The sequence below is a fragment of the Adiantum capillus-veneris genome, chromosome 14, assembly GCF_014529385.1.
Source record: "Adiantum capillus-veneris isolate H3 chromosome 14, ASM1452938v2, whole genome shotgun sequence".
Lineage (NCBI taxonomy): Eukaryota > Viridiplantae > Streptophyta > Polypodiopsida > Polypodiales > Pteridaceae > Adiantum > Adiantum capillus-veneris.
In genome coordinates, this window is record NC_140944.1 from 79,903,278 (window position 1) to 79,975,366 (window position 72,089).

Below are 72,089 nucleotides of genomic sequence, written 5' to 3' on the forward strand. Positions count from 1 at the left end.
TTGAGAGGGTTGCTTAACAAGTTACAATATGAAGTTGGTACTTCCATGATGGGACATAATGCGTCTTTCAAATCCATTATTAACTAACTTTGTTGTTGCTGGTGATCCTATTCCACAAAGACAACTGATTACACTTCTCCTTGACATACTGAAGAACTCTTCTTATGATACTATTGTTACCATTATTGTAATAAAGATGGTCTCAATTTCGATCAAGCCTGTATTACTTTAATTGAACTCTCAATGTAAAGAATGAGTAATGTTGGTCATGATACATCTACGATCTCACAGAAGGAAACTGAGTCACAATAGACGGAACATGTATTTTATGCTTGAAGGTGTCCATTTCAACAAGGAAACTGCAGAGGTGACCATCGTGGTAATATTTTCTCTCGTCTCAAATTTTTTAATAAGCAATGTTCTTACTGTAACAAAAATGTCCATACTGACGATGAGTATTGGGCGTGTCAATATGATGAAGAGAACAATATTACCTCTAAAGAACCATGTTTTTTTAGAGATTCCTCTTCTTCTTGTGAGTATTGTGGACGATATGATCATTCCACTCATATGTGCTATAAGCGTCGATCCGACACAAAGTGTAATAGAGAATATATACTCAACATCAAAACAATATACTACAAACAGCTAGCATCAAGCTGCATGCTCGGTTACTCCAGATAGAATACTTCATGTACTGATGGATCGCTTTTTATTATCGATTCTGGTGCTATAGGAAATATGACATATCAGTCTAAGTGGTTGCATAACTATCATCCACTACTAGTTCAACGTGTTGTTTATCTCTCTGATAATACAACTTGTCAAGTAAAGGGTTGGAGATTTATCTCTTGGAACCTTATCTTCTTCCACTAGAATTTTGCGAGGAGTATTACATGTACCAGATCCTCAACATAATCTTCTTTCAGTTAGCTTATTGTTGATCTTGTCCTCTTTGTTGGATTTGATCATACGAATGCCAAATTGAAAAGATGGACAAACTATAGCCACTGCTCCTCAAAATGGTAATTTATTTGAACTCTCTCTCAATGATGTTGTACCAGATGTTGTCACTGCTCTAGGTGATCATGATTGCAAAGTATGGCATCACCCTTTTGTTAATGTTGATTTCTCAAATCTCCTTGATCTTCAACATCGTGATCTTATTCATGGCATGGATCTTAAAGCTCATCCCAAATGGGAATTTCTGAGTTTTATGCTCTTGGGAAACATAATCGTAAACTCTTTCCTCTGTCAAATACAAATCATCCTCATGACATATTGGATCTGTTAATAATGATATATGTGGACTAAGTCAAGTTAATCAGATACAACCACACCATTAATAGCGGGGCCAGGCCCAAGTAGGAAATGCAGCAAATCCCAAAATAATCCATCAAATGATATAGTAATGGACAAAAGCCAATGCATGTTTGACACATCACAAAAATAGATAGCGTACAGATCAAGGGTGGGTAGGTGAGTGGAGCATTCATGACAAGGATACGCATAACTACGCAACGGGTTCGCCCATTGACATTTCAATTGCAACCTCTAGCATCACTTGCTTCTCAACCTGAGGAGCACGCTTCAAGGTCACAACTACCTGCTTCATCTTTGTGTACCCAAATTCCTTCAATAGTCGCCATCCTAACACCCCTCACTACTCTTTCAATGACTCATTCACAATAGCTACCACAAGTAAGTCATCTGAATCAACGAAAAATTCTTTGTGTGAGTCTTGTATGGGAAGAAAATCAAAGTCATAGTGCATGCAAGAAACCCTTGACAAGATGATAGCAGAAACAATGAGCCTTAAGGAATCTTTGGGAATGGTTCAACACAACATAACGGCTAAGTATGTGTTTAAAGAGAATGAGCAAGATTTTCTCACGTTATGGAGTTTAGACGTCATTGTGGAGGTTGCGGCATTTCCCTTTTACAAACAGATCACACAGCAAATACTAGCCTCATACTGGATAGATAAGAGTACTATTGTCATCAATGGAAGAGAGATAGGCATGACACCTGGAGAGTTGGAGCATATTTTTAGACTCCCAACTACTGAAAAGGTACACCCACAATGGGTGATGAAGTCATTTAGTTTTTGAGAGAAGACGACCAAGCCAAGAAGAAGCTCAAAGATGGTGCTCAAGGCATTCTAGTAGCAGCACTGAAAATGGCATTGTAGTATATAGATTCATTACTGAGACCATCAATTTGAAAAATAACCCAAATTATTTTTCAAAAAAACTATTTGCGATGTTGTTGGTCAAGGTTCTAAAGCCAAAATCCAATATCAACATCACACAATTTTTGTATAATAGTGTCACTCAGTAAATTGTCAAGGTCAAATCCAGGAACCTATTCAAGGCTTGGCACGTCTCGTAGTTTGTGTATTGGAAAAATTTGCCGACTATGCCTAGGGTTGTTCAGACAATCTAGAAAAAAGTCTCTTCTTCAAGAGAAAACAATATTAATCTGGAATCATCTGATGAGGACAGGGATGATAGGATTGGTTCACAGGTAAAGAAGAGCCCAACAAAACCATTTGATGACAAAGGCAAATGAAAGGAGCTAGTTGGGGAGAAATGGTTTATTGCTAACACAACCATTGGATCTGCAACCAAAGAAGCCAAGAACATTGGAAGTAATCAAAGTATTCAAGTTGAAAAGTCAAAAACCAACTATCATTGATACCATTATTGAGTAGAGTACACCTGATAAGGAGAGACCTTTTACTCAACAGACAATCATCACAACGAAGAAACAAGAAACCACCAGCACTATAGAGGGCAACCAAGCATCTAGAAGTAGCTCAATGCCAAAAATCAATAATTAACTAGTTTGGTAAATTTGGACTATCTATAGAGGCTACAAACAACACCCCTTAAGGGAAGGTTGGTCATAAATAAACCCGATCGGGCTGCTTTACCATATCCCTTCCCAACGACAGTCTATGAGACCGATCAAACTAACCCAAAAGTCATCACTCAAGGGTGTGCAACAATCATCCAATCTGGGTGGAATATAGTTGTGAATTCCATTGGTCAAATGATGGAAGCTTAGGCCTCTACCTCTAGTGTTGATACAACACGAATTTAGGATGAGCTTCAACAGACCGAGGCTAAGCTGAAGAAGCTACAAGAAGATAAGGCTATCTGGTCATCTAAAAATATAGCCAAGAGGTACAAGAACAACATCAGGAAGCTCCATATGCTCACATATGAAAATCGAATAATGATGAAGTCAAAAGAGATTGCCAAGCGATATGATGATCGCTTCCAGGCACTATTGGAGACTAAAAGAGCAGACTACAAGGAATTGTTCAAGATACATCAATTGATGAAAGAGGCTATTTTCCAAAAAATACATTTATCACAGTTTGGTACAGATTATGAACACGAACGGGATTTGACTCTCAATGTAACTGACCTTGAGACTTTTATTGAGACAGTTTAGTTTGAGCTCTGAGAGAAAGCAGGTCAGTATACTACAACACTAGTCAATGATGCCATCATGGAATATATAGACAATCAGCAAAATATGGATGAGGATTATGAGGAAGATGATGATGATAAGACTCAGGATCAAGATCATCACAACCAGAAGACACGTGATGACAATGATGATGATGAGGATAGACCACGTGGTCACAATACTGGTTTAGCCATTGGACGAGGGTTTTAAAAATGGAAGCATGCCTCTAAATCAAGATTCAAAAAATCCAGCTAAAGACCATGCCCCACCGGCAAGAGAAACTCAAAATCCACCCCAACAAGCTGATTGCGGGGAGATAAAAATTTCAAATCCAATAATTTCTAGATGATGACTCACTCTATTTGGATCTAGATAGATTCTAGATGCTTTATGTTGGAGCAAGATGGATCATTTTAGACTAGAAGTCAACCAGTTATCACAATCAAGAAGTTGTCAGCTACTTGCACATCCAGCATGTGTCTAAGTACTGGAAAGAATTCTAGAATGGGACCTCACCAATGATGACATAGTGGTTAACCCAGCTGCTAAAGACTTGACCACAACAGAATTTACACTACAAGTTCAAGTTCCCCATAATTACACCCACAAATCATCCCCATAATAACCATGACAGATATGCATGATCAATACTCATCCCAACATGCAAAGAAATGCTTGTACAGATGCAACATTGGGGATTTGATTTACTTTGAAGCCTTATTGAAAACAATCAAGCCATCAGTAGAAGACTCAAATTAGATTGACTCTACAAAAACCGAAACAACTGAACCTCTTTTCCACCTCCACGGGTCACAACACCAAAATCCACAACCACTCCAATAATTTTTCAATGGTTTCTAAAATTCTACCCTTCCTCCCTCACTCCTTATTCCAACCCAACTAAAAAGCTCATTACCTTTGCAACCAACCCATATCTCCCCCCCACCTCACGCTGAGCCCACAAATCAAGAGAGATACCCTCAGAAGACATGGGCTCAAAAATGGTTTGAAGAGGAATCCACTGGATTATGACTACTATAGGACTTACTACTAAGTCGTAATATCACCAATCCAGAAGATTGATCCATCCCTAACTCAAGTTTCAGTTTTAATTGGCAAATGAAAAAAATGAAAGTAAAACAAATTAAGGACCAAACCAACAATCCTTATGACAATTCCAATACCAAACCACCTAAGTATCCAATTAAGTAATTGTCTCAACATCAATCCAAACCCAATGGTTGAATTCCTATTCACTATGCAATTGAATTGCATGAATGCAACCTCCATTATTGGATGCACACTGCTTTCGATTGTCACAAACTGGCCAGGACACGCCTGACAAGAGTCAAACTCACTCTGTATGATGGTGAGATGAAAACTTGGGATTCTATGATGCCCTATAAGGAAGGACCAGCTAGAGCAAGGGGCACTTTTTAGATTGATTCAAAACGAAAATTTTGGAACCACTACCTCGGAGGCATCATAAGCACCATCTAAGAGGAAGAAGGCACCTAGCAAGAAGGGGGTTTTCTTGGGTGAGTTAATTGGTGTTCTACTATTGGCCTTTTGCAAGATGAAGTAGATCTAATGGTTTCAGCAATAGGCACCTTCAGAGTCCTATGCTGACATAGGAAGGAGTGATGCACAAATACAATAGATACAACAAGAAATTGGAAACCGTTATTGGGAAACTGGGAAACACTCTAGGAATCGTTATCTGGAAATTTTGGTATATACCAAAAATTTAATAAAGGTGAGGAGGAATGTAGAAGGCAAGAACCACCTCTAGCAGGACTGGTGGATGTCAAAAGCTTCAAGAAGCAATGACCAGCAAGTTACCATAGTAACTAACAGTGCACAGTTAGTCAGAAACCAGCGTGGAAACGTATAAATAGGACCCACTATTCATTTTTGGGGAACTTTTACTCTTGGGCTTCTAGGACTCTTAGGACTTTTGTGTCACTTTGTAACCATATTGTAGTGACTTCTTGTAATGCTACACTCTCTCTCTTTCTAAAATTCCAATGAACTCAATATTAATGAATTTGGGAATTTACCAATTCCACTTTTAACTAGAGATTAAGATTTGACCACATGGTCAAATCTAAGGTGAAGTTTTGAGAGTGTGGCTTGGTAGATCTTTTCAAGTACTCCCTTGTGGAAGGATTTGGTCTTAAAAAGCAAATTGAGATTTCTTCATATCATTAGGGAAAATTTGGACTCTCAAAGGGGCCCTATAAGGACTTTGAATTTCTCTCTCTTGTTCACAACGGGCGCACGATAAATTTTTACAAATGAAATTAAAACTTGTTAGAACTTTTGGATTTAGAATGTACTCACTTCAAGATCTATCTAGCATCTCATCAGATTCCTTATATTCTAGAACATTCCATTTTTTTATCTGACAACTCCGTCTTATAAATGGAATCTCTCCCCAAATTTCAGCTTCAGTGGGGAGACCATAACTTCTACAAATCAACTTCAAATTTGTCGGAGTTTGGGGATTTAGAACCTACTTTCTAAGATCTTTTCAGTGATATGTTTGTTGATAGCGTTTTGACAAAGCGTTTATGTACTTCACCGGGTTGCCCACTTTGGACAAGAGAGGCAAAGTCAAACCTCCTTACAGGTCCCCTTTGAGAGTCCAATTTTTTTCTAATGGGCCAAATCTTCAAGACATTGGTGATTCCCAAATTTGCTCCAAAGTCTCAAACTCTCTAAAAAGGCGTTAAATCCATTTACTAGCATACTTAATGTTCACCAATTGTACACTAACTTTTCTAAATACAATTCCAATTTTAGAGTCAGTCAGAGTGTCGTGTAATTTTATTTTGTAGTTATGTGATCTAGTAGTCTGAAGTGCTATCTAAATTCTCTAAATTTGACATCTCTAACTCTAAGTACCAACCTGGAATAGCTGTCTGAACACATCCAACTCATTCCAACCTGTGAAGCATGTTTGTGAAGGCTGTATTTGGGTAAGATTTAGTGTTCAAATTCTCAAAAGGATGGTTCAATTAGGGATACATGTATTTTGCACCTTGTGCATAGTGATGTTGTGGACCTATGCAAAATCCTTCCTTGGGCAATTACCTGTACTGCGTGACTTTCACTGATGATTACTCCAGGCATGCATAGGTATATCCACTTAGAGATAAGTACAAAATATTTATGTGATTCAAGAAACATTTGGATATGGTTTAAAATGTCTCTAAATGTACTATGGGTACCCTCCATTCCGATCAAGGGGAGGAGTATGTGTCTCATGAATTTAATGCATTTCTAACTAGTCGTGGGCTAAAACATTAATGTACAATGCCATATACACCTCAAAAAAATGGTGTTACTAAAAGGAAAAACAGGTCACTTACAAAGATGGCACAATGAATGGTCAAGACTCAATATTTACCACATTTCTTTTGGCTTGAGGACATCATGTGTTCTACTTATGTACTTAACAGCTATTCTAAAAAATATGTGCAGTCTATGAGTCTATATAATGCATGGCATCACAGAAAGCCATCTAATGATCACATGCGTATTTTTTTCTATGACTCCATATGAACCCTAGAGTCATATACTCCATATGAAGCATGTCATGACTCCATATGAAGCATGGCATGATAGAAATCCATCTAATGATCACATGCATATTTTTGGTTGTTTGGCTTATGCCTTGGTGCCACAAACACATCATAGAAAATTGGATGATAAGGTTTTTAAATGCATTTTTGTTGGTTATAGTATTGAGAACAAAGGTTACAAGTTGTACCATGTGCAAACAAAGCATCTATTGGTTTCACGAGATGTTGTGTTTGTGGAAGATTTTGTTCATCCCTTGTTGTCATATACTAGAGACACTAATGTAAGCTCACAAGACATTTATGAAAATTTATTTCCTCTTTTCAATGGTGGAAATTTGAGTGAAAAAATGAATGAGACAAATTTACAGCCTATGGGGGTTTTTGAAAATATGACAAATCATCCTATTAATGATGGAGATCTACATGATGTACTTGAATGTGGAAAGGGATGAGAATGAGAAGGCTAGAGGTATGTCAAAATTCTTGGTGCTATTTTGCATGACAATAAATTGGATGCACCTTTGTCTAGTTGTAATTATTCATGTTCTTTCCATGCATCAAATGCTATGATTTTGTTTTTTCTATTTTATGTGATGTTGAGGAACCTATGTTTTGTTATGAAGCACAAAATTTAGAAAACTTGATGGCTACCATGCAATGAGAATATGATGCACTTATAGAAAATAATACATGGACTTTATGTGATTTGCCCCCTAGAAACAATGCCATTAGTATAAAGTGGGTTTACAAGTTGAAACATAAGTCAGATAGTGAGATTGATCGCTTTAAGGCTTGACTTGTTAAAAACCGGCTATGCAGAGTATAAAGGCATAGGATGAAGAGAATTTTGGTCCCAATTGTTGTATGACTACTGTGCATTGGCAGTTTATTTTGGATGGGATGTACATCAATAGAACATTGTTACTCTGCTTTCTTGAATGGTGACATATTTGAGGAATTTTATGTAACACAGCCTCAAGGTTTTGTCATTAAAGGGCTGGAAGATGAATTGTGAAAATGTAAGAAAGATTTGTATGGATTGAAACAATCTCGTCATTCTTGGTTTGAGAAAGCGAGCACTCATTTGTTCAAACAAGGCTTCCATAACAATCCACCAGAAATAACTTAGTATTTAAAGCATGAGGGTGATGTACTTCTCATCGTTGTTCTATATGTGGATTATTTTGATGATCACTAGTCTGAATGAGGCACATATTGCTGAATGTAAGGCTGATTTGAATGCTACTTCATTACACTCAAACTTGTCATCTTCCATCTCATCATCATCATGATTGCAATCATCCTCGCTCCGATTGGTGGCATTGGGAATCGAATCATGGATCTCTTTGTCCCCTTGTCTCACCCTCATCCAAAGTAGTAGGTGGAAGAGGGTCTCCTCTTCATTAGTGGCAAATGTGGTTCTTCCTCGATGTGCTACAAGAAATATAAAACAAAGTTTTGGTTGATGGATTGATGGGATATAGATGACCTACAGAAAAGAAAAGAAAAATGTATGCCATTGATATTATGTTACAAAAAAATAAGGGTAAAGAAGGTTTACAATCACCTGCTCACAATTGTGTGGCAAAACTAAGTTCTCATACCTCCCCATGTGATACACACTAGAGTCCACCATGTAGAGCCCATTCTCTGGTGTTTAGAAATATTTGCAAACCACTTGCACTCAAAGAAGAAGGTATGAAAGGTTCTAAAATTGACCGTTAGTATCGTTCCAATAGTCCCATAATATGTATGGATTCATCACAACTTGTGTCAAAGTTTCCCATGAAACCATAATCCATGATGATTCAACGCTTGTCGATGTGGCATGTATGAAAGTGCCACCCCCTTTGACCACATAGAGTTCAAGAAAGGCACTTTACAAGATAGAAAATTATACAATCAAATGCAGAAATAAAATCAAGGAAAATGAGTACTATATATTAGTTCTAAAGTATATATATGAGTACTCTATATACTTTTGTTACACAACCTCTTGCATACTCCCCTTCTTTGTCCGTGATATCCTCTCCCTTATGTCTTTGCTTCAGTCATTCTCTCATGGATCCACACAGCACTAATGAGATCTGGAAAACATGCAATGTGTCAAGGAACTGGGGGTTCCCTCCTACCTCCATGTTACCAAGCACCGAGAAAACTTTATCAAGAGAATGAAAAAACAAAGCAAGATCCACATGTAGAAAGTGAGAGAGAGAGAGAGAGAGAGAGAGAGAGAGAGAGAGAGAGGGAGTCTACGCTGCATAGATATATATATATATATATATATATAAAGCATGTTAACATGTCACTAAAAATGTTGTCCCAAACAATGCTAGTTACTTGGTCTTATTAGCATATATTGAACACCAAAAGGCAATTGTAGTTTGAATTTAGAATGTCCATAAATAAATTAATATATATATATATATATATATATATGCAGCGTAGACTCCCTCCCTCTCTCTCTCTCTCTCTCTCTCTCTCTCTCTCTCTCTCTCTCTCTCTCTCTCGTGCGTACACGCGTTCATGCGCATTTGTTCCTTACATCATTATTGAGTTGTCCAAGCTGATCTCTCTACCCCACTTCAACAAAGACCTACAAATATGGAGAACCAGCATACAACATTATTGCCACTAGCTCCAATGCTAGAAATGGAGGTGTGTTGTAATATGATGGTAAGCAAAAATTCTCTTGGGTCGTAAAAGTTGGCCATCGCACCTTGTTCAAGAAAAAATCACGGTGGGCACAACCTAGTGTGGATGGTCAATTGTTTTCATTGGCTGCATGTCACAAGAGACACCGTCATAGCCTTATCGTATATGAAATTAAGGAATTGGTCAACACATTTTGGAGAGAGGAGACTTGCGTTTCACCCAACAAGAAGGATGCTCGTCGAAAGAGAGTAGGGAGGAAAAGCTACATTAAAAACCCTATGCATCTTCTAGATAAGCCTCAAGTGATTGATCAAATACTTATGCGATAACTTATGCATTCTATGTATTGCATCTCTAGTGAATAATAACTTGTATATGTTGATTAATAGCATACTCATGTACATGTGTAGATTGATACTAGTAACCACACCGTACATAATACTCACAATTCTTGTTAACACGCTATAAGTAACATAGGTATCATGCCATGAGTATGGTAGTTAGCATGGCTAGTAATCTACCTAGCATACATAGTATGCTGGCTAACACAATATGTTATGCTAGTTAGCATACCTGGTATGCTGTTTAACACAACGTTTATACTAGTTAGCATTCCTAGTATGTTGGTTATGGTGTTCAACATAATATGTATGCTAGTTAGCATGCCTAATAATCCACCTAGCATACCAAGTATGCTGATTAACACTTTATGCTAGTTAATATACCTAGTTTTCCCACTAGCATTTGTAGTATGCTATTTAACACAAGGTCTATGCTAGTTAGCATTCCTAGTATCATGGGTGTGTTGTTTATCATTATGAGTATGCTAGTAAACATGCCTAGTAATCTTACCAAGTATGATGGTTAACACAATATGTATGCTAATCAACACCCTTATGCTGGTTAACATACCGATTATGCTCACTAGCATTCTGAGGATGTTGTTTAACACTAGGTATGCTGAGTGAACCGATTATGCTCGTTAGCATTCCCACTTATCTGAGTATGCTATTTAGCAGAATGAGTATGCTAGTTAGCATGTCTAGTAGCCTCCTAGCATACAGAGTATGCTAGTTAACTCAATACGTATGCTAATTCACACCATAGTAAGCTTATAGAGTATGTTGGCTAACACAATATGTAAGCTAATCAACACCCTTTATGCTAGTTAGCATACTTAGCAATCTATCTCTCACATGCTTAGCAATCTACGCTAGAGAGAGAGAGAGAGAGAGAGAGAGAGAGAGAGAGAGAGAGATTCCTTTAAAGACGCTCTGCAACTGAGTGCATAGCCCATTGATGCTGGCAAGCTGTTGATCAAACTAGAGCTCGCGGGACCCGTACGAGCTCCTATTGAGTCAAGTTGCCTATTGACATACAGTTTTGCCAAATTGCCACGTATTTAACCCCCCCCCCTTCCCCCCCCCCCCCCCCCCCCCCCCCCCCCTTTCCCTTTTCTCTCTCTTTGAAACTGGGCTCCTAGAGACGCATGTTTATTGCATATAGTGAGGGTCTATGCTAGTTATATGCTACGAGATAGAATGACGTCTTCTCCTTTATGATGCTTATTATTGTTCATATTGCTGTTGTGTTTTCCACTTCTACTTTGGAAGAAACACTACTCACAAAGCTTCAAGAGCTTTGGATATGTCTGAGTCATTGTTGCCATAGCAGATGAGCCATGTTTAACAGATAACAGCATATGAAGCATCCTTTTTGAATTGGAAAAACAGATTTCTAGCCTTTGACTGTTTCAATGAAAAAACCTCTTGATGTCGCATGTTGCCCTTTGCGTTCTCTGCATGCACTACCATTCCATTTACACTGGTCCCATTTATACCCATTGTTTACTGAGTCCCACTCTTCTTCTTGTGTGCGTCCATTGTTTTGTGCAGCAATGGCATCCTCATCGTGTTCCTCAGAGGAGCTCTCAGCTTGCAGCAGGATTGCCTTTACATTGTTAGACATATCACTTATCAAAATACCACCCGCCATTGTTGTGCTTACTTGCTCAAAGAAAAGCACTTGCACACCACTCTTAAAGGTAACCTTTCAAGATCGTCAACTGGATAGAGATGCGGCCAGTTGTGTAAAAAGAAGAGGCCGTGAACAACCTGGCTAGCTACAGGGGAGAAGGGGGCCATGACGGGAGGCCTTGACAAGGAGGGAGAAGGAGCGCTGCAGATAAAAGGAGTGCCGGGGTGGAGAAGAGAGTGTGGCCTTCGAGTGGTATAGCTAGGCTAGTCCACAAGCAATAGAGAGCAGCAAGAGAAAATTTAAAAAAGGGGCTCTGGCATCCTGCAGGGAGCAGCGACGAGAGGTGCCAGGTGCATAAGATAGAGGCGCAAAGCCTCGGGGGTTGGGAGGCGAGCTTCCTTGCTACAGAAGGCCGGTGCACCAGAGGGTCAGAGCTCGTGTTCGAGAAAAAACACTTTTTCAAACATACAAATTTCGTTCCTTGATTTTGTCAGGAGGAAATTTTAGAAAAATAGGTTATGTTTTTCTAGATTTTACACTATATTTCTCTGTTTTGGAGCGGAATTTCTCCTTTTCCCATTGCCCTCAATCGGCAGTTTTGGAATTAAAAATGGCACGATATTACACTGAGACACACATTTCTAGAACACTCAAAGGGCTAAGAAGGGAGAGAGCGTTGTAGTTAAGGGGCCGTGAACTGCATGGAGGGGCGGGCTGCTCAAGAGCGCAAGGGGAGGAGCTTCTTGGGAGTAAACACCTACAAAGAGTTTGTGAGATCACAATAGCGTCTATAACAATGAACCTGTTTAACGATGAGTTGAGAAATCGGATTGGGGTTTTATACCCACAAGCTCGAATCGTCAAAATCACAAGCAGTGCTAGAAAAATACATTTTCCGTAATCGGTGAAAATAAGGGAAAACTTGAAATTCTCTTGGTTTTTTTAAAGGCAAGCTCAAGATCTAACCGGGATGTTACAATTTCAGTCCGTTAAAATGCACTTGACCCCCATTTTTTCCTAAGTAGTACATTGGTCACAAGTTACAACAAGGCCTATTTAACGACTCAATTATGGACTTTTCAACTAATCCAGCAGTTTTGTTACAATTTTTGTGCTAAAAAATACTTAAAAGTTTTGATCATATACCTAGGTTTAGTGCAATTTCCCTTCCCACATAGGCATTTTTAAATTTGAAAACGATAAAGTCTACAATTTAGTGCAATCTTTTCTAAATACGGCTTAACGAGAGAGACATTCCTTATTTGCCCATCCTACTAACACCACAATATTTGCCACGTCCTCCACCCTCCCTCACGCTGAGACACCTACCATCCATCAGTTTTGTTGCAATTTGTATTTTATACCCACAATCTGGGTTCGTCAAAGTCACAAGCAGTGCTAGAAAAATACATTTTCCCTAACCGTTGAAAATAAGGGGAAACTTGAAATTCTCTCGATTTTCTTAAAGGCAAGCTCAAGATCTAATCGAGATTTTACAATTTCAGCTGGCTAAAATACACTTGACCCCAATTTTTTCCTAAGCACATTGGTCACAAGTTACAACTATACGCCTGCATAATGACTCAATTATGGACTTTCAACTAATCCACTAGTTTTGCTGCAGTTTTTGTGCTCAAAAATACTAAAAGTTTTGAGCATATACCTACGTTTAGTGCAATTCCCTTTCCCACATAAACGATTTTAAATTTGAAGATGATAAAGTCTACAATTTAGTGAAATCTTTTCTAAATAGTGCTTGACGAGAGAGATGGTCCTTATCTGCCATCCTACTACCGCCACAATATTTGCCACATGCTCCACCCCCCCTCACGCTGAGACACCTGCCATCCATCAGTTTTGTTGCAATTTCCGTGCTAAAAAATACTAAAAGTTTTAATCACATACCTAGCTTTAATGCAATTTCTTTTTTGCATACACATTTTAAATTTACCATTGAAATTTTCTTTTAGTTTGAAGACGATAAAATTTACAATTTAGTGCAATCTTTTTTGAATGCGGTGGGTCAAGAGAGACGGCCCTTATTTGCCCATCCCTCCGCCACAATATGTTCCATGTGCTCCACCCCCCTCATGATGAGACACTTGCCTCTATCTCAGTGTGTCTTCACTTCTGCCGCATAAGCATCGTTTGATGACATGGCACACTATTACCACGCATGTGCTAACCTCCACTTTCATGTCTACATTAGTCGAAAGAAAAAGTGAACCATGTTTTACGTCTTTGATTTGTTGCATAGAAGCATCATCTCACTGTTCTCTCTCTCTCTCTCTCTCTCTCTCTCTCTCTCTCTCTCTCTCTCTCTCTCTCTATCTCTCTGTCTCTCTCCCCCCCTTCAAAATATATACATGCACCATCATGATTACATACACATACCACCATGATAAAGCCCTTTGCATAAATCCAACAAGCGCCAATTGGGCAACATGTGTAGTTTCCTCATTGGCATTCATTTCCATGCCGATCATCGCCTTCTTGGTAGGCAAAGAGAGGCGGAAGGAGATTGTGAAGGTGTCACATGCATAGGGAATCTCGGCTTTCATCAACTACATCCTTGATCTCTCAGGTGTATTTGGGTTTGTTGATTCCAAAGGGGATCTGGTACAAGATATTTATATGGTGACAATTGTCCTTCAAGTTGTTTCAGTTGAAGGATAGAGATGTATGTGTTGGTCACCCTACTCGATGCCTTGGGTGAAGTGTGAATCACATTCAACTTTCGATAGTGCAGACACCAAGTGATGCTTCTACGACCTTATTTTATTGATGGTGATGGTCATTTATGTACCTTGACATACATTGAGTGTTGAAATTTATGTAGCTTGACACACATTTTAGAATGTACTCTTCTCTCACTCGCTCTCTAGAGACAAACTCCTTGCTTGATTTTAATTATGGTTTGAGAAAAAAACTATTAATTATGGTTCAAGTAGGCGCTGCCAATCTTTCTAAGGGTTGCATTAAGTGGAATCTCCTTGGATTCTTGTATGGCTTTGAGGCAAAAAAAGGGGCAGATGACGCATGGAAAGAGAGAGAGAGAGAGAGAGAGATCTTCTTATAAAAATCCACATTTTCTTTGGAAATTTTTTAATCTCACTACCATTAAGGGTGTTTTGTGAATTTTGGAAAATTTGAAGGGCATTTTGACCCTGCACGACAGAGTCGGCCTGAGCTTGGCGGAGTGCAGACATGTGGTTGCAAGGAGAGGCAGGTGCAAGGCAGCGAGGATCTGGGTAGAGGGTAGGGTCTGGGTGCTCTCTTGTTCTATCGGTCTCTCTCTCTCTCTCTCTCTCTCTCTCTCTCTCTCTCTCTCTCTCTCTCTCTCTCTCTCTCGTGCTGCACCGGGAGACGCAGGAACGAATCACCGATTGTCAGAGATGAAGGCCCTTCTCCAGAGTGCGTGAATCTCTCTCTCTCTCTCTCTCTCTCTCTCTCTCTCTCTCTCGTCTCCTGTCTTGGTGCATTTATTGCGCACGCACTGTCTTCTGCCCCTTGCTTGTGCTTGTCCCTCAACCTTGGTAATGGAGCCGGTACTAGTGGCAAAAGATTTTTTGGTTTACTATGTGTTCGGGGGTGAGAAGGTGGAAGGAAGAGAGACAGAGAGACAGGCGAGGATCCTCTATCTCCTCTTTGGTATAGCCATGGGCTTGATGTCACCATCGTCTCGGCATGCAAGGCCGATCCTGCCTGATGAAAGAGATATCCAGGAACAGAGGAGGAGTGGAGCTCATTCCAGGAAGGGTTGGAGTGGCCATCTTTGTCTACGCTCTTGAAAGGCCGAGCTTATTGTGGTGCTCACTGTGCAACAAGGCCTTGGAGATAGGGCATGTGTGTGGCATCTCACAGAGTACAACGCCTTTCTGGCCAACAACTGTGCCTTTCCTGTGTGTCTGTTGTTCGTTGCATGGTGAGGGAAGGGAAAGCGCCAACCGACTGTGTCAGAAACGGCCATGCGCCCTTGCCCGGGGGGTGGGGGGGGGGGGAGGGGAGGTAGACCACTTTTGCTTTAAAATCGCTAGATTCCCTTGGAATCCTCATGGAAAATTAATTAATGGATGCAATTTCGACCCAGTAGGTAGTTTGATGTGGTTGATGATGATTTTATAGTGCAATCTGTTGTAGAGTACATGAATTACTTGAAATTGACTTCATTGAGTTCTATTTTTTGAAAGTGAAACTTGGTATACTCTTGAGTTACCATGTCCATGCTAGAGAGAGAGAGAGAGAGAGAGAGAGAGAGAGGGTGTCGGATGGCTCAAACGTAACTCTCACTCATACACACCACCACTCTAAACCATATCAACGAGCTTTCATTACTTTGATCTTCCATGGTCTCTCTCTCTCTCTCTCTCTCTCTCTCTCTCTCACACACACACACACATACACACACACACACACACACAATGGCACAGAGAGAGAGAGAGAGAGAGAGAGAGAGAGAGAAGAGAGAGAGAGAGGTGGTGGTGGTGTGGTGAGGTATGCCAACAAGGGAAAGATAGAAACAATGTGATGTGTATTGGGGAGATATATAAAGATAGACACACACGTTCATACACACGCGTACACACACACATATATTTATAGACACACTTAGGTACGTACACACATACTCACATGTTTGAGCTTGAAAATATGTATAGGATTGGCCCATTAGTAAAAGCAAGTGAAATCCACCAGACACACATACACACACATTGGTGTTGGAATTTGTAGTTTGAAGGAGAGGAACTCTTCTCACAATCGATCACACGCATTATATATTGAATACACTATTGATTGGTCAAAGATGGTTTTTATAGAACATATCATATGGGGGATGAGAGAGAGAGAGAGGACTTGGTGTAGGGAAATATAATTTCAAGAGACCTTCGCCAAATCATCATCGAGAGTGAGAGGAGGGGGGAGGGGGTGGTAGTAGGGTAAATGTCCCAAAAAGGACTGCCCTTTCGCCGAAACTCACTAACACTCTTTGGTCTAGAGCGATTGTTATATTCAAACACTCAACCAAGAGAGGGGGGGGGAGTTTATAACATTGAAACTCTTATAAATGTGTTGAATGCAATCTCGGCAAAAAACGATGTAATTTCTAATGTTAATATTCTTCAATTGTGTGTACAAGCACTCGTCCACATGCGCGCGCGCACACACAGAGATTTTTCAAGGCTAGAAAAACACTAGGACCATCAATAAATTAAAAAAATCATTATCTACCCCAAATAGATATAAAAAATCATTGCACACACACACACATACAGAGAGATTTTCATTAAATGAGATTGGTTGGTAAATACTATATTGATTTTGAAATATTCATGAGTTTTACCAGGTAATAGCATGTCACTTTATCATTTTGAAGAATATAACTTCGTTTTTAAGAGAGCTTGAATATCTGATTTTATTTATCTTGTCTTGGTTAGAGATACGTGACCTAGATGCACACAGAGCCACCAACATTTTTCTATAATAATTAACTATTTTATCTATGATAATTAACTTTTTCATAAAAAGTTCACATGAGTTACACAATTGTGCTATAGATCCATGGTTTTGGAGGGGGCCTTTACATGCTAATGATGTTGTTCCCATCGGTGAAGACTTTGAAGTTGTTCATACAGCAAAATGAGATTTATTGGAAATGGTTTTTTTTTTCATGTAGTTTATGATTTAACATGGAGTATGTTTTTGTAAACATGAGCCATTATTATAGGCAATACATTTTGTACATTTTGATGGATATTAATTACCATCATATTAATGTCTTCCAAAGATATTATCACATTAAAGTTTATATTGACCATGATAATGGCCATGGCAATGTGAGTGTTGAGAGGTGGGGGACCAACTCCAACTTAATACACTATATTCATATGGTGACAAATGTCCTCCAATTGTTCCGACTGGAGATAGAGATGTATGTGCTGCATCACTCTACTCGATGCCTTGGGTAAAGTGTGTATCACATGCGATTTTGGATAATGCGGACATCAAGTTATGCTTCTATGACCTTATTTTATTGACGCTGATGGTCATTTATGTACCTTGACATACATTGAGTGCTAGAATTTATGTAGCTTGACACACATCTTAGAATGTACTCTTCTCTCACTCTCGCTCTCTGGATACAAACTTCTTGCCTGATTTTGATTATGGTTTGAGGAAAAACTATTAATTATGGTTCAATTACGTAGATGATGATGCTATAGTGCAAGATGTTGTAGAGTACATGAGGTACTTGAAGTTGACTTTATTGAGTTCTATTTTTTACAAGCTAAACTTGGTATACTCTTGATTTACTATGTCCACATTAAAATGAGAGAGAGAGAGAGGGGGGGGGGGGTTTCCGGGTGGCTCAAATGTAACTCTCCCTCATACATGCCACCACTCTAAAAGATAGCAAAGAGCTTTCATTACTTTGATCTTCCATAGTTTCTCTCTCTCTCTCTCTCTCTCTCTCTCTCTCTCTCTCTCTCTCTCTCTGCCATTGAGAGAGAGAGAGAGAGAGAGAGGTGATGGCGCACACACACACACAGAGGTGTGGTGAGGGATGCCACCATGGGAGAGATAGAAAGAATATGATGTGTGTCATGGAGAGATATATAAGGATAGACACATACATGTGCACAAACACACGTATATTTATATATACACTTAGGTACGTACACACATACTCACATGTTTGAGCTTTAAAATACGTATAACATTGGTCCATTAGTAAAAGCAAGTGAAATCCACTCGACACAAACACATATATTGCGCGCGCATACACACACACACACACACTTAGGTACGTACACACATATATTGCACACACACACACACACACACACACACACACTTAGGTACGTTCACATATACTCATGTGAGTGAGCTTGAAAACTGTATAAGAATGACCCCTTGGTAAGAGCGAACATGACCCACCGAAGGCGGATTACGTGAGCTCATATGTTAAGAGATGGAAGGGTGGGCGTTAAAGTCTTACTGTTAATTTGCGAGAGAGAATAGCTGGAGAGATAGAGCAAGGAGTTTGAGGATGCAAGTGATACAGTAGTTGTGTGTACTGCACAGGGGTCTCCTACCCCCCCCCCCCGCCTAAGGATAAATCACAAGCTGCTTGCACACATGGCATGAGTAAAATGCCTACTCCCCCACGGTGCTCTCGTGCTATGTGTCTCACCCTCACTTTTCCATGTGGTCGTAGACGCTTGGGATTTATCTTAAGCTTACCCCCCCCCCCCCCCCCCCCCCCCCCCCCCCCCCCCCCCCCCCCCCCTTCCTCTATTGGAAATGTTGAGATGATAATGAAACCTGTACACTACACGTTGATGCTTGTAAATCTCTCTGAATATATGAAAAAGATCTTAGCTTAGCCCTTGTTGTTCGGTTGTGCCAGCCAATGGCTTTGGCTAAGAATCCTGCAAGTCCAGAGAGCTAGAGTCGAGTTACAAGGATAGAGGTACAGTAGTGGGGTAACACATGAGCTGCTAGCTGTGGGCGAACCCTGATGGTGGGAAAGGAGGGATCTAGAGCACAATTCTTTGCAAGCATGCAAGTTGCTGTGGACACCGTCTCCACTGGAAATGCCAACGTGTTATCATCCAGATTGTGGCAGGCCTTTCTACCTTCCTTCGTATATCATGATGATGGGAGCAAAGCGAGACACGAACCCCGACGGCCTCTAAAACGCCAGGGGTTGATGGCACGCCTCGAGCCGGTTACCGTAAAGCGAACAGTGGGCACCACCTAGGACGAAGAACACGGTGATATGAACACCACAAAATTACACACACACACACACACACACACACAGAGCATTGACAATTGATGAAAACCCTCGAGGGTGTGAGGGAGAATTATTTTCTTGCAGTATTTACAATGACCTTCCTTCCGGCGAGGTGACACACCGTGGTGATAGAGAGATAGGGAGAAGAGATGGTGAATCTACTTGGTGCGTTCTCTAAAGACGACTCAATGATATTGAAACTCGCTGCCAAGAATGTGTATGTGTGTGTGCATCGGCCATTGGAGTTGAGAGGTGGACGTAGCTCCCTTCACATGGTGTAATTCCCAAAACAAACCATCACACAAGTCCTCTCCCCGTGATGCCAATAGTGTCAATTCCTCCCACTAAAACTCTACCAAGTGCTGACCTCTCATGAACTGCCCCCCCCGATAGTGACCTCTTAGTGCCCTTTTATAGGTGTTGGCTGCTTGGATTAGGGTAATCCCGGTTTGATTAGGGTAAGCTAATCGGGGAGACAAAGCAAGGCCGTGGGCCCGGTGTGGTTGACCCTTACTTGTCTTGGGAGTTATTAAAAATGAAAACCTCTAGGTGAGCCTTTGTGACCATCACCTAGAGAGTGGAAATTTACTAATTGGGAATTTTACAAGGCTTGGGTGAAAGTGAAAAATGATGATGATAACCTGCGGTTTACTGAAATGGTGTCATGGTTGCATGATACCGGCGAATGATGGCTGGCCACTGCGTGGGTGTAGCGTGTACGTCTTTTCGGGGTCGGCCGGGGCATGCCTTCGACGCCTTTTTTCTTTTTGTTGTCGGTGTCGCGTGATTCAGCCGCCTTCTTTCTTTGTCGATGTCGTTAGGCTTTACTTCTTCTTTTATGCTATGAGTGTGCGTATATACGTGTGTGTGTGCATGTGTATGCGAATATGTATGTGTATAGCCATGTATAAGTATGCGTGTGTGTTTGTGAGTATGTGTATATGTATAGGTGTGTGCGCGAGCGTGCGTGGGAACGGGGGTGTATGTATATAAATATATACTTATATATTTAGTTTTTTTTTCCAGTTGGCGACGCAGAGGCGGGGGGGTGAAGATGGAGTGAGAGAGGGGGTGGGTGCATAGCGTGCGTGCATGTGTGTGTGTATTTTGCTTCAAGGCGGCGCCTACGGGCTAGTGTACAGAGCGCGAGAGAGGGGGTGAAAACGGGCCGCCTGCGAGCTGTGTACAGAGCGCGAGAGAGGGGGTGAGGGTGGGGTGAGGTGGTGAGGGAGGGGGAGAGGGGGGTGATGTGTGGCTGTGTATGGCCGAGAGCGCGCGAGGCGGGTGTGGGGCGAGCGCGAGGCTCGGAGGCCCGTAGTAGCCGATAGAGGGCGAGAGGAGGGGGGGGGAATGTAGTCAACGAGAGAGAGAGAGAGAGAGAGAGAGAGAATGTTATAGAGAGAGAGAGAGGTGCTTAGTGGCCTAGTGGTGGTTCCCACCAAGGAAAAAGAGGGAGAGAGAGGGGGAGTGTGAGATTGTGAGGGGAGGGATGAGAGGATAGGCGTGGGAGTTTAGAGGAGAGAGAGAGAGAGAGAGAGAGAGGGTGGGGGTGAGGTGGAGAGAGAGAATTTTTTAAAGGTGTACGGGACCGCTTCTAAGAGAGGGTGAGAGAGAGCTAGATTCAGGGCTAGGTGAAGATAGGGGGGGGGGAAGAGATGGTCCGCCAGGGTTGGGAAAGAAACAGAGGGGGGGGGGGGGGTGTAGGGGTATAGGCCGAAGAGGGTGTGGAGGGGGGGGGGGGGGGGGGGGGGGGGGATGGGGGGATGTTTTTGGGAAAATATGATGTAGCAGTCCGCCTCAAAAATCACTTACTAAAGCTAATAATCGTTAGGGCAGCAAAGCAAGAACGATTATTAACACAAAAGGGGGCTTAGACAATAATCGCATAGTCAATAATCGCGATTTCAGCCTGCGAGAAGGGCAGCCGATGAAGCTCTGCGAACACCGCCAACGTGCTGGATGGGACAAGTGGCCTAGGAGATGACGCGGACGGCCAGGGGGTAGTGGGTTACATGCGCAACATAACGTCCTTACCAAACTCTGAAGGCAACACAGCACAGTCAGCAGTGCAAGCACTATGCATGTGAACGCTCAGCTTTGATGGCGGGTGCTCTTGTGCATTAACTGGTAATGCAGGGCAGGAGGTCAAGGACTAGACGATCGCGATACCATGGCCAAGAAGAAATTCATTTTCACAGAGTTCTTTCATCGCCAGGCGTTCACATTCTCTAATTCAAAACAAACTTCTAGTGCTTCTAATGTGATGGTGTGCTATCGCATGTCAAAGATAAGCACAAGCTTTTACCTACAATCACGACAGAAGAGAGAGAAATACTGACCCATTCAAAGAGACAATGCAGGAGAGCAAGAGACAACACTTTTGGGAGAAGAGGAGAATCCTTTAAAAAAAAAAAAGTAACACTTTGACTTAATAAGCTTTTTTTTTCATTAGGGCATAAGTCATTTTGTTTGCCTGACATTTTGAAACTGAAGGCCCTAACACGGGGACATAAAATTCTGATCTAAAAGAAGGACATATATTTATGTTGGTGCATCTCCCCCAAACTTAGGGCATACCATCTTTGAAGAATTCATCTCCCCCAAACTTATCTGGCAAAAACTTTTTTCTCTCACAATTTTTATTTGCACGCTTGAAGCGGCATCATTACCTCTGATCTAACTCCTTGGGGCATTGTCCAAAACTATCCCACGGCTATGCAAGACCTTTCATTCTCTATCCAAGATGTTTGAAGCGGGTTGGAGAGTTGTGGTCAGTTTAATCAGGAAAATTAAACATTGCTTTGTCTCAAGGAAGATCCTCTTCTTAATTTAGTGCAATATTTTAGATGCTTCCCCTCAACCTTCATCTCCCTCCCAGTGCGAGACAATCCCCCCATATCGATGCGGGAGTGTTTCAAGCAATGTCTTGCACCGAGATGGGATGAAGGTTAAGGGACTAAGGGGGATGTAGTTTTAAGTTTGATGCCATGATGTGATAGTTTTGGAAGTCATCTACTAGTTTCTTTGTTATTTTTTACACCCACAATTCAGTATCCAGCGTGTTGGAGTTGTAGGCTCATTCATACACTCTCCCCCTCTACTTACATCTACCCCTTAAAGCAACAGTCCCGCGTCAACGCGAAATTGTTTCAAGTAGTGGCCTGCTCCACGAGGGAGATGCAGTTAGACGGGGATAATTAGGTCTAATACATGCATAACAGTGTCCTGTTGTCAACGTATAAAGATTCTCCCAGGATCTTGCTCAACTACTAAGATCAATATGTTGGGTCACACTCTCACCACTACTCACGACCGTGTCATGGGAGCTCATGGTGGTGAGACCTGCTCCAACCCCTTGAAATGTAATGTAGGGCTTTCCCGAGGGTACACAAAATATCTCTCTGCAACTAGTTAATTAATACATTATTTGCATAAGTTATGATGAAGGTCTTGAGCTAGAGTGTGTTCCAATTATAGGCTCATACACCTCTACCTACATTTATCCCTTAGAGTCGGACACTACTTGAAACAGTCCCTCGCCAACATAGAATTGTTTTAAGTAGTTGGACACTCCAAGAGGGAGATGTAGGTAGAGAAGAAGAATTAGGTATAGTAGGGCTTTCCTGATGGTACATGCATGTTCTCTCTGCAGCCAATTAATTAATACATTAATTGCATAAGGCATGATGATGATCTTGAGCGGGAGAAAATTAGTTGACAAGTACTCATTGATGGTCGGTTTTCGAAACCGTGACCGTGAAAACCACACCCTAAGGAAAGGAAGGCTTATTACCAAAAGAGAAAGAAAAAAAAAAACTCTTTACCATTCACCAATACCTTCCCCCCCCCAAGGTAACCACTAGCGGGACCCACACCCCTCCATTATCACCAAAAGACAAGCTCTCTCTCCTACTGCTCGGCTCCGCCAAATATTCCCTCTCTCTCCTGCTCCACCGCTGCATCATGCGGCGTGGTGGGCGCATGAGACGCCTAAGCCTCTGTCCACACCCCCGCCGGCGGCGGGCCGCCACAGATATGATATACTCTCTCTCTCTCTCTCTCCCTCTTTCAAAGATTCTCATTCTCTCTCTACTTGTCCACACCCCAGCCCCGGCAGGCCGCTACATTATATCCCCCCCCTCGTCCACACCGTCTTCGGCCTTATACCCCCCCCCCCCCTCTCTGTTTCTTCCCCAACCCTTGCGGACCATCTCTTTCCCCCCCCCTATCTTCACCTAGCCCTAAATCTAGCTCTCTTTCACCCTCTCTTAGAAGCGGTCCCGTACACGTTTAAAAAAATCTCTCTCTCTACCTTTCCCCCACTCTCTCTCTCTCTCTCTCTCTCTCTCTCTCTCTCTCTCTCTCTCTATCCTCTAAACTCCCACCCTATCCTCTCACCCCTCCCCTCACAATCTCACACTCCCCTCTCTCTCCCTCTTTTTCCTTGGTGGGAACCACTGCTAGGCCACTAAGCACCTCTCTCTCTCTCTCTCTCTCTCTCTCTCTCTCTCTCTCTCTCTCTCTCTCTCTCTCTCTCTCTCTATAACATTCGGTTTCTCTCTCTCTCTCTCTCTCGTGGACTACATTCCCCCCCCCCTTGTCTCGCCCTCTATTAGCTACGGGCCTCGCGCTCGCCCACACCCACCTCGCGGGCTCTCGGCCATACATAGCCACACATCACCCCCCCCTATCCCCTCTCCCCTCCTTTACCACCTCACCCCACTCTCTCGCGCTTTGTACACAGCCTGCCGCAGGCGGCCCGTTTTCACCCCCTCTCTCGCGCTCTGTACACTAGCCCGTAGGCGCCGCCGTCAAGCAACACACACACAGAGACGCTGCGCACCCACCCCCTCTCTCACTCCATCTTCACCCCCCGTCTCTGCATCGCCAACCGAAAAAAAAAACTAAATATATAAGTATATATTTATATACATACACCCCCCGTTCCCACGCACGCTCGCGCACACACCTATACATATACACATACTCACACTTATACACGCCTATACACATACATATTCGTATACACATACACACACACGCATATACTTACACTCACAGCATAAAAGAAGAAGGAAAGGTGAACGACATCGACAAAGAACGAAGGCGGCCGAATCACGCGACACCGACAACAAAAAGAACAAAGGCGCCGAAGGCATGCCCTGGCCGACCCCGAAAAGTCGTACGCGCTACACCGATGCACCGGCAAGCCACCATTCGCCGGTATCATGCAACCACGACACCATTTTCAGTAAACCGTAGGTTATCATCATCATTTTTCAGTTTTCACCCAAGCCTTGTAAAATTCCCAATTTGTAAATTCCCTCTCTCTAGGTGATGGTCACAAAGGCCCACGTAGAGGTTTTCATTTTTAATAACTCCCAAGACAAAGCAAGGGTCAACCACACCGGGCTCACCGCCTTGCTTTGTCTCTCCGATTAGCTTACCCTAATCAAACCGGGATTACCCTAATCCAAGCAGTCAACACCTATAAAAGGGCACTAAGAGGTCACTATCGGGGGGGGGTTCATGAGAGGTCAGCATTTGGTAGAGTTTTAGTGGGAGGAATTGACACTATTGGCATCACGGAGAGGGGACTTGTGTGATGGTTTGTTTTGGGAATTACACCATGTGAAGGGAGCTACGTCCACCTCTCGACCTCAATGGTCGATGCACACACACATACACATTCTTGGCAGTGAGTTTCAATATCATCGAGTCGTCTTTAGAGAACGCACCAAGTAGATCACCATCTCTTCTCCCTATCTCTCTATCACCACGGTGTGTCACCTCACTGGAAGGAAGGTCATTGTAAATACTGCAAGAAAATAATTCTCCCTCACACCCCCAAGGGTTTTTATCAATTGTCAATGCTCTCTCTCTCTCTCTCTCTCTCTCTCTCTCTCTCTCTCTCACACACACACACACACACACACACACACACACACACACACACAACACACACTGTATGTGTGTAAGTTTGTGGTGTTCACATCACCATGGTCTGCATGCTAAGCCACTCAAAGCTAGGCGGTGCCCCCTGTTTGCTTTACCGTGACCAGCTCGAGGTGTACCATCAGTCCCCGGCGTTTTAGAGGCCGTCGGGGTTCGTGTCTCGCTTTGCTCCCATCATTTGGTGCCCCCGGCGAGGAGGGATTCTAAGGAACCTTCAGTTTACAATGCTGGAAGCAACGCACCTCATGAATCATGGACGAATGGCTGAAGGAATTTTCTAACTGGAGGACGAAAGGGGAGGAGACTAAGGAGGCACTAGCCGCCTTCATTGAAGTACTACTGCCAGGGTCTAGTGTTGTGAGTATTCAAGAGGTAAGCTCCCCATCTCGTGTTGCTCGTTCTAACCACAAATTGAGAGCATCAGGCAGGAGGTCTATAAAGTGCTATCACTGTTGTCAATCAAAACACACTGTCAATGAGTGCCAGCAACGAAGGCAGCGAAGGAGCTAAAATCGTCTACATCTACATTCACCGCAAAGAAGTCATCCACATCAAAGGAGGAAGGAAAACGGTAAGACCTCTCTTCCCTAAGGAAACTGCAATCAAAGTTATAACCTTTACTCCAAAATGGCATAAAGGGGCTGCTCGAGCCAAAGGTAAGGAAAGGTTAAGCCAGTTTGGAAACACATGACCCCAAAGGGAGAAGCATCTGGCAAAGAAAGTGCTTCAAGCTCAGAGAGCCGGGTCGTACCCAGCTTGCCAAAGAGGAAGTCATCCGAAGCTAAGCGGTGGAAGGTCGCCTACCGACTCGCACGACGCATGTGAGTACTACCAGTCCACTTCGACAATCCTGAAGAAGAAGTGGTAAGAAGGTTCCCATGCCCTACGTCAGAGTGGTTCTGCTACTGCTCTCGCTGTTTTGGAAGACGGGTAGAGGGTCTTCCTCCTCTCACTGTACAACTTATCCTGAGAGCTCTCCACCACGGGTGAAACCCAGTGGGTTGGAGACGAGTTGCAGCTGAATGGAGTGGAATTCATGCAACACGCCGACTACGGTAATTATTTGCAGTTGCTGCTAGCCAAAAGGTTGGGAGTGCTTAGACATGTCGCCATCACCCCGTACGTGCTGAGCGACGAAGGAAAGGTAGAGCCCATGAAAGGCGACGACCTCCTGTGGATGGGTCGACTCATCAACACTGGCATGGTAAGAGTATAAGTAAGTACTCCACCCTCTGCGCATGATGAAAAACGGACCGATAGCATTCCCGTTCAGATTCCTGCAGTATATGCATGTGAATATCTATGTAGATAGGAAAATCTTCTACCAACAGAAGATCGTGTACCTATTCGGTGCGGCGGTGCTAGGAGAAATCCTTAATTCACCAAACCCTATCATTCTCCCCATATTGGATTACCACCATTCCTTTAATGTTTCTATGTTTATCCTGTTTTAATCTATCCATCCAACTCTATTAAAAGCCGCTATGAGCCGCTACTGTTGTTAGTATAATAATAATATAAAAAAAGAAGTTTGTAATTTCCTGAGTCACTACCATCGCAAGTGTTTCTTTCCCCACGTTCAGTGGAAAGAAGGGAGAAGATCTCACCACCGACTTTTTGGATGATTTCGACATTGCTTGTGTGGTCTCCAACAAAGATGACGATGCTTCACGACTTCGAATTTTTCCTCTACTGATGAAAGTAGAGGCCAAGTCCCGGTACAATTCATTGCCCCATGCTACCAAGAATGCATGGGATGTGTTACAGGCTACCTTTGTAAAGAGGTTTGGTGGAGGCACAACCTCGGAGAAGCTATGGCAGCTACTGACGGAATTGAAGCAGGGAAGTCTGCTAGAATATGCCACCTACGAGTCCAAATTTGTGGAATTATGGGAGAGATGGGTTACCTTACTAGAGGAAGGCGAAGGAGCACCAAATTTCCTAAAGAAGGACCGTTTCATTGCTGGCATGTGGTCGCTGCTTAGAGAGAAGGTGAAGGGAAGGTTTCCTGCAGCATATGAGTTGGCAGTAGAAGTAGCACGCCTTAAAGACAAGAAGTTGCGCATGCAAGCAAGAGTAAACGATTTAGAGGAAACAAGCTCGGCCTGACCAACCCCAGTGACTGCAACAGCCAGTCATAGAGCCCAACCGCAAGAGGCATCAGAGGAGCAACAAGACCTGCTGAGTCGCATCACTACCCAACTAGAGAGTTTATCCGTGCATCTGGTGCAGCAAGGGCATGCACCTATCAGAAATCCAGAACAAGGAAGAGGACAACGAAGGCAGAACCAAGAGTACCACTGCTAGAATTGCGGGGAAGACGACAATGGTATGTACTACTGCAAACATCCAAGGAGGCAAAATTTCAATAGAGAGGGAAGACAGAATCAGATCTCTCCGCCAAGGGCAAGACCACCACCACCGAGGCAACCAGGGCCGATCCCTTCGGTTGAGATCCTTCGACCACCTACACAACAACCGCCACCACCACAACCTCTCATTCCACCACTACCCCCACCACCTGCTGTAAACCAAGCGGTGAGTGTTATTAGCTTAGAGTCTAAAGGGAAGGCAAAGGTAGAAGAATCAGTTCGAGAGAAGCACAAAGGGAAAGCAAAGGTAGAAGAAGTGGATGCTATGGGAGTGAAGCATGCCAGGCACGAGGAAGCCTCTCAAAGAGAAGAGAAAATGAAAGGGAAGACCGAGTCTAGCAAGCAAGCAGCTAAGCCGCAACGGAAGATAGACATCGTGGATTTCTCACTAGGTGAGTATGCAAAACCCTATGACTTAGTTCAGGATGTTTTGATGCAAGGACCGAAGATAACTTGGCCCCAATTACTCCACCTTGCACCAAGAATGAGGAGGCAATGGACAAAAATGGTGAGTACTAGGAAATCAAGACCAAGGATAGCTGGGTCTATCTGTGGAAGGGATCTCGACGACATCCTACCAACTATGCATGCCCACATCAAGGGGCAACGCATCTCAAAAGTATACATAGATGGTGGCACACAAATATGCGTCATGAGTGAACAAATGATGCACCATCTAGGTCTAGGGGTAAGTAGGCTGGCACCCTGCCGAGCCAAAATGGAAAACAATGTAAGAGTGAAATGCACGGGCATTGTGAATGCGGTCAAAGTAAAATCATTCATTACAGAAGTGGAGGTAGACATCTTTGTCATGCCACACAAAGAGGAGGGCTACTCTATCATTCTTGGGTGACCCTGGCTCATGGAAATGGAAGCTAAGCAAGACTGGAGCACCAGAATGATTCAGATGAAGGACGCTAAAGGGAAGTCCATATTCTACGATACGAGGACTGGGAAGCAATGCAACATGATCTTGGAGGCTTCAGAAGATGAATCCACCAGCGACAATTCGTCTACCTCAGGAGAAGAGACAACCACCACTGACGGGAGTGACAATAGCATTGAACTGATGGGGATCATTCTTAAAGACCCAAAAAGATTAACACAATCTGAAACACCCCTGACAAGCCAAGAGGAACCAACAGGTACGTAGTCCTTAGAGGATGCAGGTAAATTACAAAAGATGCTCTCAAATGAGTTAACCGATGAAGAAAGGAAGGAATATGTCTCCATGCTAGGTAATTTCGCTACACTACTCATTGATGGCTATGACAAGATCACAGGAATCACAGTGGTACAACACCACATAAAACTCAAGGAAGGCAGTAAACCTGTGGTGCAAAGGCTCAGAAGACTTGGAGTAATCCAACAAGAGGCACTACTTAAAGAAGTGAGAAGTTTGCTACAGGCAGGTTTCATCTACCCTGTCAAAGACTCAGAATAGGTCTCCCCAGTAGTAGTCACACCAAAGAAGAATGGGAAGTGGAGATTCTATGTGTACTATAAACCTCTCAATGCAGCCCCGAAGAGGGATTACTTTCCCCTCCCATTCCAGGATGAAATTCTCAATGAAGTGGCGGGACACGAGCGATACACAGTGTGCGATGGCTACTCATGATATTTCCAGATTAGCATTTCGGAAGAAGATCTGAAGAAGACAACCTTCATCACACCTTGGGGATGTTTTTCTTACAGAGTGATGCCTTTTGGCCTCACTAACGCTCCGGCCACATTTCAGCTCTATGTAACCTTTGTTTTCCAACCCTACTTTGGAACATCAATACGGGTTTTCATAGATGATTTTTGCATCTATAGTTCACGAGCCCTCCATTTAAGCAAAGTCTATGATGGCTTAACGAGGCTGCAAACCTTGGGTGGCCATATCAACGTGGATAAGTGTCACATTGGTGAAAGCAAAGTCACTCTCCTTGGCCATGTAATTTCAGCAAAAGGGAATGAGGCTCACCCTAGCAAGATTCAAGCTTTGGTATCTCTGTCATCACCCACCACAGCTAAGCAGTTGGTTTCTTTCCTTCAGAAGGTAAGATACTTAAGCAGGTTCATTCACTTGCTATCTCAAGTGGTTCTTCCCCTACAACAAGTCACCCAGAGGGATGTCTTATCATGGAGTGAGGAAAATGAGCAGAAATTTATAGAGGTGAAGCAAATCCTAGCCACGCTTCCCACCATTTCACCCCCTAAGTGGGACGAGCCATTTTATGTGAACCCTAGTGTAGGAAGTGATACACTCGGAGCCTTGCTAATGCAAAAGGACCCCCAAACTGCTTTCATGCGTCCTATTTACTTCTCTAGTCGTGTCATGACCCCGTGAGAAGAGGGATTTACCAAAGTAGAACACACGGTTCTTGCACTAATGTTTGCTACCACAAAGTTCCGCTCCTATCTTCTGCTTAGACCCTTTGTAATCTTGACAATGGAGGAGGTTTTCCCATCTGTAATGCGACACATGGATGTCTCATCTAGGATCTATAAATGGCTAGTGAGATTACAAGAGTTTGACTACACCATGCAAGTAGAAAACTCCACTAGGGCTAGTTTAGAGGGAATACTCACTCATCGCCACTATGAGAAGAAGCTGAAGGTCAACACGGAAGAAAAAGAAGAAACACCAATGGTAGAAAGTCCTAAGCTAGAAAGAGCTCACTCTCTATTCTTTGATGGAGAATACAAAAGAACAGTGGACCAGTCTGCAGCAGCTGGCATAGTCATTTTCAATGAGCAACAAGAAAGAGTGTTCTCCATTCGGTAGTTATTACACTCCCACTCCAGCAATGAAGCAGAATATGCAGCCCTCATTCTTGGGTTGGAACAATGTATTTCACAAGGAATTCAGCACCTAAACGTGTTTGGCGATGCTTTGCTTTTGATAAGGCAGATAAACGGCACTTGGGTTTATAAAAATCAGGTTTTACTTGGTTAACTACGCCAAGTTAAGGATCTTCTCACTACAAGAGGTTGTGTGCTCTTGTGACGCTGTTAGCGACGGAAATACATTGGGTTTTTATAACCCCCGGCGTCGCTAAAACCGTCGCTAACAGCGTCGCTACGAGAGCGTCGCTATAGGCGTCGCTATAGGTGTCGCTATAGGCGTCGCTATATAGCGACGCTCATAACGACGCCTATAGCGACGCCTATAGCGACGCTCTCACAGAAGAGTATAGCGACGCATATAGCGACGCTACAGAGCCATAAATAGCGACGCTTATAGCGACGCCTGAGAGAATATTTTTTTGGTGGCAGGGCATTGAATGCCCTGCCACCCATCAACCATATTGTACTTGATTCAGTTTTTAAAAAAAGTGCAAAGGTAGATAATAGACCCAAAATAGTCACCCACAAGACGCATTGTTTGCAAAATTGACAATTGTACACATCATAGGCAAACTGAATTGATTGGCAAATGTAATAATGACAATTGTACAACATCATAGGCATAAAGAATTGATTGGCAAAAGAAATTGCGGTGACAAATGTAATAATATACATGGTTCAAAAAGACGTATAAAATCCGTCTCATGATACATAAGCTACGAGAAACCCTAAACTAATGCTATCTAGCTACGACTAAACTGACGTCGTCTAATCAGATGTCTCATCGCGTCCAAGCGGCGTATCTGTCGGATTCTGTAAAAAAAGACAATAAGACAGTTTTCAGTAAATATAAACATATAACGACATTTATAAAACAATACAAAAAATAAAAAAGAGTAAACCCTAATACTAACCATACCGCCGCGAGAACTGAGAATGTCCATCAGGGCGTTTAAGCCCTTCCTGCCTGCGTACTCGCGCTCGTACGGTGTGGGATCACGTCCTGTCATCGACCACTGTCAAAACATACAAAGATTTCATTATGTTAGAACTAAAAAACTCATAAACCCCATATAACGACATTTATAAAACAATACAAAAAATAAAAAAGAGTAAACCCTAATACTAACCATGCCGCCGCGAGAACTGAGAATGTCCATCAGGGCGTTTAAGCCCTTCCTGCCTGCGTACTCGCGCTCGTACGGTGTGGGATCACGTCCTGTCATCGACCACTGTCAAAACATACAAAGATTTCATTATGTTAGAACTAAAAAACTCATAAACCCTAAACTATCGAACATGCATAAAGAGCAATGTGAAAAGACTTACAAAATCGGCCTCAAATGATGCCCATCCACCGCTCCCCAAGTGGTGCGAGCTCCCTGCCTCTACTCGCGCTCTGGCTGCATCCTTTTGTTGCTTCCACTTGTCGGGATTCTCGCGCGCTGCTTTCTTCGCATTCTTCCAATCTTCTTTGGCCAGCCAATCTGGCCTATTCCACCCATTCTTGATTGCTTTTTGCACTTCGAAACGCTTGTGTTTGCAGTATTCGCGCATTCGAATCTTCATCAGGTCTTCATTGAAGCGCTGATCCCGTGTTGGAACGGGAAACTCATCATGAAGTATGCTGATGACTCTAATTTTTAAATCACTTGGTACTTCACTCCATTTGTTTAGTATATAGTGTCTAAACAGCTGAGAGCAAAGACCACGCATGCGCGAGATCACCTTCTTGCCGTCATCATCCATGATGATGCCACCGCTGATGTCGACGGAGTAAGGCAAGCCCTCTGGCCGGTGACGCGTGAACCTGGGTGTCCCGGCAGGGGTCTCTAGCGGCGTGTCGATGGGGGTACGGACGTCAGGTGTCTCCACCGGCGTCTGGGCGCCGAAGCGAGGAGTGTCGAGTGGGGTGGCTCCTGGCGGAGTAGGTAGAGGTGTGTAGCTTCTAGGAACAGTCAGCCGTGCAAAACCTGGCGTAGATGGTGTGGGGGCGGGCAAAGAAGGGGAGGGTAAAGAGCCTCGTCGAACACGAGGCGGTGTGGAGGCATCGGTGGCGGAATCCCCACAACAACCGCCACCGCCACCACTAGAGCGCCGGTGTCTAGACGAGTGTGACGCTCGTCTCGTCGACGCCGAAGCTTCAGAGCGCGCCGAATGCTCCGAAAGAGAGGGAGATGCGGATGGTGTAGGAACGCGCGATGATGCGCCAGAGCGATGACGCTCCACGTACCACTGTCTCTGCTGCGGTGACAAAGAAGAAAGAAACTCCTCATCATCCATACCTGCATTAAACACACGAATATTTAAACTTAATATTGAATGAATAGTGTAGACAATGACGCAAAGACCATTAAATACAATGACGTAATGACGCATATAAATACAATGACGCAATGAATCGAGTGATAGAAGAGGCAAGTCGAAAACTCAGAATTTTCAATCAAAAGATGTGAGCGCGAGTAGAAAAGAGCGTTATACACCATGGAAGCTACTTAGAGAGCCAGAGCTTTTACAGCACGGAGCAAAATTGTTCAAATACAATATTTGTGGCTTTAAGAGATCTCTCTCTCATCCTCGCATAACTCAGCATAACTTCCTATATCTATATAGAGCTCTCCGTTTAAACACATATCCTCTGTTTCATTTTGTAGCTCCTCTGCATGCACCCCATATAGAGTAGTAGCATCTTGATGCTCGTCTGGCACCACCGCAGCGGCTTCTGATTGAGCATCTTCTCTGATCTCCTCCATTGATGTCGTTGTGATTGGTACATGGTAGCCTTCATACGTCCTTGCACTACGAGGGGCTACCTCTATGACGTACCACCAGTTTGATGTAGACTTTGTAGGATGAAATACTACCTGCCAGAGCCACATAACTTACATGAGAGCTTTCAAGCACATAACTTGTAAAAGGGGGATGTTAACTATTTATATACTTACTTGTTCACAATGCTCGGGTAGTACGAAAGTGTCTCTTAGGTCAGTCCATTTCTTAGTAGAATCCACCTCAAGAAAACCAGACTCTCCTCTACGCACAGTAGCGTTTCGACCCTCCATGATTATCTTGAACCATTGCACGTCGAACAAGTCGACAAAAAATCCTCTGTAATCGATCCTCAAAATCTCTTGCAGCGTGCCGAAGTAAGTGAGTTCCGCCACCACGGGATCTGCATCAGAGGAACGTCGTCGACTAGACTGTTCAAATTTTGCCATGATTCCACAATCTTGAGTAAAACGCTTTTTGTCGATTCGTTCCACCCTAAAATGTCGACCTTTACACCATGCTGCTGTGTATGACTTATACTACAACGAACAAAGATTATGAGTGGCCGTTCAAACGTTTATAAATAAAGTCACTTGCTAGTCGTACATTGCAAACTTACCTTGGTCGCGCAACCCCGAGAGTACTCCCACTCTTCTTCAGTCACTTCGTCACCGCATTGTTGTGCGCTTTTCAATTGGTTGTGCAACCATCTTAAGCTCATGAAGGTTGGTAGGCTCTCCAGAACCGCTGGATAGTGCATCGGTGGTCGTCTTCCCCGTCTCCACTCGATTCGTGCCCTTTGTCGCTCTTGCTTTGCATCCTCATATTGTGAAATCCACTTTTGCATCACTGGATTGTGAAGCATGCAAAATCGGTTGATTTTAGCCTCTAGATCTTCCGTCATCTTCTTCTCAACACCGAGATTGCACATGACAATCCCAGATATGCGCTCATCATCTATGGTTCGCCATAGCGTGTCCCGGGATTTATCAAATCCGTCTAGCCACTCTCCAATGTACACTAGGGACTCTGATACCAACCAACCTTCTGCCATGCTACCCTCCGGACGTGCCTTTTGACGCACATATCCCTTAAGCGTTTTCATGAAACGCTCTAAGAAGAACATCCATCTGGAATGAACTGTGCCAGCTATTTCCACCTCATCAACTATGTGAACAAGAAGATGCACCTGAATGGTTAGTATTGTAGTAGGAAAATGTTTCTCAAACATGCACACAAGCTCCGCAGCATTTAGTTTGGCGAATGGTATGGAGTCTACGTCGATCTCCTTTTGTGAGATCCATTGCACCAGCTTTGCAAGTTTGTAGATTGTGTTACGGATGTCGAGAGACAAACATCCCTCAATGGCAACCGGTAAAATAAACTGTAAAGTATGTGCAGCAATGATATTAAAGTCCACATTTTATGCAATGATATTAAAGTCCACTATGAACGTACCTGACACATTTTATGCCAATCGTGTGACTTCAAACCGGTAAGCTTTCCTTCTTTAGTAAAACACGTTCGGAGCGAGTGCATTACGCCAGTGGGGGTCCGCAAAGATCGAATGGCCTCTTTTACTTTGCGTTCTTGGGCTCCTGTGAAAATCCATGGTGCTTTAGGAAGTTTTATCGATCCATCAGACGCTGTTTGCGGCCAATATTGCTCCATACGATCCACATTTCTAAGGTCAACTCTGGCTCCCAAAGTATCTTTCTTGCCGGTCAAATGGTCCCATAGTAGATTACCCACATTCTTGAATATGTGCATTGGATCGAGCAAGTGATTGATCACGAGTCGGGGCCAGTATGGTAACTCGTACCATAGAGATAGTCTCTTCATCCCTGGAGGCAATCCGTCATCGCACATCTCCTTCTGCTCTAACCATGCTTGTGCAGACATCCTTGGTGGCTCTCTTCCCAAAAAGCCGTCGCGTAACACATGATTCTCCGGAAGATACGCTTGATGACCTTCGTAGATTTGCTTCTTCAGTGAGGGTGCCCTACGTGCATTCAGTCTAGGTCCACATGTGACACATGCTCTGTATCCGCTTGTTTGAAGCCCTGCATGTATACACATGATAATAGATCAACTATGGGGAAAAAACAAGATTTACAGTGTCTGAGTGAGGAGTGTCAATAGATCACCTGAGCATTCTGTTAGCCCGGGATAGTCATGCATGGTCCACATTAGAATACCTCTGATCAAAGCATTCCGTCGTCCTGTGTGTCGGCTCATATCCACCACCTCTATGCCAATCCACAATTGTTGTAGCTCTTCCAATAGTGGACGAAGATACACATCCATATTCCCCACTTTATATCGCCCTGGCACAATCAAGCTTAGCCATAGGTGCCCCTTCTTCGTAGTCAACCACGGGGGAATGTTGTAGTTGACGATGACAACGGGCCATACACTGTAAGATGTTGATCTTTGACCAAATGGATTTACGCCATCCATAGCCAGGCCTAAGCGCAAATTTCGAGCTTCCCTGGCAAAATCCGACCATGTTCCATCTATATGTTTCCAGGCTGCGCAATCTGCAGGAATTCGTAGCACACCATCCGAAGATTTATTCTCCTCATGCCATGATGCTAGGGCGGCCATGGACTTACATTCGAAGAAATGCTTGATGCGAGGAAGCAAAGGAAAATGTCGCAAAACCTTTTGTGGAATTTTTGTCCCGTGGAGATCTACTCGATATCTTTTGGAATCACATTTCGGACACTTCTCCATGTCTGTGTATTCCCCTCTGAAAAGAATGCAGTCATTAGGACAAGCGTGGATAGAATTGTAATCCATCCCCAAGTTTCGCAAAATCTTTCTTGCTTCATCTCGGGAATCTGGCATCACATTGTCAGCTGGTAGAATGTGCTCTTTCAGCAATCTACACAACATAAAAATATGATACAGTCGTGTAAAAATCTATCAGATCATTATACATTTAGAGTTCTATTAAAGTAAACTAATTGTAATAGATCACCTGAAAAGCGCTGTGACGCTAGTGTCACTCCATCCAAACTTTGCCTGCATGTTGAGAAGAACCAGGAGTGCTTTCAATCTAGACATACGTGCTCCATTATACAATGACGTATCGGCTTCACTTTTCATATCATCATAGATAAGCCTTTCTGAATCCATGATCGTCTCGATCATTTCATCAATCTCGGGCTCAAACATTGCCTCGTTGGGAATGTGCTCTGCATGATCATCCCCCGAGATGTCAGAGGGTACATCTTGTGGCCTCACATATGCTGCTTGACCAAAGCGCCTGCGAATACGTCTATTGGGTTGCAAGATTGCTGCTTGTTGGCCAGCGTCAGAGTCCGACGAGTTATAATTGGAAACAACTCGATCTATAATAGATGGATCGAACTCTCCAAATTTGCGAATGTGCTGAAAAGAAACACGTCTTGTCCGTCGCACAGCATGCTTGCATTGATTACAAGGACATAAGACCCTCGTTGAGAGATAGGTGTTTCGGTTGGACGGTCCCACATCCTCGTCGCTACTCATAATGAGGATAAAAAACTTATAACCTGGACAACAAATTTAATATTCTATTGGCATTCTTCGTCTTATCTCTCTCTCTCTCTCTCTCTCTCTCTCTCTCTCTCTCTCTCTCTCTCTCTCTCTTTACCTCACATTCTCTAGTCATGTCCAATCCCCGCACACCTCGGTCTAGAGGTGCACGGAGATCAGAACCACCGGGTTATAATCTCGTCTTTATTGGTCAATACCTATATTTGTGGGTACAAGAAATCTACACACCCACGTCTACATGATACTGCATGTAGTGGACAAAATCCCTTTGCCTCTTCTCTAGCTGTAGCACTTCACTTCATCTTAACATCTTTTCACAGTAGATCTTTTCACTGTTCATCTAACTCTAAACCCTAAACCGTAAGTAATTCTTGCGTGGACTCGATCTAACGTAAATAAGCGTAAATCTAAATAAACGTAAATCTAACTAAAAATAAAGCTAAATCTAATTTAACGTAAGTCTAATGACTAGAGGTTGTTTAGATGGTCATTGTGTCGGGGATGTAGTGACTCTTGCCGCCCTGAAGATCCACCTTCTTCCCTATCTTCTGAAGACATTTCACCAGTACTTTTGGATCGACGGAGAGCACCATGAGTGAAGGCAGCAATACCCTATATTCCATTGAGGGCTTTCTTCACCCGCTTCATGCAGGCATCGCAGTCTATGGAGACCCGCATCTAATCTAATATAACGTAAATCTAAATCTAGCTTAAATAAACGTAAATCTAGTTAAAAATAAACCTAAATCTAATTTAATGTAAGTCTACATATAACCTAATCTTTAACGTCTTTTAAGATAGTTTCCTACGACGTTATAACTCTCTTCTTCCTGTGTGTGTGCGCGTGTGTGGATGTGTGTGCCAATAAAAAGAGATAAATGGTATAACCTTTCTATCACCCATGCCAAGTATGATAGATTGATTATGCCATTTCCCTCTTGAATAATAGGTCTTCAGTTCAACTCCTCGTCGGCTAGATCTTTAGGTCTTTTAATTTTAATTAGTTTCCTACGACGCTCCCTTAGTTTCTCTTTCTTTCTCTCTCAATGTGTGTGCGTTTTTTTGGATCGTATGCATGTTTTCTTTCTCTTTTCCTCTCTCAATGTGTGCGTTTTTTGTTTATGCATGTTCTCTCTCTCTTTTCCTCTCTCAATGCGTGCGTTTTTTGTTTATGCATGCTCTCTCTCTCTTTTTCTCTCTCAATGTGTGTGTGCATTCTTTGTTTATGTATGTGTGTGCGTTTTTGTTTTTGTTTGTACTCTCTCTCTCTCTCTCTCTCTCTCAAAAACACTATATGTGTGTGTGTGAGAGAGAGAGAGAGGGAGAGAGAAAGAGGGGAAGGGAACATGAGAATGAGGAGAGGGAAGGAGCATACCTGGCTCTCCTTCCTCTCCTCGTGTGTGTGTGTGTGTGTGTGTGTGTGTGTGTGAGAGAGAGAAAGAGAGAGAGAGAGAGAGAGAGAGAGAGAGAGAGAGAGAGAGAGAGAGAGTGAGGGAGAGCGTTACCTGCTCTTTGCTTGAGGGCGCCGAAAAACTCAGATCTGAGATCTGAGTTTTTGGGCGCGCTCGGTTTTTTTTTTTACCCCAGCTGGCATCGCTATGAGCGTCGCTATAAGCGTCGCAAATTTATTTGTAAATTTGCGACGCTCATAGCGACGCTTATAGCGACGCTCATAGCGACGCCGGGAAATTTTTTTTTGAGCGTCGCTGTGTGAGCGTCGCTAATATGAAGAGCCTCTTGTAGTGTCTAAGGAAGTTTGAAGCAGTGAAACTATTTCATGTCCCCAGAGCAGAAAATCAGGAGGCAGATAGGAGCAATCAAATTGAAACTACCCCTCTTTCAAGGTAGTGATGCTATGCGTGATATCATTAACTTTCTAGATACAGGAGAATGTTCGGAAGGATACACCAAAGGCCAGGAACAGTGGCTAGTAAAGAAGGCTACCAGATATCGCCTTGTAAATGACCACTTGTATTGTAAGGGCAAGGATCAGATTCTCAGGCGAGTGCCAACCTCTAGTGAGATCATAGAGGTAATTTCAAGTTGCCATGATGGCGTCTGCGGTGGTCATTTTGCTCTAGATATCACCAGTAGGAAGATTCTACAAGTAGGATACTCTTGGCCTAGATTGAACAGGGATGTACACCATTGGTGTAAAACATGCAAGGCTTGTCAAGTGGCCAGTGATCGCACCCTAACCTATGAGCCAAAAACTCCTATCATTTCATATGGTCCATTTGAGAAATAGGGAATAGATGCAATCGGTCCTTTACCAAGGGTCCAATCAGGTAAACTGTACATCATAGTGGGTGTACACTACATGACTCGATGGGTAGAAGCAACAGCCACCACCTGCATTACAGCCCAAGAGGTAGCAAAGTTCATTTTTGAGCACATCTGCTGCCGTTTTGGCACTCCTCTAGAGATAATATCAGATAAGGGACCAGGTTTCAGAGGCGACCTGGTGGGAGAACTGATGAAAAATTTAGGCATCACACACCGACATTCCACACCATACTATCCACAGTGTAATGGCCTAGTAGAAAAGGTAAACGGAATGATTTGAAAAATCATCACAAAATAGGTGAACAATCACACAGGAGACTAGGGTAAACATCTAATGGCAGCTCTATGGGCCTACCGAACCACGTTCCGAACATCATTATGTTTCACCCCTTTCCATCTAGTTTATGGGAGGAGGCAATTCTACCCAGTGAGGTACAGATAGCCAGCTTACGAGTCTTGGCTAGCCAAATACAACACCCAATTATAAATCCAACTAGATAGGGAAAAAGCAATCAATCACTATGCAGCACAGACAAAATGACGCCGGCTCACCTTCAATCAAGGACTTAAAGAAAAGGGCCTGGAAAAAGGTATATTAGTATTGAGATATGACAACAAATTTGACACCAGGAAGGACAAGAAATTTCAACCCAGATGGGAAGGACCATTCATTGTCAAGAAACGCTATGACAATGGCAACTACAAGTTGATGGAAGCGGATGGGAAAATTCACAAGACCAGAGTCAATGGATGGAGGCTAAAAAGGTATTTTCTTAGTTATGACCCAGAGTTCATGATCGACATTCCAGAAGAGGGAGAACCCTCTAACTCCACAACTAGAGATGCCAAGGAAGGGCTAGAAGCATGAATGCCTCTAGCCAGATGGGAGGGCAAATGATGGTCAATTTTCGAAACCGTGACCGTGATAACCACACCCTAAGGAAGGGAAGGCTTATTACCGAAAGAGAAAGAAAAAAAAAAAAACTCTTTACCATTCACCAATACCTTCCCCCCCCAAACCCCCTAAGGTAACCACTAGCGGGGCGCCGTCAGTTTGGCCACACCCTCCATTATCACCAAAGACGAGCTCTCTCTCCTACTGCTTGGCTTCGCCAAATATTTCCTCTCTCTCCTGCTCCACTACTGCATCACATGGACCGGTGGGCGCCTGAGACTCCTAAGCCTCTATCCACACCCCGTCGGCGGGCTGCCACAGATATGATATACTCTCTCTCCCCCTCTTTCAAAGATTCTCATTCTCTCTCTACTTGTCCACACCCCAACTCTGGCGGGATGTTACATCATATTCCCCCCCCCCCCCTCTGTTTCTTCCCCAAACCTGGCGGACCATCTCTTTTCCCCCCCCTACCTTCACCTAGCCCCTAATCTAGCTCTCTCTCACCCTCTCTTAGAAGCGGTCCCGTACACCTTTAAAAAAATCTCTCTCTACCTCACCCCCACCTCTCTCTCTCTCTCTCTCTCTCTCTCTCTCTCTCTCTCTCTCTCTCTCTCTCTCTCTCTCTCTCTCTCTCTCTCTCTCTCTCTCTCTATCCTCTAAACTCCCACCCCTATCCTCTCACCCCTCCCCTCACAATCTCATGCTCCCCCTCTCTCTCCCTCTTTTTCCTTGGTGGGAACCACCGCTAGGCCACTAAGCACCTCTCTCTCTCTCTCTCTCTCTCTCTCTCTCTCTCTCTCTCTCTCTCTCTCTCTCTCTCTCTCTCTCTCTCTCTCGTTGACTACATTCCCCCCTCCCCTTGCCTCACCCTCCGTCGGCTACGGGCCTCCGGGCCTCGCGCTCGCCCACACCTGCCTCGCGCGCTCTCGGCCATACGTAGCCTCACATCACCCCCGTATCCCCTCTCCCCCTCCCTCACCACCTCACCCAACCCTTACCCCCTCTCTCGCGCTCTCTACACCAATCCGATGCGCCGCCGTAAAGCAACACACACACACATACACACCACACACACACACACACACACACGCTGCGCACCGACCCCCTCTCTCACTCCATCTTCACCCCCCCGCCTCTGCGTCCCAACCGGGAAAAAAAAACTAAATATATAAGTATATATTTATATACATAAACCCCCGGTTCCCACGCATGCTCACTCACACACCTATACATATACACATACTCACAAACACACACGCATACTTATACATGCCTATACACATACACACACACACACCCATATACGCACACTCACAGCATAAAAGAAGAAGTAAAGCCAAACGACATCGACAAAGAAAGAAGGCGGCTGAATCACACGACACCGACAACAAAAAACAAAGGCGTTGAAGGCATGCCCGGCCGACCCCGAAAAGACGTACACGCTACACCGACGCACCGGCAAGCCACCATTCGCCGGTATCACGCAACCACGACACCATTTTCAGTAAACCGTAGGTTATCATCATCATTTTTCAGTTTTCACCCAAGCCTTGTAAAATTCCGAATTTGTAAATTCCCTCTCTCTAGGTGATGGTCACAAAGGCTCCCAAGACAAAGCAAGGGTCAACCACACCGGGCCCACCGCTTTGCTTTGTCTCCCCGATTAGCTTACCCTAATCAAACCGGGATTACCCTAATCCAAGCAGCCAACACCTATAAAAGGGCACTAAGAGGTCACTATCGGGGGGGGGGGCAGTTCATGAGAGGTTAGCACTTGGTAGAGTTTTAGTGGGAGGAATTCACACTATTGGCATCACGGGGAGAGGACTTGTGTGATGTTTTTTTTTGGGAATTACACCATGTGAAGGGAGCTACGTCCACCTCTCGACTCCAATAGCCGATGCACACACACATACACATTCTTGGCAGCGAGTTTCAATATCATTGAGTCGTCTTTAGAGAACGCACCAAGTAGATCACCATCTCTTCTCCCTATCTCTCTATCACCACGGTGTGTCAGCTCACTGGAAGGAAGGTCATTGTAAATACTACAAGAAAATAATTCTCCCTAAAACCCCCGAGGGTTTTCATCAATTGTCAATGCTTTGTGTGTGTGTGTGTGTGTGTGTGTGTGTATGTGTGTGTGTGTGTGTGTGTGTGTGTGTGTGTGTGTTTGTGGTGTTCATATCACCGTGGTCTTCGTCCTACGCGCTCAAAGCTAGGTGGTGCCCCTTGTTCGCTATACCGTAACCGGCTCGAGGCGTGCCATTGACCCTCGGTGTTTTAGAGGCCGTCGGTGTTCGTGTCTCGCTTTGCTCCCGTCATCATGATATACGAAGGAAGGTAGAAAGGCCCGCCACAATCTGGATGATAACACGTTAGCATTTCCAGTGGAGACGGTGTACGCAACAACTTGCATGCTTGCAGAGAATTGTGCTCCACATCCCTCCTTTCCCACCATCAAGGTTGGCCGGCAACTAGCAGCTCATGTGTCACCCCACTACTGTAGCTCTATCCTTGTAACTCGACTCTAGCTCTCTAGACATGCATGATTCTTAGCCAAAGCCATTGGCTGGCACAACCGAACAACAAGGGCTAAGCTAAGATCTTTTTCATATATTCAGAGAGATTTACAAGCATCAACCTATAGTGTACAAGTTGCCTTATCATTTCAACATTGCCAATAGAGGAAAGGGGGGGGGGGGGGGGGGGGGGGGGGGGGGGATTACTTAAACTTAAGATAATCCCAAGTGGCTACGACTACATGGAAAACTGAGGGTGAGACACATAGCACGAGAACGCCGTGGGGGAGACCCCTCTGGAGTACACACACCTACTGTATCACTTGTATCCTCAAACTCCTTGCTCTATTTCTCTCGCAAATTAATAGTAAGACTTCAACACCCACCTTTCCATCTCTTAACATATGAGCTCACGTAATCCGCCTCCGGTGGGTCTCATTCGCTCTTACCAAGGGGTCATTCCTATACAGTTTACAAGCGCACTAACATGAGTATGTGTGTACGTACCTAAGTGTGTGTGTGTGTGTGTGTGTGTGTGTGTGCAATCTATGTGTGTACGTACCTAAGTGTGTGTGTGTGTGTATGCGCGCGCTATATATGTGTGTGTGTTGAGTGGATTTCACTTGCTTTTACTAATGGACCAATGTTATACGTATTTTAAAGCTCAAACATGTGAGTATGTGTGTACGTACCTAAGTGTATATATAAATATACGTGTGTTTGTGCACATGTATGTGTCTATCCTTATATATCTCCCCATGACACACACCATATTCTTTCTATCTCTCCCATGGTGGCATCCCACACCACACCTCTGTGTGTGTGTGCGCCATCACCTCTCTCTCTCTCTCTCTCTCAATGGCACACACACACACACACACACACACACAGAGAGAGAGAGAGAGAGAGAGAGAGAGAGAGAGAGAGAGACACTATGGAAGATCAAAGTAATGAAAGCTCTTTGCTATCTTTTAGAGTGGTGGCATGTATGAGGGAGAGTTACATTTGAGCCACCTGAACCCCCCCCCCCCCCCCCCCTTCTCTCTCTCTCTCTCTCTCTCATTTTAATGTGGACATAGTAAATCAAGAGTATACCAAGTTTAGCTTGCAAAAAATAGAACTCAATAAAGTCAACTTCAAGTACCTCATGTACTCTACAAAACCATTTTCAATAAATCTCGTTTTGCTATATGAACAACTTCAAAGTCTTCACCGATGGGAACAACATCATTAGCATGTAAAGGCCCCCTCCAAAACCATGGATCTATAGCACAATTGTGTAACTCATGTGAACTTTTTATGAAAAAGTTAATTATCATAGATAAAATAGTTAATTATTATAGAAAAATGTTGGTGGCTCTGTGTGCATCTAGGTCACGTATCTCTAACCAAGACAAGATAAATAAAATCAGATATTCAAGCTCTCTTAAAAACGAAGTTATATTCTTCAAAATGATAAAGTGACATGCTATTACCTGGTAAAACTCATGAATATTTCAAAATCAATATAGTATTTACCAACAACCAATCTCATTTAATGAAAATCTCTCTGTGTGTGTGTGTGTGTGCAATGATTTTTTGTATCTATTTGGGGTAGATAATGATTTTTTTAATTTATTGATGGTCCTAGTGTTTTTCTAGCCTTGAAAAATCTCTGTGTGTGTGCGCGCGCATGTGCACGAGTGCTTGTACACACAATCAAAGAATATTAACATTAGAAATTACATCGTTTTTTGCCGAGATTGCATTCAACACATTTATAAGAGTTTCAATGTTATAAAATCCCCCCCCTCTCTTGGTTGAGTGTTTGAATATAACAATCGCTCTAGACCAAAGAGTGTTAGTGAGTTTCGGCGAAAGGGTAGTCCTTTTTGGGACATTTACCCTACTACCACCCCCTCCCCCCTCCTCTCACTCTCAATGATGATTTGGCGAAGGTCTCTTGAAACTATATTTCCCTACACCAACTCCTCTCTCTCTCTCTCTCTCTCTCATCCCCCATATGATATGTTCTATAAAAACCATCTTTGACCAATCAATAGTGTATTCAATATATAATGCGTGTGATCGATTGTGAGAAAAGTTCCTCTCCTTCAAACTACAAATTCCAACACCAATGTGTGTGTATGGGTGTCTGGTGGATTTCACTTGCTTTTACTAATGGGCCAATCCTATACATATTTTCAAGCTCAAACATGTGAGTATGTGTGAACGTACCTAAGTGTGTCTATAAATATATGTGTGTGTGTGCACGTGTGTGTCTATCTTTATATATCTCCCCAATACACATCACATTGTTTCTATCTTTCCCTTGTTGGCATACCTCACCACACCATCACCTCTCTGTCTCTGTGTCATTGTGTGTGTGTGTGTGTGTGTGTGTGTGTGTGAGAGAGAGAGAGAGAGAGAGAGAGAGAGACCATGGAAGGTCAAAGTAATAAAAGCTCGTTGATATCGTTTAGAGTGGTGGTGTGTATGAGTGAGAGTTACGTTTGATCCATCCGACACCCTCTCTCTCTCTCTCTCTCTCTCTCTCTCTCTCTCTAGCATGGTCATGGTAAATCAAGAGTATACCAAGTTTCACTTTCAAAAAATAGAACTCAATGAAGTCAATTTCAAGTAATTCATGTACTCTACAACAAATTGCACTATAAAATCATCATCAACCTAATTGAACCATAATTAATAGTTTTTTTCTCAAACCATAATTAAAATCAAGCAAGGACTTTGTCTCTAGAGAGCGAGTGAGAGAAGAGTACATTCTATGATGTGTGTCAAGCTACATAAATTTCAACACTCAATGTATGTCAAGGTACATAAATGACCATCACAATCAATAAAATAAGGTCGTAGAAGCATCACTTGGTGTCTGCACTATCCAAAATTGAATGTGATTCACACTTCACCCAAGGCATCGAGTAGGGTGACCAACACATACATCTCTATCCTCCAACTGAAACAACTGAAGGACAATTGTCACCATATAAATATCTTGTATCAAGTGGGAGTGAGTGAGGTTGAGTTTTACGACATGAATATATCAATGCTTGATAGGCAACAAACCCAGATCCCCTTTGGAATCAACAAACCCAAATACACCTGAGAGATCAAGGATGTAGTTGATGAAAGCCGAGATTCCCTATGCATGTGACACCTTCACAATGTCCTTCCACCTCTCTTTGCCTACCAAGAAGGTGATGATCGGCATGGAAATGAATGCCAATGAGGAAACTACACATGTTGCCCAATTGGCACTGGTTGTATTGATGCAAAGGGCTTTATCATGGTGGTATGTGTATGTAATCATGATGGTGCATGTATATATTTTGAAAGGGGAGAGAGAGAGAGAGAGAGAGAGAGAGAGTAGTGAGATGATGCTTCTATGCAACAAATCAAAGACGTAAAACATGGTTCACTTTTTCTCTCGACTAATGTAGACATGAAAGTGGAGGTTAGCACGTGCATGGTCATAGTGTGCCATGTCATCAGACGATGCTTATGCGGCAGAAGTGAAGGCACACTGAGATAGAGGCAAGTGTCTCATCATGAGGGGGGTGGAGCACATGGAACATATTGTGGCGGCGGGATGGGCAAATAAGGGCCGTCTCTCTTGACCCACCGCATTCAAAAAAGATTGCACTAAATTGTAAATTTTATCGTCTTCAAACTAAAAGAAAAATTCAATGGTAAATTTAAAATGTGTATGCAAAAAAGAAATTGCATTAAAGCTAGGTATGTGATTAAAACTTTTAGTATTTTTTAGCACGAAAATTGCAACAAAACTGATGGATGGCAGGTGTCTCAGCGTGGGGGGGTGGAGCATGTGGCAAATATTGTGGCGGTGGTAGGATGGGCAGATAAGGACCATCTCTCTCGTCAAGCACTATTTAGAAAATATTTCACTAAATTGTAGACTTTATCATCTTCAAATTTAAAATCGTTTATGTGGAAAAGGGAATTGCACTAAACGTAGGTATATGATCAAAACTTTTAGTATTTCTGAGCACAAAAACTGCAGCAAAACTAGTGGATTAGTTGAAAGTCCATAATTGAGTCATTATGCAGGCGTAGTTGTAACTTGTGACCAATGTGCTTAGGAAAAAATCGGGGTCAAGTGTATTTTAGCCAACTGAAATTGTAAAATCTCGATTAGATCTTGAGCTTGCCTTTAAGAAAATCGAGAGAATTTCAAGTTTCCCCTTATTTTCAACGGTTAGGGAAAATGTATTTTTCTAGAACTGCTTGTGACTTTGATGAACCCAGATTGTGGGTATAACATACAAATTGCAACAAAACTGATGGATGGTAGGTGTCTCAGCGTGAGGGAGGGTGGAGCACGTGGCAAATATTGTGGTGTCAGTAGGATGGGCAAATAAGGAATGTCTCTCTCGTTAAGCCGTATTTAGAAAAGATTGCACTAAATTGTAGACTTTATCGTTTTCAAATTTAAAAATGTCTATGTGGGAAGGGAAATTGCACTAAGCCTAGGTATATGATCAAAACTTTTAAGTATTTTTGAGCACAAAAATTGCAACAAAACTGTTGGATTAGTTGAAAAGTCCATAATTGAGTCGTTAGACAGGCCTTGTTGTAACTTGTGACCAGTGTACTTAGGAAAAAATGGGGGTCAAGTGCATTTTAATGGACTGAAATTGTAACATCCCGGTTACATCTTGAGCTTGCCTTTCAAAAAACCAAGAGAATTTCAAGTTTTCCCTTATTTTCACCGATTACGGAAAATGTATTTTTCTAGCATTGCTTGTGATTTTGACGATTCGAGCTTGTGGGTATAAAAACCCCAATCCGATTTCTCAACTCATCGTTAAACAGGTTCATTGTTATAGAGGTTATTGTGATCTCACAAACTCTCTGTAGGTGTTTACTCCCAAGGAGCTCCTCCCCTTGCGCTCTTGAGCAGCCCGCTCCTCCATGCAGTTCACGGCCCCTTAACTACAACGCTCTCTCCCTTCTTAGCCCTTTGAGTGTTCGAGAAATGTGTGTCTCAGTGTTCGAGAAAAGGAGAAATTTCGCTCCAAAACAGAGAAATATAGTGTAAACTCTCGAAAACTGCCGATTGAGGGCACCGGCCTTCTGTAGCAAGGAAGCTCGCCTCCCAACCCCCGAGGCCTTGCGCCTCTATCTTATGCACCTGGCACCTCTCGTCCCTGCTCCTTGCATGATGCCAGAGCCCCTTTTAAAAATTTTCTCTTGCTGCTCTCTATTGCTTGTGGACTAGCCTAGCTACACCACTCCAAGGCCACACTCTCTTCTCCACCCCGGCACTCCTTTTATCTGCAGCGCTCCTTCTCCCTCCTTGTCAAGGCCTCCCGTCATGGCCCCCTTCTCCCCTGTAGCTAGCCAGGTTGTTCACGGCCCCTTCTTTTTACACAACTGGCCGCATCTCTATCTAGTTGACGATCTTGAAAGGTTACCTTTAAGAGTGGTGTGCAAGGTCTTTTCTTTGAGCAAGTAAGCACAACAATGGCGGGTGGTATTTTGATAAGTGATATGTCTAACAATGTAAAGGCAATCCTGCTGCAAGCTGAGAGCTTCTCTGAGGAACACGATGAGGATGCCATTGCTGCACAAAACAATGGATGCACACAAGAAGAAGAGTGGGACTCAGTAAACAATGGGTATAAATGGGACCAGTGTAAATGGAATGGTAGTGCATGCAGAGAACGCAAAGGGCAACATGCGACATCAAGAGGCTTTTGCATTGAAACAGTCAAAGGCTAGAAATCTGTTTTTCCAATTCAAAAAGGATGCTTCATAGGCTGTTATCTGTTAAACATGGCTCATCTGCTATGGCAGCAATGACTCAGACATATCCAAAGCTCTTGAAGCTTTGTGAGTAGTGTTTCTTCCAAAGTAGAAGTGGAAAACACAACAGCAATATCAACAATAATAAGCATCATAAAGGAGAAGACGTCATTCTATATATCTCGAAGCATATAACTAGCATAGAGCCTCACTATATGCAATAAACATACGTCTCTAGGAGCCCAGTTTCAAAGAGAGAGAAAAGGGGAAGGTGGGGGGGTTAAATACCTGGCAATTTGGCAAACTGTATGTCAATAGGCAACTTGACTCAATAGGAGCTCGTACGGGTCCCGCGAGCTCTAGTTTGATCAACAGCTTGCCAGCATCAATGCATAAGTTACCGCATAAGTATTTGATCAATCACTTGAGGCTTATCTAGAAGATGCATAGGGTTTTTAATGTAGCTTTTCCTCCCTACTCTCTTTCGACGAGCATCCTTCTTGTTGGGTGAAACGCAAGTCTCCTCTCTCCAAAATGTGTTGACCAATTCCTTAATTTCATATGTGATAAGGCTATGACGGTGTCTCTTGTGACATGCAGCCAATGAAAACAATTGACCATCCACACTAGGTTATGCCCACCGTAATTTTTCCTTGAACAAGGTGCGACGGCCAACTTTTACGACCCAAGAGAATTTTTGCTTACCATCATATTACAACACACCTCCATTTCGAGCATTGAAGCTAGTGGCAATAATGTTGTATGCTGGTTCTCCATATTTGTAGGCTTTTGTTGAAGTGGGGGAGAGAGATCAGCTTTGACAACTCAATAATGACGCAAGGAACAAATGCGCATGAACGCGTGCACGCACGAGAGAGAGAGAGAGAGAGAGAGAGAGAGAGAGAGAGAGAGAGAGAGAGAGAGGAGAGAGAGAGAGAGAGTCTACACTGCATATATATATATATATATATATATATATATATATATATATATATATATATATATATATATATATATATATATATATATATATATATATATATATATATGTTGAGATGTAGAGAGAAAGAGAGAGAGACGAGACAAGAGACACACCATATACGCTCCCAAAGACTGATTCATATTGAGGACAAGATACAAATATATAGGTGAGACCAAGTTCAGTAGAGTGAGCCATATATAGCTCCAACACCCCCACTCAAACAAAGGTCTCTAGCTTTGGATGAAAAAACCCTTGGGGAGTTCAAGGGAAAAACCCACGCCCCTATACAATGTGAAATATGAACCAGCGATGATGATGTGAAAGTGAATTGTGCATCTATGTACAAATATTCAAGTGACTTAGATATCACAAGGTGCAAATGTGGAGTGTGCATAGTACATGGTACCTAAAAGATTACAATGTCATATGTACAAAGTTATTACAATAGGAAAGAAGCTAATCTAGAAAGAGTGAGATCGAAGCAACTCCAAGCTCCGAGCGCAAGAGGATGAAACGTGACTCATTGAGGCCTTTGGGCAAAATGTCTGCAATCATCTGGTCACTTGGACAGTGTTCAACCATAATGGTTCCTTTGCGTACTTCATACATGACATAATGATAATGGACAGCAATGTGCTTTGGCTTATTATGTTGAACATAGTCTTTTGCAAGACTAATAGCACTTTGGTTGTCACACCGCAAGGGTGTGCTAGAAAGAGGAGAGTGACCAATATCAACCAGCATTTGTCAAATCCAAATCAACTCACGAGCTGCAAGTGATGCCGCAACATATTCTGACTCAGTCGTAGAAACTGCAACACAACGTTGTTTCTTGCTGGTCCAAGAAACAAAACAACCATTTATAAAGAATCAATTTCCACTAGTAGATCGCATAGATAAATGTGAGCTTGTCCAGTTTGCATCTGTGTAACCCAAAAGAGAAAGAGATTGCATAGAATCCGATGTGAGTTGTCGTCGATAGACTAAACCAAAATCTGTAGTGCCTTTCAAGTATTTCAATACACACTTTGCAGTAGACCAATGCTTAAGAGAAGGACATGCAAGATGTTGTCCAAGATAATTAGCAGCAAACAAAATATCAGGACGAGTGTTCATGCCAACAAACTGAAGACATCCAATCAAGTTAGCATAACGTTGATTTGTGGCAAGTTGACGGCCATTGTCAGAAGTATTCTTCGTAGAGCTCGCAAGACAAGGTGTGTTGGCTGAATGTGCAGATTCCATACCAAATTTTTGAATAGTATCTGCAATAAACTTTGAATGTCAAAGGAATAAAATACCTTTTGTACGGTTCCGTTGGATTTGAATGCCAAGACAAGAGTGAATCTCTCCAAGATCCACCATATCGAATGTAGAAGACAATAACTTTTTCACTTGCTGAAGAAATCCCAAATCATTGGAAACAAGGATGGTATCATCCACATAAAGAGCAAGAATCACAAAACTGCTACCTTGGCGTTTTATGTATAAGTTGGGGTCTGACGAGCAAGAGATGAATCCTTTAGAGGTGAGAAAAAGATCAAATTTTGTATACCAGGCTCGCGAAGCTTGTTTGAGACCATATAGTGCCTTATGGAGTTGAGCAACAAGGTCTTCTTTACCTAGAATAACAAATCCTTCTGGTTGTTCCATATAAATTTCCTCTTCCAAGTCACCATTAAGAAAAGCAGTTCGTACATCCATTTGATGAGCTTCTAAATCAAATTGAATAGCAAATGCCAATAAAACTCGAACACTGGTAATGCGAACAACTGGTGAAAAAGTCTCTTGATAATCAACACCAGCTACTTGGGAGTAACCTTTTGCAACTAAACGCGCCTTGAACTTGTCAAAAGATCCATATGCTTTTACTTTTGTCTTATACACCCACTTACATTTAATAGCTGTACGACCAAGAGGTAATTCAGTTAGAATCCATGTACCTTTAGAGATAAGAGAATCGTACTCTGCTTCCATAGCCTCTTGCCATTGATCCTTTTGTGGTGAAGAGATAGCTTCATCATAAGTAACGGGATCTTCAGAAGTAGAAAAAGCATTATCAGCAATATCGTCATCATAAACATGACATAAGCCATGTTCAAAATCAATAGGCAGATCAACAAAAATATCAATATCATCATTGAAAACATTTGGAATGGATGGTTGTGAAGAGGAAAGTTGCTCTTTAGGAAGAGTTTCATCTTCTGAAAGAAATGGAAAAGCCTAAAGCAATGATTTAGTATCATCAGAATCATCCATGGACCATGAGCCTCCCATAAGCTGTTCGTTAAAAGTAGCATCACGATTCACAATTACTTTCTTGGAGGAAGGGTCATAGAATTTGTAGCCTTTGGAAGTGTCAGAATATCCAATAAAAATAACTTTAAGACCAGGAGCATCAAGCTTTGTTCGTGTTTCTTTGGGAACATGAATATAAGCAATACATCCAAAGGTTCGAAAATGAGATACAGAAGGAATGTCACCTGTCCATGCTGTGATGGGTATCTTACCAGAGGGTGTAGTAGTAGGAAGATGATTCTGAATAAATGCTGCTGTCAAAGTAGCTTCAGCCCAGAAAACACGAGATAAGCCAGAATGAATCAGCATACATCTTACAGCATTGAGAATAGTGCGATTCTTTCGTTGAGCAACACCATCCTGTTGACGCGAATATGGAATAGTGTGTTCATGATGAATTCCACTGTCAGCACAGTTACTCAGAAACTCTCGAGAAACATATTCGCCTCCATTGTCACTACGAAGCTTCTTAAGGCGACGACCAGTTTGAAGTTCTGCAGCCTTGTGGAATTGTTTGAAAACAGATAAGGCTTTAGATTTTTGTCTAAGTAGAAATACAGTCGTATACCTTGAGAAATCATCAATGAAAGCAATGAAGTAGAAATATTGTGATCTCGAAGAAGGTAGAGGTCCACATATATCCGTATGAACAAGATCCAATATGTCATGAGAATGATTTGTATTTGAAAGAGGAAAGGGTTTACGATTGTGTTTCCCAAGAGCACAAAATTCACAAATTCCCATATGGGGATGGGCTTTAAGATCCTTGCCATGAACAAGATCACGACGTTGAAGATCAAGGAGTTTTGAGAAAGCAGCATGAACAAAACGGTGATGCCATAATTTGCAATCATGATCACCTAGAGTAGTGACAATATTTGCTACAGCATCGTTGAGAGAGAGTTCAAACAAATTACCGTTTTGAGGAGCAGTGGCTATAGTCTGTCCATCTTTCTCAATTCGGCATTTGGTATGATCAAATCCAACAAACAGACCAAGATCAACAAGTCTAGCAACTGAAAGAAGATTATGCTGAAGATCTGATACATGTAATACTCCTCGCAAAATTCGAGTGGAAGAAGATAAGGTACCAAGATATAAGTCTCCAATACCCTTTACTTGACAAGCAGTATCATCATGAAGATAAACAACACGTTGAACTGGCAGTGGATGATAGTTATGGAGCCACTTAGACTATTATGTCATATTTCCTGTAGCACCAGAATCGACAATAAAAAGTGATCCATCACGTACATGAAGTATTCTTTCTGGAGCAACTGAACATAGGACGCAGCTTGTTTCTGGTACAATGTTGTTTCGATGTTCAGTAGCATATGCTCTTTTCCGATCTGTGTCGAATCGACGCTTATAGAACATATGAGTGGGATGAGCATATCGTCCACAATATTCACAAGAAGAAGAAGAAGTGTCTCTAGATAAACATGGTTGTTTTGTGGTAATATTGTGTTCTTGATCATATTGACGTGCCCAACAATCATCTTCAGTATGGCCATTTCTGTTGCAGTAAGAACATTGCTTATTAGGAAATTTGAGACGAGAGAAAATATTACCACGACGGCCACCTCTGCGGTTTTCTCGTTGAAATGGATGCCTTCGAGCATAAAAAGCACGTTCCATCTGTTGTGACTCGGTCTCCTCTTGTGAAATCATAGCTGTATCGTGACCAGCATTCTGACGTTCTTGAGGTTCAGAGTATTCAATTAAAGACATGCAAGCTTGGTCGAAATCAAGACCATCTTTATTAGAGAGAATACTAACAATGTTATCATAAGAAGAGTCCTTCACAGTATCAAGGAGAAGTGTAATCAGTTGCTTTTGTGGAACAGGATCACCGACAGCAGTAAGTTGATTAATAATAGATTTGAAAGATTCAATATGTCCCGTCATGGCAGTACCAATTTCATATTGTAACTTGTTAAGCAACCCTCTCAAATAAAGTATTTCTGTAACAGATTTCTTCTGAAAGTTTTCAATAAGGTACTTTCATACGTCGTGGGAAGTAGGCAGTTCATACATATCAAGCAAAAGGGAATCAGTAAGAGCAGAAAGAATATACTGACGAGCTGCTTTATCACGTCGTTGCCAATCCGTGTAGGCAACATTCCAATCTTCAAATATAGGTCCTTCAGTGATAAGCACGTTATCATTATCCATATCAACAGGCTGAGGTGAACAAACACGATTTCCAAGAACAACATCGGAGAGTTCATCGCCTTCAAGAATTAACAACATCTTTGCTTTCCAGCCTGGAAATCCTTGACCTTGGAAAGGAGGAACAGAACGCTGGCCAAAAGGAAAGCCGTTGACGAGAATATTCATAGCCATATCTTGTTGCGAGAAGACGTATAAGATAAGATCGCAGAATCTGCACACCATATATGGTGAAGGCCGCAATTGAGAATGAGAGAGATATGAGTACTGCGTTCTGTCAACGATAAACGTAAGAAGGATGCTCAAGGAACGTCCAAAGATGTGAGAGACGTTACCCAAAAAAGGCAGGGTAAAGGAGACGTTAATAATAAACGAGTCCTCAAAATAGAGTGGCGTGAGATGCAAGATTGACGACCACAATACTAATAGTAAAAAGCTAAATCTTCTCGAAAAAGTTAACGCCAAAATAAGAAAAACGATCGCGGACGCTTCACGAAGAAGTAGGACTAAGAAAGCTGCGTCAAGGTCAATTGCAGTAAAAACAACATAACTTTCTGCTGTGAACTCCGATTAATGCAAACCTAGAACTCAAATCGAAGAGCTCGAGAAGACGAACAAGTTTTGGATGAAAAGTGCCATTGCGCTACACTCCATTGCGCTTTTCCCGTTTATGCGAATCGCATACACATACTGTTGTCACCATGAATTGAATCGGCGCGTGATCATTATCGCTTTGATACCATGTTGAGATGTAGAGAGAAAGAGAGAGAGACGAGACAAGAGACACACCATATACGCTCCCAAAGACTGATTCATATTGAGGACAAGATACAAATATATAGGTGAGACCAAGTTCAGTAGAGTGAGCCATATATAGCTCCAACACTATATATATATATATATATATATATATATATATATATATATATATATATATATATATATATATATATATATATATATATATATATATATATATATACATATATATATATATATTATGGACATTCTAAATTCAAACTACAATTGCCTTTTGGTGTTCAATACATGCTAATAAGACCAAGTAACTAGCATTGTTTGGGACAACATTTTTAGTGACATGTTAACATGCTTATACCCCTCTCTCTCCTGCACTCTCTCTCTCTCTCTCTCTCTCTCTCTCTCTCTCTCTCTTTCTACATGTGGATCTTGCTTTGTTTTTTCATTCTCTCGATAAAGTTTTCTCGGTGCTTGGTAACATGGAGGTAGGAGGGAACCCCCAGTTCCATGACATGTTGCATGTTTTCCAGATCTCATTAGTGCTGTGTGGATCCATGAGAGAATGACTGAAGCAAAGACATGTGGGAGAGGATATCACGGACAAATAAGGGGAGTATGCAAGAGGTTGTGTAACAAAACTATATAGAGTACTCATATATATACTTAAGAACTAATATAGTACTCATTTTCCTTGATTTTATTTCTGTATTTGATTGTATAATTTTCTATCTTGTAAAGTGCCTTTCTTGAACTCTATGTGGTCAAAGGGGGCGGCACTTTCATACATGCCACATTGACAAGTGTTGAATCATCATGGATTATGGTTTCATGGGAAACTTTGACACAAGCTGTGATGAATCCATACATATTATGGGACTATTGAAACGATACTAACAGTCAATTTCAGAACCTTTCATACCTTCATCTTTGAGTGCAAGTGGTTTGCAAATGTTTCTAAACAATATGAGAATGGGCTCTACATGGTGGACTCTAGTGTGTATCACATGGGGAGGTATGAGAACTTAGTTTTGCCACACAATTGTGAGCAGGTGATTGTAAACCTTCTTTACCCTTATTTTTTTGTAACATAATATCAATGTCATACATTTTTCTTTTCTTTTCTGTAGGTCATCTATATCCCATCAATCCATCAACCAAAACTTTGTTTTATATTTCTTGTAACACATCGAGGAAGAACCACATTTGCCACTAATGAAGAGGAGACCCTCTTCCACCTACTACTTTGGATGAGGGTGAGACAGGGGGACAAAGAGATCCATGATTCGATTCCCAATGCCACCAATCGGAGCGAGGATGATTGCAATCATGATGATGATGAGATGGAAGATGACAAGTTTGAGTTTAATGAAGTAGCATTCAAATTATCCTTACATTTAACAATATGTGCCTCATTCAGACTAGTGATCATTAAAATAATCCACATATAGAACAATGATGAGAAGTACATCACCCTCATGCTTTACATACTAAGTTATTTCTGGTGGATTGTTACGGAAGCCTTGTTTGAACAAATGAGTGCCCGCTTTCTCAAACCAAGCATGAGGAGATTGTTTCAATCCATACAAATCTTTCTTACATTTGCACAATTCATCTTCCAGCCCTTTAATGACAAAACCTTGAGGCTGTGTTACATAAAATTCCTCAAATATGTCACCATTCAAGAAAGCAGAGTAACAATGTTCTATTGATGTACATCCCATCCAAAATAACCTGCCAATGCACAGTAGTCATACAACAAGTGGGACCAAAATTCTCTTCATCCTGTGCCTTTATACTATGCATAGCCGTTTTTTAACAAGTCAAGCCTTAAAGCGATCAATCTCACCATCTGACTTATGTTTCGACTTGTAAACCCACTTTATACTAATGGCATTGTTTCTAGGAGGCAAATCACATAAAGTCCATGTATTATTTTCTATAAGTGCATCATATTATCATTGCATGGTAGCCATCAAGTTTTCTAAATTTTGTGCTTCATAACAAAACATAGGTTCCTCAACATCACATAAGATAGAAAAAAAAAAATCATAGCATTTGATGCATGGAAAGAACATGAATAATTACAACTAGACAAAGGTGCATCCAATTTATTGTCATGCAAAATAGCACCAAGAATTTTGACATACCTCTAGCCTTCTCATTCTCATCCCTTTCCACATTCAAGTACATCATGTACATCTCCATCATTAATAGGATGATTTGTCATATTTTCAAAAACCCCCATAGGCTATAAATTTGGCTCATTCATTTTTTCACTCAAATTTCCACCATTGAAAAGAGGCAATAAATTTTCATAAATGTCTTGTGAGCTTACATTAGTGTCTCTAGCAACAAGGGATGAACAAAATTTCCACAAACACAACATCTCGTGAAACCAATAGACGCTTTGTTTGCACATGGTACAACTTGTAACCTTTGCTCTCAGTACTATAACCAACAAAAATGCATTTAAAAACCTTATCATCCAATTTTCTATGATGTGTTTGTGGCACCAAGGCATAAGCCAAACAACCAAAAATACACATGTGATCATTAGATGGATTTCTATCATGCCATGCTTCATATGGAGTCATGACATGATTCATATGGAGTATATGACTCTATGGTTTATATGGAGTCATAGCAAAAGATACGCATGTGATCATTAGATGCCTTTCTGTGATGCCATGCATTATATAGACTCATAGACTGCAAAGATTTTTTAGAATAGCGGTTAAGTACATAAGTAGAACACATGATGTCCTCAAGCCAAAAGAAATGTGGTAAATATTGAGTCTTGACCATCCATTGTTCCATCTCCGTAAGTGACCTGTTTTCCCTTTCAGTAACACTATTTTGCTGAGGTGTATATGGCATTGTACATTAATGTTTTAGCCCACGACTTGTCAGAAATGCATTAAATTCATGAGACACATACTCCTCCCCTTGATCAAAATCGAGGGTACCCATAGTACATTTAGAGACATTTTAAACCATATCCAAATGTTTCTTGAATCACATAAATACTTTGTACTTATCTCTAAGCGGATATATCCATGCATGCCTGGAGTAATCATTAGTGAAAGTCACGCAGTACAGGTAATTGCCCAAGGAAGGATTTTGCATAGGTCCACAACATCTATGCACAAGGTGCAAACTAAATGTATCCCTAATTGAACCATCCTTTTGAGAATTTGAACACTAAATCTTACCCAAATACAGCCTTCACAAACATGCTTCACAGGTTGGAATGAGTTGGATGTGTTCAGATAGCTATTCCAGGTTGGTACTTAGAGTTAGAGATGTCAAATTTAGAGAATTTGGATAGCACTTCAGACTACTAGATCACAGAACTACAAAATAAAATTACACGACACTTTGACTGAAACTAAAATTGGAATTGTATTTAGAAAAGTTAGTGTACAATTGGTGAACATTAAGTATGCTAGTAAATGGATTTAACGCCTTTTTAGAGAGTTTGAGACTTTGGAGCAAACTTGGGAATCACCAATGTCTTGAAGATTTGGCCCATTAGGAAAAAATTGGACTCTCAAAGGGGACCTGTAAGGAGGTTTGACTTTGCCTCTCTTGTCCAAAGTGGGAAACCCGATGAAGTACATAAACACTTTGTCAAAACCCTATCAACAAACATATCACTGAAAAGATCTTAGAAAGTAGTTTCTAAATCCGACAAATTTGAAGTTGACTTGTAGAAGTTATGGTCTCCCCACTAAAGTTGAAATTTGGGGAGAGATTCCATTTATAAGACGGAGTTGTCAGATGAAAAAATGGAATGTTCTAGAATATAAGGAATCTGATGAGATGCTAGATAGATCTTGATGAGTACATTCTAAATCCAAAAGTTCCGCCAAGTTTTAGTTTCATTTGTAAAAATTTTATCATGCACCCGTTGTGAACAAGAGAGAGAAATTAAAGTTGAAGTCCTTATAGGGCCCCTTTGAGAGTCCAAATTTTCCCTAATGATATGAAGAAATCTCAATTTGCTTTTTAAGACTAAATCCTTCCACAAGGGAGTCTTTGAAAAGATCTTCCAAGCCACGCTCTCAAACTTCGCCTTAGATTTGACCATGTGGTCAAATCTTAATCTCTAGTTAAAAGTGGAATTGGTAAAATCCCAAATTCATTAATATTGTGTTCATTGGAATTTTAGAAAGAGAGAGAGTGTAGCATTACAAGAAGTCACTACAAGATGGTTACAAAGTGACACAAAAGTCACAAGAGTCCTAGAAGCCCAAGAATAAAAGTGCCCCAAAAATGAATAGTGGGTCCTATTTATACGTTGCCACACTGGTTTTTGACTAACTGTGCACTGTTAGTTACTATTGTAACTTGTTGGTCATTACTTCTTAAAGCTTTTGATATCCACCGGTTCTTGCCTTTTACATTCCTCCTCACCTTTATTAAATTTTGGTATATACCAAAATTTCCAGATAACGATTCCTCGAGTGTTTTCCAGTTTCCCAATAACGGTTTCCAATTTCTTATTGTATCTATTGTATTTGTGTATCACTCCTTCCTATGTTAGCATAGGACTCTGAAGGTGCCTATTGCTGAAACCATTAGATCTACTTCATCTTGCAAAAGGCCAATAGTAGAACACCAACTAACTCACCCAAGCAAACCCCCTTCTTGCTAGTTGCCTTCTTCCTCTTAGATGGTGCTTATGATGCCTCCGAGGTAGTGGTTCCAACATTTTCCTTTTGAATCAGTCTAAAAAGTGCCTCTTGCTCTAACTGGTCCTTCCTTATAGGGCATCATAGAATCCCAAGTTTTCATCTCACCATCATACAGAGTGAGTTTGACTCTTGTCAGGCGTGTCCTGGCCAGTTTGTGACAATCGAAAGTAGTGTGCATCGAACCTGGAGGTAATGGCTGGTTGCATTCAATGCAAGCTTTGAATAGGATCTCAACCATTTCTTTGGATTGAAGTTCATAGCTTGCCTTACTAGACAATTACTTACTTGGAGTCTTAAAAGTCTCAATTGTCAACTGCAACAATTGGTTTGTGATCCAAATAAGCTTTTTGATTTGCACTTTCCAGTTGCCCATTAAAAGCCAGTTTCCATTAGTTCAATGATCACAATCTTCTGAAGTACGTCCTGTAGTACTCTACTCCATGCTAGTCATTCCATAGTCGCCTATTCAAACCAAGTTTTGAGCCCATCGTCTATCTGAAGGTATCTCTCTTGATTTGTGGCTCAGCATGAGGGGGATAGAGGGCTGGAAATAAGCAAGGTAATTCGGCTTCTTTAGTTGGGATGGCTTATAGAAGTGCCGGAGAATTAGGAACAAATTCTAGAAAATTCAAAACCTCTGTTGCATTTATATGCCCGTATAACAAAAATTATACATATAAAACGTCAATATACGCCGTATTTTCAAATAATTACCGAATAGCCGTACAAAGCTTTTTTCGATCGAGAAACTGTATATATATACAATCGTCGCCGTATTCGATCGAAAAGCATTGCGGACTTTTTTGGAGTTTGGAGAGCTTGGAGCTTCTGAGAGTTTGGTAGATAGCGACAATGTCTTCGATTTACAACGATTTTCAGGTATATTTTTAAAATATTCAGTAAATACTAACTTTTTTTTGTGTTGTGCCAGACTTGTGTGGTGCAGTAGTTTCGGCTCTCACCACAAAGTTGGCTTGCAGATCGTAGGCCACTTCGTGGTGTGTAGCCATATGGCTCACTCCAGAGGTGTGTAGAATATAGTTTCCTTTCCCGTGGTGTGTAGTTATATAACTCACTCCAGGGAAGACTTAGGGTAAATTTAGATTCTCACTCGTATGGTGTAGTAGTATATCTCTCACCATAGAGATGAGTTAGGATTAGAGGTCGACTCGTGGAGTGTAGTAGGCATGATGCTACACCTCTCACTTCAGAGTGGCCTATAAAATTTACAATCTTAAAGTAAATCATTATTGATTAGTCTACATAGAAGCACAAAGATTAACATTCGTCATTTTAAGAGTGTAGAGATGCATACTTTATGCCCTCTTCATCTTAATGCGACGTACTTTCGTTCTTTTTGTGCTTCTATTTCTGTAGTAACATCATTGTTCATCAGCAGATGACTTGGTGTTACTCTGAACGTAGATATATACAACAATTGATTTACATTTGAGATTGTTGAGTTGTTTGATGATGGTTGTGCTGTGCATTCCACACACTCCATTAGAAATAGCTTATAAAATTTTCAATTTTAGATAAAGTTTTTCTGTCATATGTGTTACATAGAAACACAAGCGTTACCACTCATTATATTAAGAGTGAAGAGATGCATATTTTCATGCCCTCTTCATCTTAATGTGACATGTTGGTTACTCGTGCGTTTCATATTCCAAAAGAACATCATTTTTCATCATTAAATGACTTGGTGTTGTTTTGGACGTAATCACATACGATAGGTAACTTACATCTGCAATTGTTAATTTATCCGCTGATAGTTGTGTTGTGAGTTCCACACACTTTATCAGGGATTAGATTGATAAAAACTATCAATCTATTTTACAACAACATTCAGGACTTGTGCTGAGAATATCTCACACTAGCTGAGTTGTTCACATGTACGATTTTCCAACCCTTTAGATGTAATTTCTTTCATCATCTCACACTTCTGCACATAGCAGGGTCCAGTTCTTGTGTTGAGAGCATCTCACACTCCTGGTCTGTTTCTCTCTCTCCCTCTCTCTCTCTCTCTCATTTAATTTTCATGGTCGATTCGCACAATGTGGTTTGTAATCATAAGATTTTCTTTTTTAATTGCAATAATTTAATATTGTTTAATAAATTTGAATCATCATTTAATATATATAGGGTTAACACTCATTATATAATAATTATGTTACTATGGTGTATAATCTTTTCATAAGATTCTTAATTTATAATTTTGTCATACAGATATGGCAGACACGAACCTAGAGAAACATCAACGAAAGTTCGTCTCCAAAGTGATTGTGAGACACTTCCATTACACATCAAAGGCAGAGATTAGGCGTTGTTTAAACCCTGTCGCTCCGGAGCATTTTTATTAGCTTACAGAGACTCTAACCAAGTCTGTGTTTGAGCAGCTCCAAGCAGAGTTTGCACCAGCTATTTTTGACATAGCCCTCATGACATTAGGTGCTTTAGTAAACATGGTCAAACAAACCATTGGACAGATCATGAAAACCTTTCAAGAATGGAAACATCCTGCTATTAATTCCTTGCCAAACATAGCTGAGCGCATACATCTTGTGCAACAGCTTTACACGGAGTTCAAGAGCAAGGAAAAGTTAGAAAGAGCAGCAAAGCGTGCAAGAGTGGAAGCCAGCTCTTCATAAGCTGCTGTTGAACCAGAAGTCATTCTTAGAACAGAGCCTGCAACGTCATCTGTTGCTACATTAGACCTCTCTCAGCTACCACCTATTTTACACCTTTTACCCGACACAGCCGTCTTCAATATCGAAGCTCCATAGCTGGGAGAGGGAAGATGGGCACATGTGAAGCGTGTGGGTGTCACACATCCCGCTTTCAAAGATCAAGTGTATGCTGCAAAAGTGTTCAACGTACACTTACATGGGCCCACCATGGAGCAACAGGTCAAAGACGAAGCAACAATTTTGGATATTTCACATCGAGGTATTATCTACCCTCTTGCCATGGTGCGCCATGTGGAGCGACCAATGCTCATTTCACGATTTTGGAATGGCGGCCATGTGGAGAAATGGATCAAAGAATACACTGTAGACGGCAGCCAGCCTGTCATTCGCGATTACGTACTCACTGCAGGAACAGTAGAGCTATTCCAGGAGAATATTTTGCAGATCATCAATGTTCTCCTCCAAACTCCGAAGTATATACATACACATAACTACCTCCACAATGATCTACACTCTCGGAATATGATGTTGCATTTTGGCGAAAAAGGTGTTTACGCCGGCATTGTGGATTGGGGTTCACACACCAAAAAAAATACGATAGCCGGTTTTTCTCCTCTACGCGATATGCAGATAGAAACTAGAAAACAATATGAGAGAGATTATCCATGGGCAGCCCCCGAATGTATATCTAGTAATCCTCCCTCCTGGACCAAAGCTATGGATATTTATTCCATGTGTCATATATATAAACGCATTTTGAAGTGCTTACCAGAGCCCCAAGAACAAAGCAAGAGACATTTTTTGAGTAATGTACTTGCTCATCTTGAAACCGGTAAGCGCCAAAATCCCAAAACCCGGCCTAATGCTTTTGATCTCTCCTTATGTTTAAATGGTGTCCATAGAGTGGGTTACAACATTGTAATGACATCTGGCTTACGACCAGCTGATGATTAATGAAAACTGTGTTTCATGATTTCATCATTGTTTTACTTTTGGTGTCAGATTTAATTGTATGTTTAATTGAACAAAATATCTATGTTTGTCATTTGATATACTGTCCAATGTCAAATTAAATGAATGGGTATTTAAAAGTAATGACATGTTCATCTGATATGCAGATATGGAAGAAGAACTCAACCACGCTGAAGCTCAGGCAAATTTTAAAGAAGAACAAGTTAGATGTGGACAAGCAGATCTTTCTACTATTGCCAACATTGAAGAAGATGAATCTGAGCTGCAGGGCGAACCATTAACCCTTAAAGAGTGCAAAAAGCTTTGCCCTAATCACTTTGTATGCCATCAACTATTTCAAATAAGTGGCAATGCAAAAGATACAGCTCCGTTAAAGCTCTCTGATTTGCAACATAAAGGACTGGCACGTTGTCGAGAAATTTGCGGTCTTGCCGGGAAAGCACCGGGCTTATGGCTGTGAGAGTTTGTGAGAGAACTCAAAAAAAACTATATGAAGGAGTTAAACCATAGATGCCATGAAGACTAGGGTTTGAAAGGAAGTGCAATCAAAGAAGCCCCACTCTTTCTCTCTTGCACTCACACACACAAAAGAGAGTGTCAAAACAACACAAAGATGAAAACATCAAGGCTATTGTCATACAGTATCATGGGTAGTATGAAAGGGTTAATAGATGAGTTAATGCCATTCAATCTTGGCTGACCAAATAGGCTACGAATTGTTCTTTGGAATTCTAGTTTTGTGCTTACCATAATATATATATTTTGTCTAGTGATTGGGATTAATTGTGTGTACAAATCCTCTTGGTTCATAGCCAGATAACTACGCTGACGTTAAAAGAAAAGTTATAGTCTATGAGAGGTAGTATGATGGGATCCGGTGATAGAAGTATTTCATTGAGCCTTTCTGGGCCAAAGAGAAACACTATACGTTGTTGAAAGTGTATTTTACGGATAATCCATACGTTAATTCGAATAGATCGTACAGAGTGAAAGCGATAGAAATTATCATCATGTGGGTTATTCATTTAGGATAGTATGTGATAAATGTAGATATGAGAGAAGTTAAGAGATGAGAAGTTTCCCTCCCAAGCCCTATTCTTGCCTGTAGGCAATAAAGATACTGTGGGGAGAGATGTACCTGTAGCAAAGAGAACCTAGAATTTGTAGAGAGGATGAATTACTAATAATGAGAGAGGTAGGTTTGGTTAAGGAGATGAGATTAGATACATATATATGAAAAAGAAAACAACAAGAAATCAAGAAAACATCAATGTAGAACACATCTTACTTGAAAAACCCTTCGGCACCATTATTGATGGAGAGAGAAGAAGAGGGGAAAAATCCACTTTGATTGATACGCCAAGTGCAAGATCTTCTTTGATTAGAGTTGATCTTCCAAGGTTAGCTTGTTGCAAGAATGGCTAGTCTTCTTCTAGGAGAAAGTGTAGGCTTAGGCTTATGTTAATGGCTAAGTACAATTTGGCATTACTACTCACTCCCTCATGAATTCCTCTCATCAATGGCTTGAATGCTTGAGTTCCTTTCAAGGAAGAAGAGGTCCCCTTTTATAGGTGAAGGGAACCCCCCAAGGGTTTACACAAGAAGGGAAGAGCCAGTGTGAACAGAAACTGGAAAAGTTGGAAATGAGTTGTCCCTGCAAGATGTGGGCAGACTGGGGTCTAGTATTTTCATCATATCTCCTCAACCGTGGCTCCAAATAAAAAAGTAAAAATATGGGCAGAAAGTTCAGCTCATTAGCTACGATGTTCATTTTAAAATTTTTCTCCAATTCGGATTGGAACCTTGTGTAAAAAAATTATAAAAATAGGGTCCATTTTTGGCAGCAAAAGTCTTCCTGTGGTCCTCTTAGCCTATACTTTCATTTGATTCCAAAGGACACCTCATGCCATATGAAATCATGACATTGCTCCTTGACAAAGTTTTGTAATCATACTTACAATAATGCATTAAAATAAGTGTATCTTTGAAATCATGCCACCTAGTGTCCCACTAGGATTTGATTCCCTCCTAGTAGCTATTTAAAAAGAAATATAGGAAAAATATGAAATATATATATATATATTGGAGTTTACCCTAGATATAAGATCTAGCTAGGGTGTGAGATGATAATGAGATAGTAGAAATAAAGAATCAATGCTTTTTGCCCAAGTTAAAGAGGCGGAGCTATTGATGCTTTTTCCATAGTATTTTCTGATGGTAAAGTAAGAATAGGTTACCCTTGAGATAAATAATAGGATGATATAGAAAGCATATTATTATACTTAAATATGTATATGTATATTATAGAAAATATAACTATGTATCTAAAAAGTTACAAGATAACTCTTGTAGGATGCGTTCCCACTATGTACGTGTCACAGCACGACAACGTGTAGTGCTGCAAAGGTTTATACGACAAGAGAGATGCCTACCAACAACCAACCAAGTAGCAATTTACTTTATCCAGCAATGCTATGTTCCATATGTTTTGTTGAAGAGAGTGGATTTGTCAGATCGTCCAGGCACCGCTGGCGTTGGACGTGGACGCATTGCAGAAAAGGTGGCAGCACGCAATGCAAATAATCCAATGCCTCCTCGCAAGCGTCCTATTGTTTTACTTCCTGAAGAGTCAGAAACACTGACTGAATTAGCCAGTCAAGGACAAGACCTTGCCATCCAAGGAGAAACACCGGACATGCGTCGTGGTCGTATGCTTGAGCTTGAAATAGAGTTAAGTGATGCACAAGCAAAGCTTCAACGATATGAATCATTGTATGGACCTTTTCCAGATGATACTACCACTTCACATAAAGATGTTGCTCAACCATCCCCTGAGCTAGGAATTACAGATTTTACCATAGACCAACTTATAGCAAATCTATCAAACTCATAAGTCACTCAGAAGCTTTTTGTAATCTCAAAATTATATCACTCTTTTTGATTGAGTAATTTCCTAGAACCTTGTTGTAATTTCAAACCTACATCGACTTTATGAAATTTTTATTCGACAAGATATTATCGGCAGTTTATATTTGAGTGTGAGTGAATATGTGCGTCTGAGAGAGAGAGAGAGAGAGAGAGAGAGAGAGAGAGAGAGAGAGAGAGAGAGAGAGAGAGAAAGAGAGAGAGAGAGAGAGAGAGAGAGAGAGAGAAAGAGAGAGGTTTTGATGTGAACGACAACGAGATAACACTTTCTTTCATCATATACAAAAACTTGTTGAGTAAGTATTACAATGGTACTCTCACAAATCATCTCCATGTTCAAAAACTGCAACCATATCATCTACTTTGTCCATATCTGAGTATTCTAAAACTATCTCCCATTCCATATCATCATCATCATCAAATTCTACAGAAATAACTTCATGCATTTGGAAGACTTCATATTGCTTTTGAGCGGCTCTAGTTGCAATGTTTTGAGGCTTATAAATAAGTCTCATATTGCAAAAAACATACAACAAATCAGCAGCCCATTTAGTATGAAGTCTGTTTCGCTTTTTAGTGTGCACAAAGTCGAATGCTGACCAGTTTCTGTCACAAATTCCACTTGATGCAGCTACTGATAAAACTCTAACTGCAATGTGTTGCAACTCCACTTTCTCTCCACCATACTCCTTCCACCATAAAGGTGCACTTGTTTTGCCAATGGCATCTATATGCCACGGATCCTGAAACATACCAGTTCTATTAGCATAATCTACTCGCTGATGAAAAGCTGTTTTTCCATCTTCGTGCCCTAAGAGTTGGGAGCACACTATTTTGGAGTTGGACATAACTTCTTTGTTGGCAGATTGCTGATGCATTTGAAACTTAGGATCCAATACAAAAGCCGCACCATGCAATGGCGTATGCAACTGCACCCAACGCTTGTTAACAATTGTAACCATGGTAGCTTTATCCTTTGCACCAAAACTGACATTTTCTCTTAGCTTGCGTATAGCCTCTGACATATATCAGTAGACCCGAACAAAAAAAGAATCTGTGTCAACTGCTCTCAAAAGATCTACAAATGGCTTTGACATAGTTACTATTCTTTCTACATTATGCCAAAAGACTGGCGAGTTTACTATTTGTGCACATCGACCAACTCCTTCCTGATAACTTGGATACTTGCTCAGCCATCCATCCCATCTTCTGTCTGCTAATGTTTCCATCAATGTAGGCTTCAACTCTTACAAATCAGCAAGAACATAGTATGCCGTAGCAAACCTTGTTGTGCAAAATATTTGCAAAGCTTTATTTGGTGACTTGGTTCGAAAAAGAGCATACGAAAATTGATGCTCTCTAATGAATTTCACCACATGATTTGCATCCAATAAATTTTGCTTCACACATGGCATTTTACCAATATCTTTTAAAAGAAAATTTAAAGTGTGAGCTGCACATGGTACCCAATAAATCTCTAGATACTTGACTTGAATAGCTCTTCCTGCTCCTTTGTAGTTGGCCACATTATCTGTGACAATAGCAGTCACATTCTTTGGTCCACCTGCCTTTGCAATTGCACGCTCATACACCCCTGCTAGGTAGGTGATAGTCTTCTCTTTCAATGAGCTGTCAATTGCTTCCACGAACATAGCCCCTCTAGGGTTAATAAGCATTACATTGATTAAAGGTTTTTTCTGACAGTTAGTCCATCCATCCAATGCTATGGTGCATCCATATGCTGGAACAAACTCTAGAACTGTGCATTTGAGAATGGCTTCAGTACTGTCTTTGACTTTATCAAGATATTTAGTTCGCATCTTGTTATAGTCAGGAAGCACAAATCCTTTTTTGGCTGTACTCATCAAAGCATCTTGAAATATTGGATTGCGTATAACATTGAATGATATGCCACACGCAACAAATGCTTGTGTCCATTTTAAATGCAACTCAAGAAACCATTTTTTACCTAATGATTCAGGCATTGTCTATCCATTGGATGACGCTCTGCCGGATTTGCTTGTGCTAGGAAATCCTCCTGATGTAGAAGCATGTCCATGAAGAGGGTTCAATTGAGAACTTTGATCATTTACTTGAGTGGTACACACCTCTTCTGTTGCCTCATTGCATACAGATGGTTCAATATTCGCATGAATATCTTTAGAAACATCACCTTTATGTTTAGCTGCAAGAATCAACTTTACTTTGCGAGAATACATGGCAAATTTTTCATGAATATCTTTTGGTGGTGCCCTGTACTTTTCAACATTGCCACGGACTTTAAATAAATGCTCTTTAATTTTGGTTGCATTACCACTGAACTCGTGGCCACAAGATTTACATTTAAGTCGAGATGTATTTCTCCCAGCTTTCAACTCATGCACATAACTCCACTCTTGTCCTTTCACCATGATGCACAAAAGTAATTTGCTAGTAAAAACAAAGTCAATGATCATTTTCATAATCAAAATCAATTAAAAAATTAAATTAATTTAACTAACAATGATTGAGCGAAATTAAAATAATTAAAAACAATGATTGAACAAAAATACAATAATAAAAAACAATACCATTGGATTACATATAAATTGCATCGATTTATCTAAAGTGCAAGCTTGTGGCTTTAACACATTATGATAATCAATAATTACAATTAAATCAAGTATGAAAATGATTATCATTATAAATTGCTATACATACAAGAGCTATAAGTGACATTTTTAAATGTCAAAACGATAATCACTTACAATACTTGATAATTATCATATCTATGTAAAGTGCGAACAAAAAGTTCTTACACTTTACCATAGATTTTTAAGAAATTATCTATCTACAATGCGAGCATGTGTATGCTCTCACACAGTACCGTAGATTTTGCAGTCCAAATAAAGATAAGAGAATATCAATATTTTTGGACATGTTTTTCCTAAATTTTTACTCTAGTGAGAGCATAGTAGTGTGAATAGCTCTACACAAAACGTAAAAATATAATTTTGTTTCATTATGTTTATTTTGAAGTGAGAGAAAATCTCTACACATCAAAATTGAACTTTAAATTACATAAAATTAATTTTTATGTAATTATATTTTTAAACTAATTATCTCATGTGAGAGTACACTCTACACACAACGATAATATCTTACTTTTTTTTTTATTAGTCACTTTCAAGTGTCAATTAGTTGAACACATTGACAAGTGATTCTTATAATTACAGTTTGTATCAGGTGAGAGATTAAACTCTTCACAAAATACAAACTTCCAACTATTTACTAAGTTTTTCAAAACAAATTCATATATTTGAATCACAAAACTTAAAATTCTATTGAATTTTAATTTTTACTAAATTCAAATTGTTTAATTTTTTACAAATTACATTTTTTGATCGTTTGGTGAGAGTACTCACATGAAAAACACTGACTTTGAAAGCTGGTATGAGGCCTTTCGCGTGTTGCTATATATACTAACATATTCGATCGTTATTTTTTTGATCGAAAAGACTTTCGTTCGAAAAGACTTTCGTTCGAAAATAATTTCGATCGAAAAGTTTTTCAATCGAAAAATCAAGAAGTTATACGATTGGCCGTTTATGCTGATGTGACACCGTATAATACAGCCGTATAATTTATAAGATAAACGAATAATACACCCATTATTCGCGTATTATACGTCTCCCGAATAACGAATAATGCAACTTAGCTCAAAACCATATGATTCTCTCGTTGCATCATTTTCCTTGTGACCCATACTAGGTGGAAAAGAGTCTTCAGTTGCATTTCGTATTTTTGTAGAGTCAATCTAGTTTTGAGTCCTCTACTGATGGCTTCATTGTTTTCTAATTAGGCTTCAACCCTCAAATCTAGAACACCCCTCGCACGTTGCATCTGTACAAGCATCTCTTTCAGCTGTTGTGGAATATTGGTCATGCATCTATATGTGGGTTTATTACGTGGAAGCATTTTGACTTGAAGTCCTAATGACTTAAGATCTGTTGTGGTCAAGTCTTTAGCGACTGGATTAACCACTATGTCATCATTGGTGAGGTCGCATTCTGGAATTCTTTCCAGTACTTAGACACATGCTGGATGTGCAAGTAGCTGACAACTTCTTGATTGTGATAACTGGTTGACTTCTAGTCTAAAATGATCCATCTTGCTCCAACATAAAGCATCTAGAATCTATCTAGATCCAAATAGAGCGAGTCATCATCTAGAAATAATTATTGGATCTGAAAATTTTTATCTCCCCGCAATCAGCTTGTTGGGGTGGATTTTGAGTTTCTCTTGCCGGTGGGGCATGGTCTTTAGCTGGATTTTTTGAATCTTGATTTAGAGGCATGCTTCCATTTTTAAAACCCTCATCCAATGGCTAAACCAGTATTGTGACCACATGGTCTATCCTCATCATCATCATTGTCATCACGTGTCTTCTGGTTGTGATGATCTTGATCCTGAGTCTTATCATCATCATCTTCCTCATAATCCTCATGCATATTTTGCTGATTGTCTATATATTCCATGATGGCATCATTGACTAGTGTTGTAGTATACTGACCTGCTTTCTCTCAGAGCTCAAACTAAACTGTCTCAATAAAAGTGTTGAGGTTAGTTACATCGAGATTCAAATCCCGTTCTTGTTCATAATCTGTACTAGACTGTGATAAATGTATTTTTTGGAAAATAGCCTCTTTCTTCAATTGATGTATCTTGAACAATTCCTTGTAGTCTGCTCTTTTAGTCTCCAATAGTGCCTGGAAGCGATCATCATATCGCTTGGCATTCTCTTTTGACTTCATCATTATTCAATTTTCATATGTGAGCATATGGAGCTTCTTGATGTTGTTCTTGTACCTCTTGGCTATATTTTTAGATGACCACGTAGCCTTCTCCTCTCATAGCTTCTTCAGCTTAGCCTCGGTCTAATGAAACTCATCCTAAAGTCGTGTTGTATCAACACTGGAGGTAGAGGCCTAAGCTTCCATCATTTGACCAATGGAATTCACAATTATATTCCAACCAGATTGGATGATTGTTGCACACCCTTGAGTGATGACTTTTGGGTTAGTTTGATCGGTCTTATAGACTGTCATTTGAGTGATGACTTTTGGGTTAGTTTGATCGGTCTCATAGACCGTCGTTGGGAAGGGATATGGTAAAGCAGCCCGATCGGGTTTATTTATGACCAACCTTCCCTTAAGGGGTGCTGTTTGTAACCTCTATAGATAGTCCAACTTTAACAAACTAGTTAATTGTTGATTTTTGGCATTGAGCCACTTCTAGATGCCTGGCTGCCCTCTATAGTGCTGGTGGTTTCTTGTTTCTTCGTTGTGATGATTGTCTGTTGAGTAAAAGGTCTCTCCTTTCAGGTGTACTCTACTCAATAGTGGTATCAATGATAGCTGGTTTTTGACTTTTCGGCTTGAATACTTTGATTACTTCCAATGTTCTTGGATTCCTTGGTTGCAGATCCAATGGTTGTGTTAGCAATAAACCATTTCTCCCCAACTAGCTCCTTTCCTTTGCCTTTGTCATTAGATGGTTTTGTTGGGCTCTCCTTTACCTGTGAACCAATCCTATCATCCTTGCCCTTATCAGATGATTCCAGATTAATCTTGTTTTCTCTTGAAGAAGAGACTTTTTTCTAGATTGTCTGAACAACCCTAGGCATAGTAGGAAAATTTGTCCAATACACAAACTACGAGACGTGCCAAGCCTTGAATAGGTTCCTGGATTTGACCTTGACAATTTACTCAGTGACACTATTATACAAAAATTGTGTGATGTTGATATTGGATTTTGGCTTTAGAACCTTGACCAGCAACATCGCAAATAGTTTTTCTGACAAATAATTTGGGTTATTTTTCAAATTGATGGTCTTAGTAATGAATCTATATACTACAATGCCATTTTTAGTGCTGATACTAGAATGCCTTGAGCACCATCTTTGCTCTTCTTCTTGGCTTGGTCGTCTTCTCTCCAAAACTAAATGACTTCATCACCCGTTGTGGGTGTACCTTTTCAGTAGTTGGGAGTCTAAAAATATGCTCCAACTCTCCATGTGTCATGCCTATCTCTCTTCCATTGATGACAATAGAACTCTTATCTATCCAGTATGAGGCTAGTATTTGCTGTGTGATCTGTTTGTAAGAGGGAAATGCCG

General features: G+C 41.4%; 1 pseudogene; it reads left to right on the plus strand.

The window, feature by feature from the left end:
- Positions 1-11,864: 11,864 nt before the first annotated feature.
- On the plus strand, positions 11,865-48,450 carry LOC147442655 (uncharacterized; annotated as a pseudogene).
- Positions 48,451-72,089: the final 23,639 nt, after the last annotated feature.